Here is a 72089-nt window from a genome sequence, read left to right as displayed (position 1 = left end):
GATATATCTTCCGCCTTTACTCTAATCTGATGATATCCTGACCTCAAATCAATCTTGCTAAACACTTCTGCACCAACCAACTGATCCATCAAATCATCAATCCTCGGGAGCGGATATCGATTCTTGATTGTCACCTTGTTCAACTGCCGATAATCCACACACAACCTCATGCTTCCATCTTTCTTCTTAACCAACAACACAGGAGCTCCCCACGGCGAAACACTTGGCCTGATAAACTGTTTCTCAAGCAACTCTTCCAACTGCTTCTTCAACTCACCCAACTCTAATGCAGACATCTGATACGGCGCAATCGAAATAGGACTCATTCCAGGCACCAAATCAATTGCAAACTCAACTTCCCTCTCCGGCGGTAATTCGGTAATGTCGTCCGAAAAAACTTCTGGAAACTCTTGCACTACCGGCAAATCACCAACTCCTTTCTCACTACTCTCCTTCAAGGAAGCAAACATCATGAACACACTAGCTTCACCGTCCAAAGACTTCTTCACTTGCTCCGCGGTCAAGAACTTCCCACCTTCCTCAGCTACCGGCTTAGAAAATGTTACACTCTTGGTCAAACAATTAATGTTAACACCAAAAGTCAACATCCAATCCATACCGAAAATTACGTCCATATGCTTCAACGGAAGGCACACAAGATCCAACTCAAAATCAACAGGAACCTTAACACAAACCACAACCAACTGAGCCTCTGCAGCCAAAGATACCTTCCCTTGCCAGACTAACACACCTGAAGCAACCTGCTACTCCCCCACTATGCTCAAACCCACCTAAAAGAAAGAAACAACACAACAAGTACCGACAGTACTTCCATACATGTCGCATACAAACAGGAAATTCAACGGGTTTTGGTCTGGACAAGACCGACCACGGCTCTGATACCAACTTGTAACACCCTATTTCTATTAAGCGGTAAAACGCGCGAATATATCAGAAATATTCTAGAAATAGATGTTACGTCTCCGAATAAACCACAATCATACATGCATAAAGATCATGTTCCACAACATAGCAACGGAACAAACAGATAAATTCATAAAACATCTCCAGATCTCAACAAAATACATTTGTATTCTCCAAATCTCAAATAACAAATAACATCTCAACTCCAAAATACATGGTCCAAAAATAAAAATCAACATGCAAGAACTATCCTAGATCAGAGCCCTAATCTAGACACTTGCATGAAAAAGAGGAACTCCACTCCTAGGCATCAACAAGCAAACAACTAAGCATCCTGCACGCCGTCTACCCGTCCATACAGAAAGGTAGGCGGTCCACCACAGACCACTGAGGGTTAGCATTACATCATCATAATCCATAAAAGATTTAAACAAGAACATTGGAAATGAAAGATATATTCAAGAATACAGAATAACAAATCATACATGTATTCACAAGTATTCATGATTCTCATACCATTCCATATCATCATTCCAAGTTCATATCAACAAGTGTACCATACACGTATCACATATACATAACCCTTCCTCCTAGAACACTAGCATCACATGATTATTATTATCCCCCATCACTTACATTTCAAGCTATCACATTATTATCATAGCATAGCATGCATATTCAACCTCTAATCAAGTCATCAACAAAAGCTCATCATTTACCAACATCAATCAATGAAAACATTACTCACTTCATTACTCATCTAGCATGCTTATCTCAACAAGTACAATTCATCATTTCCAAATTATAAGAAAGCAATCATCATTATCAAAGAAATCACCATATCATATGTATGTATATATACAATTCTCACCTCATCATTATTATCCAATTAATTATCATCAAATAGATTCACCAAGTGTATAAGTACAAACAATTAAGACATGCAATTAGAGCATAAATCAATTATTCACAACCATCCACAAAATTCACCAATGTACTTATACATCAATCCACACAATCACAACATTCACCAAATTTCACAAATGTACTTATACATAAATCCACACAATCACAACATTCACCAAATTTCACCATTGTACTTATACATCAATCCACACAATCACAACATTCACCAAATTTCACCAATACACAAATTTGCCAAGTCATATATTCAATTATGACACAACTCATCAATTATTCAAATGCATGCAATGTTCTAGACTCTTCTCTAGATGCATATGTACCAAAACACCTCAAGGTCGTCACCTTCGATGCAACAAAAACATCGTACTCACCTCAATTGGATATAAAATCCGCCACCATCAGTCTTGGATATAAAATCCACCACCATCAGTCATGAATGCATGAACATATGACTCAACTACAAATGCATATGTTCACACAAACAATAATCACCTCACCATCACCAATACTTGTATATATGTAATCATCAATAATTCACCACCAATATATCATATATACAATCACCAACAACATTCAAAAATCACACAACATAAAGTTGTCACATAATTACACCACCAATCATTTTCACATAACATATAACAATTCTCCATAAAGGATTCACAATCAATTGGTTCTCAAAAGTCATCTTTGGTCAAGTTCGTCTCTCAAAATCACAACAATTAAATTAATTGAACATTTAAGTCAAAACCAAGTAAACAAGTTTCAATGCCTCAACTAAGCATACCTCTAGACCACATATGAGTGCAGTAGAGGATACCTTGGCGTTTCACCGGCCAAATACGACGAATTCTTGAAAAACTCAAAGTTCGTCTCATTTTATCACTTTCCCAAAATTTTCCATTTTCAAAGAAAAACAAGTTCAAACTTGATGAAACCAATCACAACCATTTTTAGAAATCATATAAACATTATACAACTCTAATCCCACTGCAATTTCCGGAGAAAAATGAGTTTTCGGAAAAAAAAATCAACGTTTAGACCGTTTTTATAAAAGTTAGACGATTTTCACAAATCCAAGTCCAAACCAATTCAAATCATGTTCCAGTAGGATTATAGGTATAAACAGAGGCTAATTAAGTCCAAAGAAACATTTTAGAAGTATCGGATTGGTCCCCAAGTGCACGAAACGAAAAATCAAAAGTGGCTAAACCTGTGCAGGTTCGCTTAAGCGAAGGCACAGTTCGCTTGAGCGAACTCAAGTCAGAACCTACATGCTGGTTCGCTTACGCGTTCGCTTAGAGTTCGCTTAAGCGAAACATCACAGTTCTGCAGCAAAAATATTACGGGTTCCAACCCTTTTCACCCCAAATTCCAATTTTCAATCCCCCAATTCACCAAAACAAGTTCCAGAAAGTGTTTATAGGTCAATATAAGTTCAATACACTTAAACACATATAAGTTTTGGAATTAAAGCATCAACATAACAAAATTCACCAAATAATCATCACTTCTTCAACTTTCAACAACAATACAAAATCTCTTCATCAATTCATCAATCTTGATACCCAAAGCACCAATTCAACAACAACATATTCCGAATCAATAACAACAACCAATGAACACAAATTCATGCATAATTCAACACCACAACATCAATTCTTATCAAACTTGCTCAAGAACACAAAGCACCAACAACTATGCAATTAAACATGTTAATTCACATTCTAACATACAATTATCTTATAAATCATGTTCTCAAACATAACAACAACAATCATGCACGAATTTACAACAATTAGATTCAATTCATCAATTTCACAAAAATGGGTAAAGAGAAAAAGTTATGAATTATGGTTGAAATCTAACCCTCTTACCTCTAACACCAAGATTCTCTAACCCAAGCCTCAATTTTGCTCCTAGATGTTGAATCCCCTCTTTGCCTTCTAACCCTTGTTGTTGTCGTTGCCTCTAGTCTCTATCTCTTCTCTTCCCAAATGAAATGAAATGAAATGAATAATGTTTGTAAAACCTAGTGTTACCAACAACTAGAGTTTATATACTAGCTCTACTCAATTGGGCTTATCTCTTAAACCTTAATAGGCCTAACCCATTTCTATTCTAACACCTAAAATGTCACTACTCACTTAATGGTAAATTATAACACTAACGGTCACTTAATGGTAATTAAAATAATTACTACACCCTCTCTAGTGTAACGCCCTCCTTTTTATTTAATTAATTTAATTAGTTTTAGAATATATTTATATATTTATATGATTAGTATGATTTATAAGATTTATGTGATTTATATGATTTTAGAGAAATTTATGAGACGTTGTGACTTATTTTATTGTTTAATAAAATAAGATTCGAAAATAAAATAAATATAAAGTTGTGAGGTTATTTTGTGTAGAAATATATTTGTTATTTGATGAAAAGATATATTTGTTATTTTGTGTAGAAATATATATATTATTTGGTGTAGAAATATATTTGTTATTTTGTGTAGAAATATATATGTTATTTAGTGTAGAAATATATTTGTTATTTTGTGTGAAAATATATATGTTATCTAGTGTAGAAATATATTTATTATTCAATGAAGAGATATATTTGTTATTTGGTGTTAAAATATTATATACATATATATTTTGATGAAATATGCTATTATTTGTTATATGGTGTATTATTATAGTTTTAGAATATATTTATATATTTATATGATTAGTATGATTTATAAGATTTATGTGATTTATATGATTTTAGAGAAATTTATGAGACGTTGTGACTTATTTTATTGTTTAATAAAATAAGATTCGAAAATAAAATAAATATAAAGTTGTGAGGTTATTTTGTGTAGAAATATATTTGTTATTTGATGAAAAGATATATTTGTTATTTTGTGTAGAAATATATATATTATTTGGTGTAGAAATATATTTGTTATTTTGTGTAGAAATATATATGTTATTTAGTGTAGAAATATATTTGTTATTTTGTGTGAAAATATATATGTTATCTAGTGTAGAAATATATTTATTATTCAATGAAGAGATATATTTGTTATTTGGTGTTAAAATATTATATACATATATATTTTGATGAAATATGCTATTATTTGTTATATGGTGTATTATTATATATTTAGTGAAAGACTATATTTAGTAGAAAAATATTATTTATTAGAATATGAGGATTAGAATAGAAAGAAGAATAAGTTGTTTGGCCTAAATAGATTTGGGAAGAATATTTTAGTACTATAAATAGAGAAGCTTAGGTTGGAAAAAGATTACCTTAAACCGCTTTTTGGAAAAGAGGAGAACAAGAAAGAAGAGAAGAGAAGATAAAAGTCAAGAGAAGAGGAGAATATCTTAGGAAAGAAGAACGCTGCTGATGATTCAGGAATTAATCTAAGGTGAGGGTGAGACTATCTTGCATTAATATTAAGTTGTTAAATCATTAGATTGCATCTAACAAGTTGGGGAGAGTTTGTGAGAATTTGAGAATTAGGGTTTTGAGAGAGTTTTGATGATTAGATGATGAAAACTTGTTGAATTGATGTAGAAATTGTATACAGTCCTTAGATAACCCATATGATGATTATTTGATGTAGTTTTGAGGTTAAAACCATGGAATTGGATGAGATGTTGGTGAGTTTAAGAATTAGGGTTTAATAATTGTAATAGGTTGTTAATAGATTTGAGAACCCTTTGAATTTGCATACAGTAAGTTGATGAATGATTAGTGTTCTAATGATAGGGTAATCATAGGGTAATGATTAGGGTCAAGTTTGGAGAGTATTGGATCGAATAAGAAGTGGAAAAGATTTCCCCAAAGCGAAATCGCAGCTGAATGCGATTTTGCTGTCAATGTGCAAAACGCGTTTTTATTGTGTCAGTTTGAGAAGTTTAAGTTCCGAACTGGGTTTAGGTGTAAACACGAAAGTTATAGGTATGGATGTTAGCTTTCTAATACCGTTGGTCTCACGTCAAAACAATATATAGAACTTGAGTTATGGTCAAATTACTGCACGTAGGTCACAGTGAATATTTATGGACTTTCAGCACAACTTTTCCGAATTTAAAATAAAAACTGGTATTGATAGGTACAGAATTGGTCTTAGGAGTAAACATGAAAGTTTTAGATAATTTTGTTAGCTTTCTAGTGGCTTTGGTTTGACGTGAAAATGATGTTTGGTCTGTGAGTTATGATGAAAATACTACAGGGAGGTCTTAGCAAAATTGTACGGTGACAACATTCTCTGTTTCATGTTTTTGCGTTTTGTTCATATGTTTCTGTTTTGAATTGATCTTTGTTGTAAACATGAAAGTTGTTGATATTTGTGATATCTTTCCAGTAGCTTTGATTTGACATGAAAATATGTTGTGGATAATTTATTATGTTTTTACAAAGATACATAGTGAATTATTGTTGATGTTTAAATAAGATGTTATATGAAGTTGTTTATGATTGATGAATATGATGTTTTAAGATGTCGTTTATTATCATTTGATATTGTTATATTATGATATGACATGAATTATTTATGTGATCCATATGTTGTCAAGATGTTAAGATGTTAAGACGTTAAGATGATAAGAGTTGTTAAGTCGTCAAGTCGTTATGAAGTCATCAAGTTATTAAGATGTTATGTTGTCAAGATATCAAGATGTTAGGATGTCATAGATGTTCATGAAGTTGTCTAAGTTGTAGGAAGTTGAGTCCATTCCATACTCATTAAAGTTGGGGGCTTTAGGCCCGGCAGCCTTGTGCTCATTAAAGTTGGGGGCTTTAGGCCCGGCAGCCTTTGTGCTCAAACTACGTTGGGGGCTTTAAGCCCGGCAGCTTTATGCTCACATGTTGAAGAGCCTAATTACGCTCATTTATGTTGTTGAATGGTACCACATGCATTTGCATATCAAGAAGTTTTAAGATGATTTAAGATGTGAAGTTGTCGAGTTGTCAAGTTGTTAAGTTGTCAAGATGCTAAGATGATTTGAGATGTTAAGAGTTACATAGTCGAGTTGAGTCGCATTGTCGAGTTAAGTGAGGTTTGATTATGAAGTTTGATTGTGATTTGATGATTATGATTTAATGATGATGTTTGTTTATGAAGTTGATTATGAACTTGATTATGAAGTTGCTTTCGATAAATGCTATGTTTTGATAATGATACTTATGTGAATTATATGATGATGCTTACGATTATATTTGGTGTTAGATATTGATGCTTATGACCATGATTTAAGATAAGATATTTTATGAATAATAATTGAGATTACTTGATGAAGTATATGACTAATGTAGGAAGGATAATGATACTAGTTAAGGAAGTTTAAGTTATTAGATATGATTAATGAATTATAAGATGTTTAAGTTGTTGAATGTACTTTATATGATTTATATGCTTAATATTATTGTTTGAGAAATCTCAACCCTCTGCTTGGAAATGTTGCTCTTCGTATGGGTAACTTGCAGGCAACCAGGATTAGCTGCGGTCGTGAGTGGACTCCTCACAAGTGTGTCTTAGGTGCTCTGATACGTAACGGGATGTGATTATGTCTTTACTTTCTGTTCCTTACGTATTACTTTATGAATCTTTCAAGAATTGATGTTAAACTAAGTTTTATGAAATTTTATATTGAGGCCCTTGTGCCAAAGATTATTTAAGTTGTCAAACTATTCCGCTGCGAAGTTTTAAAGATTATGTTGTTATATTTTTGAAGGATAAATTATTATTCCATTTACGTTTTTTAAGAAATGTGACATTCCGTTTTATGATGAAAAACTCTGATTTTATTTAAGAAATTTTTACGTTGGGAAAACGGGGTGTTACAATTGGTATCAGAGCAGGTCGGTCCGACCGGCCAAGTAGATGAGTCGTTGTATCGTGTCGTCATGTTTTCTAGTCAGTAGTTATGTTTTTTTTATGTGATCATGTTTAACTGACTAACTTGATGTGGTTTTTGTGTTTTGTTTGAAGAAGCAATGACTAAATTTATTTTCTATTGTGCTTGAATTTCGAGGACGAAATTCCTTTAAGTTGGGGAGAGTTGTAACGCCCTCCTTTTTATTTAATTAATTTAATTAGTTTTAGAATATATTTATATATTTATATGATTAGTATGATTTATAAGATTTATGTGATTTATATGATTTTAGAGAAATTTATGAGACGTTGTGACTTATTTTATTGTTTAATAAAATAAGATTCGAAAATAAAATAAATATAAAGTTGTGAGGTTATTTTGTGTAGAAATATATTTGTTATTTGATGAAAAGATATATTTGTTATTTTGTGTAGAAATATATATATTATTTGGTGTAGAAATATATTTGTTATTTTGTGTAGAAATATATATGTTATTTAGTGTAGAAATATATTTGTTATTTTGTGTGAAAATATATATGTTATCTAGTGTAGAAATATATTTATTATTCAATGAAGAGATATATTTGTTATTTGGTGTTAAAATATTATATACATATATATTTTGATGAAATATGCTATTATTTGTTATATGGTGTATTATTATATATTTAGTGAAAGACTATATTTAGTAGAAAAATATTATTTATTAGAATATGAGGATTAGAATAGAAAGAAGAATAAGTTGTTTGGCCTAAATAGATTTGGGAAGAATATTTTAGTACTATAAATAGAGAAGCTTAGGTTGGAAAAAGATTACCTTAAACCGCTTTTTGGAAAAGAGGAGAACAAGAAAGAAGAGAAGAGAAGATAAAAGTCAAGAGAAGAGGAGAATATCTTAGGAAAGAAGAACGCTGCTGATGATTCAGGAATTAATCTAAGGTGAGGGTGAGACTATCTTGCATTAATATTAAGTTGTTAAATCATTAGATTGCATCTAACAAGTTGGGGAGAGTTTGTGAGAATTTGAGAATTAGGGTTTGAGAGAGTTTTGATGATTAGATGATGAAAACTTGTTGAATTGATGTAGAAATTGTATACAGTCCTTAGATAACCCATATGATGATTATTTGATGTAGTTTTGAGGTTAAAACCATGGAATTGAATGAGATGTTGGTGAGTTTAAGAATTAGGGTTTAATAATTGTAATAGGTTGTTAATAGATTTGAGAACCCTTTGAATTTGCATATAGTAAGTTGATGAATGATTAGTGTTCTAATGATAGGGTAATCATAGGGTAATGATTAGGGTCAAGTTTGGAGAGTATTGGATCGAATAAGAAGTGGAAAAGATTTCCCCAAAGCGAAATCGCAGCTGAATGCGATTTTGCTGTCAATGTGCAAAACGCGTTTTTATTGTGTCAGTTTGAGAAGTTTAAGTTCCGAACTGGGTTTAGGTGTAAACACGAAAGTTATAGGTATGGATGTTAGCTTTCTAATACCGTTGGTCTCACGTCAAAACAATATATAGAACTTGAGTTATGGTCAAATTACTGCACGTAGGTCACAGTGAATATTTATGGACTTTCAGCACAACTTTTCCGAATTTAAAATAAAAACTGGTATTGATAGGTACAAAATTGGTCTTAGGAGTAAACATGAAAGTTTTAGATAATTTTGTTAGCTTTCTAGTGGCTTTGGTTTGACGTGAAAATGATGTTTGGTCTGTAAGTTATGATGCAAATACTACAGGGAGGTCTTGGCAAAATTGTACGGTGACAACATTCTCTGTTTCATGTTTTTGCGTTTTGTTCATATGTTTCTGTTTTGAATTGATCTTTGTTGTAAACATGAAAGTTGTTGATATTTGTGATATCTTTCCAGTAGCTTTGATTTGACATGAAAATATGTTGTGGATAATTTATTATGTTTTTACAAAGATACATAGTGAATTATTGTTGATGTTTAAATAAGATGTTATATGAAGTTATTTATGATTGATGAATATGATGTTTTAAGATGTTGTTTATTATCATTTGATATTGTTATATTATGATATGACATGAATTATTTATGTGATCCATATGTTGTCAAGATGTTAAGATGTTAAGATGATAAGAGTTGTTAAGTCGTCAAGTCGTTATGAAGTCATCAAGTTATTAAGATGTTATGTTGTCAAGATATCAAGATGTTAGGATGTCATAGATGTTCATGAAGTTGTCTAAGTTGTAGGAAGTTGAGTCCATTGCATACTCATTAAAGTTGGGGGCTTTAGGCCCGGCAGCCTTGTGCTCATTAAAGTTGGGGGCTTTAGGCCCGGCAGCCTTGTGCTCATTAAAGTTGGGGGCTTTAGGCCCGGCAGCCTTTGTGCTCAAACTACGTTGGGGGCTTTAAGCCCGGCAGCTTTATGCTCACATGTTGAAGAGCCTAATTACGCTCATTTATGTTGTTGAATGGTACCACATGCATTTGCATATCAAGAAGTTTTAAGATGATTTAAGATGTGAAGTTGTTAAGTTGTCAAGATGCTAAGATGATTTGAGATGTTAAGAGTTACATAGTCGAGTTGAGTCGCATTGTCGAGTTAAGTGAGGTTTGATTATGAAGTTTGATTGTGATTTGATGATTATGATTTAATGATAATGTTTGTTTATGAAGTTGATTATGAACTTGATTATGAAGTTGTTTTCGATAAATGCTATGTTTTGATAATGATACTTATGTGAATTATATGATGATGCTTACGATTATATTTGGTGTTAGATATTGATGCTTATGATCATGATTTAAGATAAGATATTTTATGAATAATAATTGAGATTACTTGATGAAGAATATGACTAATGTAGGAAGGATAATGATACTAGTTAAGGAAGTTTAAGTTATTAGATATGATTAATGAATTATAAGATGTTTAAGTTGTTGAATGTACTTTATATGATTTATATGCTTAATATTATTGTTTGAGAAATCTCACCCCTCTGCTTGGAAATGTTGCTCTTCGTATGGGTAACTTGCAGGTAACCAGGATTAGCTGCGGTCGTGAGTGGACTCCTCACAAGTGTGTCTTAGGTGTTCTGATACGTAACGGGATGTGATTATGTCTTTACTTTCTGTTCCTTACGTATTACTTTATGAATCTTTCAAGAATTGATGTTAAACTAAGTTTTATGAAATTTTATATTGAGACCCTTGTGCCAAAGATTATTTAAGTTGTCAAACTATTCCGCTGCGAAGTTTTAAAGATTATGTTGTTATATTTTTGAAGGATAAATTATTATTCCATTTACGTTTTTAAGAAATGTGACATTCCGTTTTATGATGAAAAACTCTGATTTTATTTAAGAAATTTTTACGTTGGGAAAACGGGGTGTTACAATTGGTATCAGAGCAGGTCGGTCCGACCGGCCAAGTAGATGAGTCGTTGTATCGTGTCGTCATGTTTTCTAGTTAGTAGTTATGTTTTTTTTATGTGATCATGTTTAACTGACTAACTTGATGTGGTTTTTGTGTTTTGTTTGAAGAAGCAATGACTAAATTTATTTTCTATTGTGCTTGAATTTCGAGGACGAAATTCCTTTAAGTTGGGGAGAGTTGTAACGCCCTCCTTTTTATTTAATTAATTTAATTAGTTTTAGAATATATTTATATATTTATATGATTAGTATGATTTATAAGATTTATGTGATTTATATGATTTTAGAGAAATTTATGAGACGTTGTGACTTATTTTATTGTTTAATAAAATAAGATTCGAAAATAAAATAAATATAAAGTTGTGAGGTTATTTTGTGTAGAAATATATTTGTTATTTGATGAAAAGATATATTTGTTATTTTGTGTAGAAATATATATATTATTTGGTGTAGAAATATATTTGTTATTTTGTGTAGAAATATATATGTTATTTAGTGTATTTGTTATTTGATGAAAAGATATATTTGTTATTTTGTGTAGAAATATATATATTATTTGGTGTAGAAATATATTTGTTATTTTGTGTAGAAATATATATGTTATTTAGTGTAGAAATATATTTGTTATTTTGTGTGAAAATATATATGTTATCTAGTGTAGAAATATATTTATTATTCAATGAAGAGATATATTTGTTATTTGGTGTTAAAATATTATATACATATATATTTTGATGAAATATGCTATTATTTGTTATATGGTGTATTATTATATATTTAGTGAAAGACTATATTTAGTAGAAAAATATTATTTATTAGAATATGAGGATTAGAATAGAAAGAAGAATAAGTTGTTTGGCCTAAATAGATTTGGGAAGAATATTTTAGTACTATAAATAGAGAAGCTTAGGTTGGAAAAAGATTACCTTAAACCGCTTTTTGGAAAAGAGGAGAACAAGAAAGAAGAGAAGAGAAGATAAAAGTCAAGAGAAGAGGAGAATATCTTAGGAAAGAAGAACGCTGCTGATGATTCAGGAATTAATCTAAGGTGAGGGTGAGACTATCTTGCATTAATATTAAGTTGTTAAATCATTAGATTGCATCTAACAAGTTGGGGAGAGTTTGTGAGAATTTGAGAATTAGGGTTTTGAGAGAGTTTTGATGATTAGATGATGAAAACTTGTTGAATTGATGTAGAAATTGTATACAGTCCTTAGATAACCCATATGATGATTATTTGATGTAGTTTTGAGGTTAAAACCATGGAATTGGATGAGATGTTGGTGAGTTTAAGAATTAGGGTTTAATAATTGTAATAGGTTGTTAATAGATTTGAGAACCCTTTGAATTTGCATACAGTAAGTTGATGAATGATTAGTGTTCTAATGATAGGGTAATCATAGGGTAATGATTAGGGTCAAGTTTGGAGAGTATTGGATCGAATAAGAAGTGGAAAAGATTTCCCCAAAGCGAAATCGCAGCTGAATGCGATTTTGCTGTCAATGTGCAAAACGCGTTTTTATTGTGTCAGTTTGAGAAGTTTAAGTTCCGAACTGGGTTTAGGTGTAAACACGAAAGTTATAGGTATGGATGTTAGCTTTCTAATACCGTTGGTCTCACGTCAAAACAATATATAGAACTTGAGTTATGGTCAAATTACTGCACGTAGGTCACAGTGAATATTTATGGACTTTCAGCACAACTTTTCCGAATTTAAAATAAAAACTGGTATTGATAGGTACAGAATTGGTCTTAGGAGTAAACATGAAAGTTTTAGATAATTTTGTTAGCTTTCTAGTGGCTTTGGTTTGACGTGAAAATGATGTTTGGTCTGTAAGTTATGATGCAAATACTACAGGGAGGTCTTGGCAAAATTGTACGGTGACAACATTCTCTGTTTCATGTTTTTGCGTTTTGTTCATATGTTTCTGTTTTGAATTGATCTTTGTTGTAAACATGAAAGTTGTTGATATTTGTGATATCTTTCCAGTAGCTTTGATTTGACATGAAAATATGTTGTGGATAATTTATTATGTTTTTACAAAGATACATAGTGAATTATTGTTGATGTTTAAATAAGATGTTATATGAAGTTATTTATGATTGATGAATATGATGTTTTAAGATGTTGTTTATTATCATTTGATATTGTTATATTATGATATGACATGAATTATTTATGTGATCCATATGTTGTCAAGATGTTAAGATGTTAAGATGATAAGAGTTGTTAAGTCGTCAAGTCGTTATGAAGTCATCAAGTTATTAAGATGTTATGTTGTCAAGATATCAAGATGTTAGGATGTCATAGATGTTCATGAAGTTGTCTAAGTTGTAGGAAGTTGAGTCCATTGCATACTCATTAAAGTTGGGGGCTTTAGGCCCGGCAGCCTTGTGCTCATTAAAGTTGGGGGCTTTAGGCCCGGCAGCCTTGTGCTCATTAAAGTTGGGGGCTTTAGGCCCGGCAGCCTTTGTGCTCAAACTACGTTGGGGGCTTTAAGCCCGGCAGCTTTATGCTCACATGTTGAAGAGCCTAATTACGCTCATTTATGTTGTTGAATGGTACCACATGCATTTGCATATCAAGAAGTTTTAAGATGATTTAAGATGTGAAGTTGTCGAGTTGTCAAGTTGTTAAGTTGTCAAGATGCTAAGATGATTTGAGATGTTAAGAGTTACATAGTCGAGTTGAGTCGCATTGTCGAGTTAAGTGAGGTTTGATTATGAAGTTTGATTGTGATTTGATGATTATGATTTAATGATGATGTTTGTTTATGAAGTTGATTATGAACTTGATTATGAAGTTGCTTTCGATAAATGCTATGTTTTGATAATGATACTTATGTGAATTATATGATGATGCTTACGATTATATTTGGTGTTAGATATTGATGCTTATGACCATGATTTAAGATAAGATATTTTATGAATAATAATTGAGATTACTTGATGAAGTATATGACTAATGTAGGAAGGATAATGATACTAGTTAAGGAAGTTTAAGTTATTAGATATGATTAATGAATTATAAGATGTTTAAGTTGTTGAATGTACTTTATATGATTTATATGCTTAATATTATTGTTTGAGAAATCTCAACCCTCTGCTTGGAAATGTTGCTCTTCGTATGGGTAACTTGCAGGCAACCAGGATTAGCTGCGGTCGTGAGTGGACTCCTCACAAGTGTGTCTTAGGTGCTCTGATACGTAACGGGATGTGATTATGTCTTTACTTTCTGTTCCTTACGTATTACTTTATGAATCTTTCAAGAATTGATGTTAAACTAAGTTTTATGAAATTTTATATTGAGGCCCTTGTGCCAAAGATTATTTAAGTTGTCAAACTATTCCGCTGCGAAGTTTTAAAGATTATGTTGTTATATTTTTGAAGGATAAATTATTATTCCATTTACGTTTTTTAAGAAATGTGACATTCCGTTTTATGATGAAAAACTCTGATTTTATTTAAGAAATTTTTACGTTGGGAAAACGGGGTGTTACATCTAGTAACTTGGTAAAATAATACTCCAACTAAACATTAAAAATAATCCTCATCCAAAATTACAAAATTACCCCTACTCTCAAAATGACCAAAATGCCCCTAAGTCCAAAATGACCAAAATACCCTTCTACACCGAATTCTACAATTCCCAACCAAAAATACACACAGAGGCAAATATTCACATAAGAGCACATATATCACACATAAATAAATAATAAAATAAAAACTAGCGAAAATCGGGCTTTTACACGACCCCTTTGGCTGGGAAAACTCCTTCTCCTCTTAAGCCTAAACCTAAGAGCAGCAAAAAGATTTCAAAACCTTCTGTCAAGGCTTCTGTACCAAAACCAAAGAGTAAACCAACTGTGAAGGACAAAGGAAAACAGAAGCAAACTGTTGAACCAGATCGTTCTCCAGAAGGTTCTTCAGAAAGTTTTTCAGATGAAGATAAAGAACTTTCTTCAGATTATTCTGCAGAATGTTCTCCAAAGCGCAAGAATGATTCAAAACCCAAAAACATTAAATTCTCTCAAGGAAAGAGGGTACCCCTGTTTGATCCAATAAGGAAAAAGGATTTCAAAAAGAAATGGGGAAACAGGTCTATTGGAATTGGAAGGTATTATGACTTTGTCAAACTGGAAAAAGACAAATTTGCTCTTAAGGAATATGTTGATGAGCAAGGCTGGACCAAATTTCATCAACTTCGTGAGAGACACTACCCAAAGCTTATTCAAGCTTTCTACTTCATGGCAGAAGTCTACTCTGAGGAAAGCCTGATAGTGTCTAGGATCATGGATGTTGAGGTACGTCTCACTCCACAGGTAATCTCTGATACTCTTGGTATCTCTAATACTGGTCGTACTGTCTTTGGTGATGATTGGTTTGAAAAACTCGAAGTAGATTCTGAGAATGTTTACAAACTCCTTTTCAAACCAAATGTCACTGAGTTTGTTTCTTCGAACCTTCTGCCTAAACCAAAAATGTTCCATGGTATAAGTCAACATTGTGTCTTACCTAGGAATGGTAATTTTCAATTTGTTAGTCCAAGTGATCTTTTGGTCATGTATCATCTCTACATGAAAGAGAAATTGAGTCTGCCTCATATTATCATTCACAATATGATAAGTGTCATTCAATCTCGTACCAAAAAATCTTGTCTGCCATATGGAATGGCTGTTACTAAAATCTTCATCAAAAATCATGTTCCTTTTGAGGGTGAAAAATCTATTTTTGAGTATTCTCAATTCACCCCAAAGAATCTGAGTCACATGAAGCAGGAACTGATGAGTCAATATTTAGTCTATTTTTATATGTTATTTAGTTTCGTTTTATTTAGATTTGAATTTCTTTTATTTAAATATTGTTTCCTTTTTGAGCTATTTACTTCAATTGCCTATTTTTATATTTCAGGAACAAATATTGGATGGAAGGTGTCTTGGAGCAAAAGAAAGGAGTCTGGTGCTGATTCAGAACGAAAATACAAAAGATTCGGGAACAAAAATATGTCCCCCCAAGTCAGAAGCTTGGCACGGCCCGTGCCAACATGTGGCACGGCCGTGCCACCCTCCAGAAGCCCTTTTGCTGCCTTTTAATTCATCATCTCAAATATCAATTCATAAAGCGAACGCGGAGCTTTGAAATTCGAACAAGTGAATTTAGACAAGGATTGCAAAACATGAGAATAGTCTAGCAAACCTTGAGACATATAAAGTTCTGATCTTTAAGGGTCCCAAAGGCAATCACCCATGAGAATAGGTGTGGTTGTTGGAGGGATACACTCACTGACTTCGAGAGAAGCTTTGATACGCTTAAGAGAAACTTGTCTTTAGAAATTGGGACTAACGTAAAGTTATAAGTTTAAAGGTTTGTTTGTGAATGATTCGTCGTTACGATGAACCAATGATCCCAAGGCTTCTTTTTATTATTGTTATTTAATTTCAACCAACTGAAACCACCTCTTTTATAAACTTTCTTCTCCTCTAATCATTCTCCTAAAGTTAATTAAATTGAACAACTCCCTAGTGGAACGATACTCTCTTTTACTACTACTTCGATAGACCGTGCACTCGTGGTTTGGCCTATCAGGAACCTGATGTTGAGCCTCAAACTGACCTCAAAAGAAAGAGGGCTGCAAAATCCAATTCCAGAAAATGCCTCTGCTGAACACTGCATCCCTCCAGAACGTTCTCCTGTGATGGAGGAAGATCAGGAATTGCTTGCAAATTTTGGCAACAATTCATCCTTTTCAAATGTCAAGGCTTCTGAAATCCTTCAAAGCTTCACAAAAGACCCTCCAATCACAAGGCCCTCAAACTTGTATATCTCTCCTTAAAAGCATGACTACTCTGCTATATTTCAACCTGACTCAGTGGACAAACTCCTTGCTCCACAAGGTTTTGATTCATCTGTCCAGATGAATTCTTTCAAGTCTCTTCAAACTAATCTCACCTTTCCCTCAAGTTTCACTGATCCTCCTTCAATGGCACAAAGGATTGTTGAAAAGCCATGAAAGGCCAACCAAAAGGTCTAAGGTTGAAAAAGATTGCAGCAAAACATGTAGTGATTTGACTAGGGTGATATAAGGAAACAATGCTATCTTGCATTATTTGTCTTGGATGACTCATAAAATGACTTTGTCAAGGAAATGGAAGAACACCATAAGTGACAAGAATGAGGTTGCTCGACTAGAACAAAACCCATTCTCAGTTCCTATGTATCCAATGTTTATGCCTACAATTTCATCTTCTTCTGATGCTTCCTCACCAACCATTCCACCTGTTGCTGCTGCTCCTGTTGCTGCCCCTTTTCATGATGACAAATGGGGAGATGATTTAGGGGAGTTAGGGGAATATGAGTAAGGAGGACCAGGAAAACAGCTAGGATCTAGGGAAGAATAGATTGATGCTGCTATGCTGTTTTACTATGTTATTATGATGTTTAAAAACTCTGTTTTTAATTCTCTATTTATGTCTTTAATTATGTCTTTTGATCATGATTGACTGAGGATCAAACTGCTGCTAGTATGTGCGCATATGAACAACGCTTTTTGATGTTTAGAAATGCTAGGTTTGATACCTTGTAATGATCTTCATGATTTATGAATTATGTTGTTTATGTTCTATATTCTCATTTTTGCATATGAATCTTGAATGCATGAATTGAGGGGGAGTTCTTCGATAAAATTATCAAACTCAATTGGTCATAAACAAATTCTGGAAAACTCTCAAAAAGACACAAAATTTTAGATGCTAAAATTGAGGGGGAGTTTTTAACAAATTTTTTAAAAAAAACTCAAAATCAAAATCAAAATAAATTATAAATGTTTCTCATCAACAAAAAGGGGGAGATTGTTGAGACAAAATCCTTATTTGATGTTTTAAAGATTACAAACATATTAAATTTATTTAATCTTGTTATCTACTAATTCATTTTGTGAGAATTTGTTTCATGAGAACAATCTGAGAACGTTCTAGCAAATACGATGAAAATGAAACAGTACATCAAAAGTGAACAAGTCTGCACAGCAAGAAGGCATGGCAGAATATTATTTAATAAATGTCTATTGGGCCATAAGAAAAGCTTTAAGCCAATTTGGAAAAGAAAACCCATTAAAGGATAAAGAGCACATGATCTTTTAAGCATGACATCACTAAAGCAAAAGGACATGACATCATCTGCATTGGGTAACAAGTTATACAGCTCATAACAGCTGGTTATCTCATGCGCAAGCATGCAACAATGCTTTCCAAGCCAGGCAAATCAGACAGAACATTCTTAGAACGTTCTGGCCATTTTAAAGAAGAAAAGAGAAATCAATTGAGACTTTGGACAGCTATCAAAAACGTGTCCAACAGCTCTATTTTCTCCCTTGATCACCAAGACACTCCTCACCTATAAATACAAGGGCCTTTGAAGGTTATAAGCAAGAGTTTTGCAAGCTAATATCTCTCTAAGTGAAAATCATCACTACAAACAAAGCTCTTCGCAAACAAAGCAAATTCCAAGCTCTCTCACTATATCTCTTGGATCTTCTCTTTCGAATTTGCTATTGTAAAACTCAAACAAAGTTGAGTATTTATTTGATCCAACCAAATCTTATTATACAGTGTGTGTTGTATTTCTCAAAGTCTATTGGGCTTAATAGTTTTGAGATAGAAAATTCCAACCTTTCTTTTGCTAGTGTGCAAAGAATTGTAGAAGCCTACTGAGGTTGATAATACAGGTGTAACAGACTGATCTGATTTGATCAAGATCTTATAGTGCTAGTCAGAAGTTTCTGTTAGCAAGTAAACTATAGTGGATAATCTCACACGAGGTGTGGGGACTGGAAGTAGCCGGGTTTGGTGAACCAGGATAACTCTCCTGTGTTATTCCTCTCTCTCTCTCTCTCTCTCTCTCTCTCTCTCTCTCTCTCTCTCTCTTTATTTAAAGTTACACAACACACACTTTATCACATCTATATTAATCTCCAGAACATTCTGGTCTAAGATAAAACAATTGCTTAACTACTTGAGTTAAAATTAAAATCAATATATATTATTGTTTTATCATTCTGTCATCATTCTCCAGAACATTCTAGACCTAGTTAAAATAATCTTATATTTTAACCTAACATCATTTTTCTCATTCTGCTTATAATCATTCTCAAGAACATTCTAAGATAATCAATTAATTGTTATATACTCTAATCTTGTTGTATATTATTGTTTTATCATTCTGTCATCATTCTCCAGAACATTCTAGACCTAGTTAAAATAATCTTATATTTTAACTTAACATCATTTTTCTCATTCTGCTTATAATCATTCTCAAGAACATTCTGAGATAATCAATTAATTGTTATATACTCTAATCTTGTTGAACTAACATACACCAAGAACTTTCATCAGTATATAAATCTAAACTTAACTTTGAGGAATAATTTTTAAACCCCCCCCCCCCCCCCCCCCCCCCTTCTTGTGAATCGGCATATAACTTCAGAATGTGTTTTATCATCCGAGCCAAAAATCGGCATGTTTATGACCTATAATTCAAAACTACAGTTCGGGAGACGATACAACCTGTACACCAATTATACCAAGTCATAAGCAACAACATTACATTGCCTTTCATAACTGAACAATACTCAATTCATTCCATATTTTGTTAAAATTACACGAAGTAGTAGGTGTAAAAATCAACACATTTAAGTTTGAATGTAAAAAAGATGAAGATAACTGTCTCATTCATGTAATTTTAATGAATTAAAAGAAGAAATCTGTAAAAATCAGCGACAAATTTTGATAAATGTTACAAATAAGTGTTATAAATCAATAATTAGTAATAGGGAAATGATAACTGGTGCCCTAAGGACACATGTTAAGAATACGATTAATAGAAATTATGTATTGGAACTTATGTTATTTATTGCTCAAAATGTTTAATGTTAATTTTTTTGCAATAAATTTTTTATCATTAATGAAATGACATTAATGCTTAACACGTGCCCTAGGGCACAAGTTAGCATGACCCTTGTTATAAATATAGTTGCAATCAATCCTAGAAAACTCTTATTTTTGCATCAGTCACTGAGCTGACAAACTATCAAATTGTAAAAAAAAATGTTTGAAACCCATTTGATTATATCATCAAACCCACATGTTACATATTAGAGCTGAGTCCACTTTGTGCTATTTGCAAGGAATAATTTCTGAAATGCTTTTCAATACATCCAGCAGCTTGAATTCACCGTCCAGTATCCTCATTTCATACTCATGTGCCATATTAGAGCTGAGTCCGCGCATAAATGCATTTATTTCACCATCAGCAGCGTAACTAGTCTTGAGATGGCTACCGTGATAGCTGCTTGGGACACTATAGGCACAAAACTCCAAAGGACACGAACTTTCTGTAGCATAGTTCACTCGTACCCTACGACCATTAGGATCCTGCGACAAGACAATTTTAAATGCAAGGATCCTGTGACAACACAATTTTAAATGCTACAAGAAACACTGCCAACATTTTGAGTTTTGCAGCAAAATGTAAGTTGATACTGAAATTGCCATACAACTGCCTTATAAAAATTTGTATCATTATTCTTTCTTTATTAATTAATACGAGTATAAATATAAGTTGGTAAATATTAAATCTTTATTCCCTCAATTCCACAATATTGCCATGTTTTCAAAAATCATATTACAATTTACAATCTAACTATTACTATGTGCATCACTATCAAGTCATTATATTCCACTTTGCATTTATGATTATGGTGCTTACACCAATGCTTAACAAAGATAATTTGGTAAAATTACTATTCTCTTTCTTTCGTTAATAGTTTTTCCTTAGTCGGTGTGAAACAAAACAAGCAAGTATGCCAATTAGTACAAGACAGAGGGAGTATATTTTTCAAATACTAAGTCAAGCTTTTGAAAACTAATTCCATTTTAAAATAAAAATAAAAATATTCATGGTTTCACTAATAGTATCCTTTTTAAATATATTCTTGAAGAGATCTAAAAAATTTCAAAACAGATGATTTAGAACAAAGAATCATTAACAAAAAGAACACCATGATGCAGATAACAAGGATATCACATCCCCATATGCATAATATTTCTATCTTATCTTCAGCAAAATAACTGCAATTGCTTCCTCCAAATATAAACAAAGGGTGTTTTACTATATAAACAAAGCGTGTTTTACTATTTCATAGTTCAATATAATATGAACATGAAGCGAGGAAAACTCAATTCTTAAAATGAAGCTTTAAGTCATGCTCACCATGTGAATTGGTGAATTTTAGAATTTAGCAAGATGAATGATCACAAAAACTGATAATACCTGGTTTTTCATGGCCTGCAGGGCAATATTGATGGTCTGAAGGGCAGCAGATGCCTCCTTGGTCGTTGCAAAAGTTACGAAACCAAAACCTTGAGACCTTCCTGTTTCACGATCCTTGATAATCTTTGCTGGAAGAACATTAAAAACGATAGGTTTCAGAGTACAAATCAATAATCACCCTGATACAAAATACATATGCTTAGACAAAACTACCCTTTTTATTGTTTGTCATATAAACATTCGTTTTTGCTTGCCATTTTGTCACGCATGACACCTGATGGCAATTAAACAACTAAAATTGTAAACTAATTCTAACAAAAGAGAGGAACAAAATAAAGTACACCCACAAAAGAAACGATAGCAATCTAGAATACACAAGTATAAACAAGTGACCTTCACTTTGAATAAAAAAATTCATTTTATCAAAACAAAGTAACCACTCAGTCAAATCATATATAAAATTAACATCATACTAGTTTTCTTTGACTCGCTGTGTTAGATTCAGAAACAGCTTAAAAGTGGAAACTCATGAGTTTTGATATTGCCCCTATTAGATAATAAGTTTTTGGGCATATGTTAATGTTATTGGGCCCTTAAGGTTTCTAAGTTTGTAGTCTAGTCCATTAGAAGAGATAGTCAAAATCAGGTTTTTACTATAATCGGTGAGGGGAAGTAACAACCAAACTTTATCCCACTAAGTGGGTCGGCTACATAGATCAAATTATGTCAGCGTTCTATCATAACCATACTTGCATCCAACTCATTAACCTCTAAATCTTTCCTAATAGTTTCTCTTATAGATTTCCTAGGTCTTCCTCTAACTCTTTTGACCTGAATCTCCTTCATCTAATCTACTCTTCTTACAAAAGAATCTACAAGTTTCTATCTGCATGTCCAAACCACCTAAGCTTTTTTCTACCAACTTTTCTACACAAGTGTAATTGCATAACACTTACACAATTAAAACTTAAAATACTTGTGTAATTAACATACACTCACATAACAACATAACACTATTTATGCTTACATAATTAAACGTTAAATCAAACAAATATGTCTCAAACAAAACAACAACTAAAATTGCATTTTGCAGTGCCAGCACCGCGACCATAATCGTAGAATAATTTCAAAGAAAAGTAGATTATAGAGGATTCCACCAAAATAAGATTGTGTATTCTCATAATCGTTGAGGGTACGTATAATCGCAAAATCGTAGGATTTTAGGATTCAAATCGGGATTTTAACCACCATGCCATTAGGTATTATTATATTTAGTATTATCTTTGTAACTTTATTTTGATATGTTATGGCAGTGTCATTTTAATGAAACCCTAACTGGCTTTGTTAACATGACATCAAGAGCATGGTCAACAAGGTCCCAAGCCAACACCACTAGACCAACCCAAGTGGGTTGATATCAGCCTCTTTTGTTATTCTTTAATTCTTTATATTGTTAACATACTACCTAAATCAGGAAAAACTAGTGAATTGTGAGAGTTGGAAAGAAAATTACCATCAAGAACTTCCCCATAGCAAGCAAAAAGTTTTCGGAGACTAGTTTCATCAATTTTATACGAAAGACCTGCATTGTGATTGAAATTTGAAAAATTATAGCCACACACTTCATTTAGAAAATTCAACATGATAAACTAACATACCTTCAACAAAAAGCTTTGTAGATGACATGGATCTAGTTGCTTGAGATACCGAAGATAAACCATGATTGATCTTCCTGACAGTAGAATGATTAAGTAGCTTCCCAATTTTACCAAAGAATGCCATTGCTCAAACCTTAAAAATATCAAACCACGGAAAATTAGTATCACTTAAACGATATGTCCATTGTTCATTGTAACTTTTCATCACAATCAACCACCAGTTCCATTAAGGAATCATATGTGATGTGACCACCAACTGCAGTGGTTGAAGTGGCCAAAAACCTAATTTGTAGGATGCCTGATTTCATCCTCACATCAATCGTTAGGAAGGCAAGTTCTAAGTGGGGCTGTATGTATCAACGCTTTTTCACTGTTATACAAGTCGTCACCCTGAGTCCCGTTTCACATTGCCAAAAAAAAAAAAGGAATAATACTTAAAAGTGACAACATGTAGTGTAATATATCAAAAGGAGTACATGGTTGTGTTACCTATTATCAATGTGGTGGCGGCGGCGGGAACAATAATACATTTAATACACAAAATGTAAATACTAAGATACCTTAAAATTCATGAAGTATTCATAATTTGAAATAAAAGTCACAAAATTTAAGCAAAATATAAGAACATACTTGGAAGTATCTACAACTAAAAGTAACTAAAGTATTAAACATCAAAACTGTAATGTGTGTATGCCCATTAGTTTTGATTCATGCATTTTTATTCAAAGAAACAGAATTACAAAGAACAAAACTGTCTGTGCATGTGTGTATTACTGAAATTTTTTTGATTCATATTCATAATCAAATAGAGTTAAATATACATTTGAGTGGGACTAACAAAAAATGACATTAGTGTAATAATAGATGGCCAAAGCAACAATTGCTACAGGAGTAAAAGCTCTGAAGAGAATCAAAACTCAAGAAGTAAACCAAAGCACTTTTTATAGGCTTTCAACGATATAAATCAGAAATTATAGGATTTTAAAATATTGATCCTGCCTCCAACCTTTAACGTGTGTCTTAACACCTAAAGCTTATCACTCAAAAACATTCTAGTGTAGCGTGCTATTATTATTCAGTAGCTAACAGTTCCCATGCAGTCAGAGCTAGGCACTAAGAAATCGAACCAATCACAACAAAAAAAAATTATTTGTATTCAGATCACAGATAAAAAAAAAGTCTGTTTTTCTCTTAATTACTTACTGACAGAATGTAGCGGCTGAGAAAGGAGAGACGACAGTCGGTGACCGTGGTCGACAGGTTGTGCTGCGCGTACGTGTTGAGAAAGAAGAAGGAAATGTTGTACGCGGATGACTGAAGGATCACAACCGAGGCTATCAAGACACGAGAAATATTATAGACATAGTAACTCAGGCACTTAGTATATTCTGCAAAATTGAAAGAAGAAAGGAAGAACAGTATATGTTTTCTCACGTGAAAACAAAGTTTCTATGTTTTTAAGGAAAACAAAAATCCCCATTAGATAACCATTAAACAAAAATCCACATAAAAGGCAATAATATATATTAATTATTAATGATTATAACCAATGAAAATATTATAAAGATGGGGCACGTACAGTTACTCTTTTCAGGAACACATGTACAAATACCAAGTCAAATTCATTTGGCACACTTAAAGCACATTGAAAAATAATTAAGTCTTAACAAATATCACCTATTAAATAGGTAGTTTATTTCTAAAGAAGTTACAAAAATTGTGGTAAAATGTCAATGTGTGATTCTGTCAAAATGATATTCTTATGCAAAAGTCACCGAGATTAATGTTCTCAATAAAATTAAGGCTTAATTAATGATTTGGTCCCTTAAGTTATTTGTTGGTTACATTTTGGTCCCATAAGTTATTAACGTTACAATTTGGTCCCTTAAGTTACTTTTTGGTTTCGTTTTGGTCCCTTAACTATTAAAAGTTTCGTTTTGGTCCCTTAACTTATTTTTTGGTTTCGTTTTGGTCCCTTAACTTATTTTTTGGTTTCGTTTTGGTCCCTCCAAAAAATAAGTTAAGGGACCAAAACGAAACCAAAAAATAAGTTAAGGGACCAAAACGAAACCAAAAAATAAGTTAAGGGACCAAAACGAAACCAAAAAATAAGTTAAGGGACCAAAACGAAACTTTTAATAGTTAAGGGACCAAAACGAAACCAAAAAGTAACTTAAGGGACCAAATTGTAACGTTAATAACTTATGGGACCAAAATGTAACCAACAAATAACTTAAGGGACCAAAAGAGTAATTAAGCCTAAAATTAATTAAAACATTTATTTATAATAAAATAAAGTAACTTTTGAAATATCTCAAATATACAACAATCCCCTACATATTTCAAAAGTTTTAAATTAAAATATATATATATATATATATATATATATATATATATATATATATATATATATATATAGCCTAAGTCACCTTTGAGTGTAATGCATCGGAACGGTGTAGCAAGCTATGGAACCCGTCCTAGACTAATGAGGCTTAACACACAGTGAATTGGTTTAGCAAGCTACGGAACCCAATACACTTAATGTATGTTAGAGGTCTCATAATCACATTACACCCCCACAATTCTCGTGTAATCACTGTGTTGCGCATTTAGGCTGTGCGCGTGTCTGGTTTTCATGAGTGCTCTAGAGACCCGCCACGGTCTCATGCAAGCGGCCCCACTTGACACTCATATAGGTGATTCCATCTAGTGCATGCTACAACCACACACCACCCTAAAGGCTTATGGTAATCATTAAAGGCATTAAAAGCCTAACCCTCAAATTTTAATTTAATTAGCACTTCTCATTTCATTGTCATAACACCGTAGGAAAAGGACAAAACAGTTTAGTGCTAACATAACTAACAAGTGATTTGTTTTTCCCATTGAACCTTTTTCATGGGATCTCCAATCATAAAGGTTGGGTTCCCATCACTTGTCGTTTTCGAGTGGCATAGTCTCATTTCCTTATTTTTCTTCCCGGAGTTTTTGTCTACGAATTCGTTAGATTCACAAATATTGATTAAGACGTCTCTTAATCAATTAATCTCATATTTCATCAAGTTTATAACATAGACTTGGTTTGCACACAAATTTGCTTTGATGAACTAAGCAAGAACATATTCATCAATAAAATAAATCCTTTTATTTTATTGGTTCATATTCAATTGTCATCAGTATAATACAATGGCCCCTTTAAGCAATGTTTCCTTAATATGCTTCAAAGAATATAGTATAATGTTGACAAAATTTTATCTAAGTCATGATATTAACATATGCAAGCATGTCAAAAATAAACTATGACAGTAGCATAAATTTTCCCCGACATTAAAATATATTGCATACAAGTTATGGCAGAGCACGTATCAGCATACATAGAATTTTTAACATTAGATTGTAAAACTCAGTTTTATATACATTTAACTCAATTCATCTCATGTATCAAAGAGCACTTACATGTACACATACACTGATATTAAAACATTTATCATATTTGCAAATGTGACCATTAGTCATGAACATTTAATCACCTTCCCATTAGTTAATAATATATGTAATTTGTAACAGAACATTGTACAACGTACAGTAGTCTAAAATTCTTTACAAAGGATAATTTTGGATTGAAATAGAATTTTAAGATTCATGCTGCTAAATCTTAACACATAGGAGGACACAATTTTATATGATAATTGCTTGCAATATCATAGTTAAAGAATTATAACGCGATGGTGTGAAAGGAAACTGATTGTGTGTTTTGAAATCAGAAGGAAAGAAAGTGTGACTGATGGGTGTGATAGATGAGAACAGAGAACAGTTGCTATTGAAGGAAAGGAACAGAGAGAAAGGGAATGGAACCAACCTGCTATTAAGAGAATTAGAAACAGAGAGTTCGATGAGATGAGAGGAGAGCTTCGGTTGAGCTTTTCAGAGTTAGGGTTTATAGTAAACCATCAAACGTATTAGGGGTGTATTGAATTGAGATTTTAAAAGATTATTTTAGAAAAACAAAAATGTTAAAAAGACTTTGTGAGATTGTATTGATTTTATGAGATTTTAAAAGAATTTTTGTAAATGACTTTTTACGATTAGGATTTTGAATACATGGATTTATGACATAGATTTGCAAAGATTTCAACAGACTTTATGGAATTTTAAGATTTAAGAGCATCACATGGATTCTTAAGAAAAATCAAAAATAACAAGAATGAATGATAAAAATTATGAACTTATAATATGGAATCGACTAATAATATTTATAATAATAACAAGTTTCTTAAAATAAAAATAAAATATAATACAATACTAATAATAATGATAATAATAATAACAAAACGTTGCACAGTAATGTAAGCCAAGGTATACTAACAACAACAAAACAATATGCTAAAAAGTATTTTTAAGAGTGATAAATATAGAAGAAAAAATGAGAGCCAGAGAGAGAGAGAGTGGCGGCTATCCTAGGGCATACCTAGGACAACCGCTACACTTGGGGGGGGGGGGGGGGGGGGGGGGGGGGGGGGGGTCGGGGTCTAGCTAGGGTGGCAGAAATTGGGGGGATAGAGGAGATTGGTCTGTGGTGCGGTCTCGGAAGAGGAAAGCGACGGAACCGGAACACAGAGGACAGGACAGGTTACAGGAAGCGGATCGGCAAGGAGGAGGAGCTAGGGTTACGGGACAGGATCGCCGACAGGGTTTAGATAGGGTTTCCAGTGCATCAGATAGGCTTCGACATCAGCATGAAGGGTTTACTGACGGTAGGGATTCCCATAATTTTGGAAGCCGTATATCATTTTCTTACACATCATTGTCGAGAATGGCATAGCGATCAAACTAGTGCTAGTAACAGAGTTGGTATCAACAATACAATTGCCAATGAGAACATATATCACGATGAAGATGCGGTGACATAATACGAATGTTTTTGCTAAAATGCAAGGCCGAGGCAAAAGATAAATTGTTAAGTTGAACCAAATCAACACTCTGAAACCATTTCCAACTAACGTATACAATTTTTAAACTATTTATTTGAGTTGATTTTCCCCAATTCGAAATTAAATTGTCAATTTAGGGTTACACAGATGCAATTACTTTCCAAACTAAACAAAACCATTTCCAACTAACAGAAACACTTTCGAAACTAATTGTAATTACTTGAAAGCACAAGATAAGTTCAAACCTGTTTTGTTTTCATCATTTTGTTGTTTGTTGAGTTTGAATGGTGATGATGATGAAGATGATTGCACGAAGGATGATGATGATGAATGACGGTGGTGATGATGATGGTGAATGACGGTTATGATGATGAACGATGGTGTTGATGATGAGATTGAAGATTCCGGTGGTGATGATGATGAACGACGGTGATGGAAGTTTGTTTCCGGTGGTGTTGATGATGAGATTGAGATTCCGGTGGTTATGAGTTGTTTCCCGTTTGGTTCATTTTGTTTTGTTTTGTTTGTTTCCGCGTTTGGTTTTCTTTGGGGTTGTAGGAAGCAGTTATGTTGGGTACCGGTTAATGGGCTGGACTTATGCAGGGTGCATAAGGATTCCTTATGCATGATAACCACACCCCAATTTTATGCGTTCAAAAAAAGTTCTTTTTTCAGCAAGTACTTAATTGATATTGTGTTTGGCCTAACTTCTCTTTAAAAATGTAGAGAAGTTTGAAAAAGTCGGGTCAAACGATACCTTAATCTCCCACAACAGCAATTTAGAAGCAACTGAATTTGGAAAAAAAAAATTAAAAATAGTTAAAAATATAAAAATTGGAAAATAATTAAAAGTTATTAAAAATATAAAAATTAGAAAATAATTAAAAAAATTGGTTAGAGGCAAAAATGGAAATTAATAGGCCATTGTTCAAAAAAAAAAAACACACTCAACCAATTAGTAGATTACCAAATTGCCCCTTCTAGGGGCAAAATGGTAAAATCAACGGACATGGATTTTTATATTAGTATTAGTAGTATAGACAAAATAATATTGCAAGTTATATTTCTTGTCAAAAAGAATTTTATAATTTATACTAAAGTTACTTTAAATTTATATTGTATATATCAAATAACTTAAATATTCACTAACTACATGAATTTTCAATATTTTATTAAACTTTAATAAGTACTTTGATTATCCGTGCTTAGCAAGAGTATCGAGTAAACCATCAAATTGATCTCTATCTTTGTAAGTCATTTTTAAATTGCTCTCCGATTATATTAATATTTCACATCAGTCCTTATATTTGCCAAAAGTTTCTCAATAAGGTTCTTGTCTTTATGTGTTTTGTCACATAATGAGGGACAAAATTGAGAAACTTTTGACAAAGACAGGGACTAGTTTGAAATATTAATAAAGTCAGCGACTTAATTAAAATATTAAAAAAGCCAGGAACTAATTTGAGAATGACCTACGAAGACATGGACAAATTTGGTGGTTTACTCCAAGAGTATCATATTACTAAAATAGAATAATCCCTTTAAAAAAAAATAAAAAAATAGAATGATTCTTTTTTTGACAAAAAAAAATAGAATGATGAAAATACAATTAAAGCACTCCAAGAAAGATTGCAATTAAGGCAAAAGAAAAAGAAACGTGTTATATGTGTGTTTGGTTCGGCGGTGGAGAGAATTGATTTTGATAGAATTGATTTTGTTAGAATTGATTTTGGTTAAAAGTGAGTTGAATGTGAATTGATTTATGTTTGGATACTTAAAGCAAAAGTGATTCTTATAAATTCATGTTGTTTGGATCAAAATTGATTTTGAATATATAATTACCAAAATGGTATTAAATTTTTTGAAGATTAGATTTCATTTCTATTTTATAGTTATTCAAATTTAGTTGCATTATCAATTTGATAATTCATAAAGAAATAAAATAATAAAATTAATATAACATATCTAACTAAAATTAAACTATCTATAATTTATACAAAAAAGTTTTTAATGGAATATGCTTTTTATTTTAAAAAACACAATAGTAAATTAACACTACCATTAACGAAAAAAACCTGAAAACAACATCTAACCATTTTCTCCTGTAACAAAAAAAAAAATCGAATTTTGCTCTCCACCCAGCACGTTTTGCTCGCACCTTGCAAGCGTACCAAAAATGCCCTTGCGCAAGTTAACTTGCGCAAGTTTTAATTTCTGCGCAAGTTAACTAACGCTACGTGAGTTAACATGCGCAGCGTTAGTTAACTCACGTGGCGTGTTGTCTTAAGCATGCAGACCACCTCATTTCCTCATTTCTCATATAGAATCTCAAAAATCTCTCTCAAATCACCCAACTCCAAAATTCCTTCAAGTTCAAATCAAACAACACTCCAATAACAAGTAAGTTCTCATGATCAAACACCATTAACCTTTTATGTTTGCATGTTAGATTTTTTCTCTTAAATTAGAAATTTTTTAGATTTAGAGTTTGTTTAAATTTTGGTGTTTTAACTAGGAAATCATACAATGTTAGGATGTAAATGACTTGTGTTGCTTAAATTTTTAGATGTTTGCATGTTTATGTTGATTTTTTTAGAATTAGGGTTTGTTTAAATTTTGATTTTTTTTTTTGCAAGATATGCTACAATGTTACATGCAAATGAGTAATATTGCTTAATTATTTAGATGTTTGCATGTTTATGTTGTAGTTATCATTTTTAGGGTTTATGTATAATATGAACACCAAGTGTTTGATTAAATGTTTGACTGAGTTTTTCATTGATTATTTTTAATTTCTATGTGCATAGATTTGAAACAATGGCCGAGTGGATCGACGTTCATGCAACATTCAACGGCGGAGAACCTCAGAGGTTGAAGGTTCGGTGCCTTGATGTAACGCTAAGAGATCTCAAGGATCAACTAAATGAATTCAACCAAGGAGTCAACCCAAGAGACACAAGGAGGGTGCAAAATGTTCGATATAAACGACCAAAGCTCGACGAGGGGAGCGTATCATTCACTTGGGTGGAGTTAAAGAACGACGAAAACGTGACGAGCATGTTTTGGGAGCACACCAAGTTCCAGTGGATCGATATGCGGGTGACGTTGCTGAGATCAACTGAAGATATCATCAACAACTTGATTCCGCCAGAAGATCGTCATTAGTTAGGGTAAGGTGCATTCCAACTACAATAATTGTCTCACCTCTGAAATGGGGTGATTCAAACTTGCCAAACGGCTAAGACTCAAGCATTTCGCTGGGCATTAATGTTTTTCCTTTGAAAAGATTAAATTTTTGTTAGGCTTGCTTAGATGATGGTATTAAGTGTCAAGGAATGGACCTCATTTCGTTGGCACTTGAATACCATCATCTAAATCAAGCCTGACAAAAATTTATTCTTTTCAAAGGAAAGCATGAATGCCCAGCAAAATGCTTGAGTCCTGTTGTTTGGCAAGTTTGAATTTACCCCATTTTAGAGGTAAGACAATTGTTGTAGTTGGAATGCACATTCCAACTACAACAATTGTCTTCCTCTGGATGGGGTAATTCAAACTAGTTAAATGGCAGGACACCGGCATTCGATCAGGAGTGTTTTTATTCCATTCTAAATGTTAATTTCTGGTTGGCTTCGTTTAAATGATGGTATCGAAGTGTCAAGGTCTGGACCTCATTCCGTTGGCACTTAGATACTATCATTTAAAACCAAGACCAACCAGAATTTAACATTTGGAATGGAATAAAAACACTTCTGGACGAATGACGGAGTCATGCTTTTTAGCTAGTTTGAATTGACCCCATTCAGAGGTAAGATAATTGTTGTAGTTGGAAGGTACATGTAACACCCATGTTTGAAAATATCTAGAATATTCAAAAGAGTGCTAATATTGATACTGGTTCGGCTCCCGGAATCAAATCGATCGAAAACTCAATCTCTCTTTCCGGTGGCAAGTTAGTGATGTCAGCTGGGAAAACATCTAAGTACTCACTTACAATAGGAATATCACTTGGACTTAAGTCTGACTCTGGAGTCACGGTGAGCATAACATAAAATCCCCTATCCTGAGCACAAATAAACTGAGCCATCTGGTACGTGTGCTTAATCAATTCTGACAAGGCTACTCCTTCCACCGCATCACTAGTTGGCATGTAAATGCTCTTTTCGGCACATCCTATATATACATGATTGGCTGACAACCAGTCCATACCCAGAATAACATCAAGTTGCTTCATCGGAAGACATACTAAATCTATATAGTACGTCTTGCTAGAGAAAATTATGGGGCAAGTGGGAGGAATAAGGGTAATTTTGTTGACAAGTATCATGAGAAGCTGAAGCCCAAGGGTTCCCCAACTAGAGGAAAGTACACAGGTCCACCTAGAACTTATCCAATTTGCAGGAAGTGTGGCAAGGCTCATCAAGGAGAATGCAGGAGAGAGTCTGGCAATTGTTTTGCATGTGGTCAGTCAGGGCACTATGTGGCGGATTGTCCAAACAGAGGAAATAAGGGCAAGGGTGTAAGCACTACAATGAGTAAAGGTAGAGTGTATTCTCTTGATGGTAAGAAGGCGCAGGCAAATGAAGACTTGATTGGTGGTACGTGTTTTCTTGGCCAGAATCCTGTTAATGTTTTATTTGATTGTGGTGCATCATGTTCCTTCATTTCATTTCAATGTGTTGAGGCTCATCAGTTGTCTGTTTCATTATTAAATCCCCCTATGAAAGTAACCATGGCCACTGACGGGAGTATTGTAGCGAATTATGTTTGTGAAAATTGTAACGCCCATACTAAACTTATCTAGAATATTTAGAATGTGCGTTAGATTTAGTACTGGATACATTAAAATTACAATAATAAAACAACATCAAGTCTTGAGTCTACATACATCGATGAACCAAAGTTCTCAAGTTACATTATTACACCAAAGTTTTGTTTTAACATAGTACAATCACAACATATATATATATAACCACATGACTCATAATGTAACATATGCATCCTTAATCCACACCATGAAAGCTCCAAGATAACACAATCACTCCATGACCTTTTCTTTACCTTTACCTCGGGATACCTGTGAACCTGAACAAAATAAGGAGTTGGATGAGACATAATGCCTCAGTGAGTTCTTCCTAGCCCTAAGCTAGTGATAACCTTGGGGGAAAACCTACGGTTATCACGTGACTAAAATACAACCTGCCGGTTGATTATACGTGTGTGTGGTCATTTATGTCTAGACGGATGTGCACACTATAAACCGTCTTAGAACCTTCATAACATGTTATAGGCTTTCACTATATCATACGTGTCATGGCGGTAAAGAGATCCTAATACCGCTTGCTAAGGTACGTTGAACGCACCGAAGTCTAAACTAATTTATGACACAACCTATACCGGACGAATAGGGAAACCTAAGTTCGTCTTCGGTAAATCATTCATTTCATAATCTAACATAATCATAACATGCATAATCATATTTGTTCAGTCATTATGTTAGCGTGAATCAAACAATATTATCTTGGTTCGTTTTACGGAGAGCCCCGGGTGGAGTAACCCCGAGAACTATCCCATACATGACCGATGTACGTACATCGGACTCCCTCGGTGTCGTGCGGGTCCCTTACGGCTTGAATCGTTCCCCTTAGGTCGAGAACCTCTTGTATCCCCCTGACGTGGATAACAAGAGACACGAGCACCTACATCTTATATTAGTCATGTTCATATACATACATATTCATACTTGTTCATAGGCGAGTAGAAATATTATTCACATATAGCATTACCTAAACATTCAAGTCTAGCATAATAATTCTTGACAACTAGTCAAGGCTCTAGTACATTTCTTTCCCGCTAAGTATATGCTTGCTACCCAACATAACTTGATATATCTCTCACATATCATTTATCATCAAACATTGTTAGTGTTTTGCCATGCCTTATCCTTGTTTAAAACCTTGTTTGAAATTGTACTTTAAACACTTGGAATTGAGGGGTTTCATAGTTTAATAAGGTACTGCGAGTTTGAGCCTCGGATAGCCCATGCTGGCCACAACACGAATTGACAACACATGCTGTGCAGCCAATTTCGCCATGGCCAAATATTCTGCCAGGCCAAAAATTCCGCCATGGCCAAATATTCCGCCAGGCGAAATTTTTCGCCATGGCTAGCTAAAAGGCGAGCCATTCCAGAGAGCTCTGGTCCCCAGCTCGCCATGGCGAGCTAAATTCCGCCAGGCGAGCTGTAGCAGTCCAGAATTCTGCAGAAACGTGGTTTTTCATAAAATCCTCAATTTCAAGCATCTTAAGGTACCTGACACTTCTATGACACATAATAACAGTTAAAAATGAAGTATATGGCATCATTAACATGTTTTGATCATAAATGATACAAAAAGGGTACTAAAACCCTAATACTTAACTTAGCACAAATCATCATTTCTCACAAGAATCTTCACAACCCAAAGGAAGGAAAAACTATCTAAGAACTCACCTTGAGCAAGATTAATGTTGGTTCAAGTTGTCTAACCACAAACCCTAGAATCACTACTCTTGATTGAAAAAGAAAACTAGTTGAGAAGCTTGTTCCAAAACACCCAAAGTTCACATGATCACTAGCTCATGAAATCTTGAACAAATCTTGAGCAAGGATGGAAGGATGGGGATCGATTTCTAGAGAGGGAAGAGAGGAAGAGAAAAGTTTGTAACCTAGAGTGAGAAATTGGAATGAAAATGAAGATTTTTGGACCCAATTGCCTTAAATAGTCCTTAAACTCAAATGACCATTATACCCTTCTGCTTAAACGTGCGTATTTGTATCACTCTCAGATATTACGTTAATTCTTAATACGCGGGATATTACAGTACATTTCCGAATGTAATGTAATGATAATTGACGTACATGTCTTTTACGTAATGTAATGTAATGATACCACAATGTAATGTAACGTAGATGAAATTATATCTAAATAAAATTATCTAAGAATTAATGTTGTGTACTTATCGAATTTATTTATTCAATACGTCATTTTTATTTGAATTAATGTTGTGTACTTATTATAATTTACTTATTCGATACGCAATATTTATTCGAATTCACGCTATCGCAATATTTATTTGAATTCACGCTATCGCAATATTTGTTTGAATTCACGCTGTCGCAATATTTATTTGAATTCACGCACTCACAATATTTATTCGAATTCACGCACTCGCAATATTTATTCGAATTTTATTCAAATTTATTTTATTGACTTTATTCTTCTAATTTTTTTTTTTACTTTATTAGAAAAAATATATTGTGTTAATTAAGTCACACTGCGTGACTTAACTAACGCACCATATAAGCTGTGCGTGACTTAAGTCACGCACGTTATAAGCTCTGCGCAAGTTAACTTGCGTAAGTTGGCCGGTTCTAAAACTGAAGCACAAACGTTTCTTGGACGGTAGTCAATGGTCTTCAATGGTTTTTGCACGTTTTCTTTAACATTTGAATTTTTTTTTTGACCCCCTATAAAAACCCTCACATGCTTCCTCTTTTCCTCACATTTTCTCATCCCCCCCCCCCCCCCCCCCCCCCTCTCTTCTTCTTGTTCTTCTTCTTTGTTTCTTATTAGTTTCTAGGGTGGTTATACCGCTTTAGGTATATACCAATGGCTTATGGGGGAAGTAGTGGTCGGTCCGGTCGGGAAAAGGGCATCTTGATGTCGTTTTCCCCAGGGCTGATCACTATTTTCCCCATGAGCTATTTGGCATATACCGAAGAGGGTATCAAATAAGTTTTGACCTCAAGAGGGCATAAAAAAAAAAGAAGTAAAAATCAGTCTTATTTGCGCGACTTAACTCGCGTATTGCGTGACTTAAGTCACGCATAAATACAACGTGCATTAGTTAAGTCACGCTGCATGACTTAGCTTGCGCAAGGGCATTTTTGGTACGCTTGCAGTGTGCGAGCAAAACTTGGTGAGTGGAGAGCAAAATTAAAAAAAATCATTAACGAAAAAAACATCGGCCCAATCCATTGTAATTTGTTTTTAATAAGATAAGATCATGTGTCTCTCTTGTTAAAATCATAAGTCCCAAACAGCCTCAGTTCATTTCTCTAGAACCCTCTTCTATGGTGTTTCTTCCATTACACTACCATTTCGATTTTCTTCCAAATCTCTCAATATTATTTTCCCACTCTACCATCTCTCCATGATCCAATTCTTGCAACATGGCCTCAAGCTTATAGAGAGGAAAGACAGATCTGTGTGGTTGTGGGTTTTGTAAGGAGTGGATCTGGGTGACGTGAAAAAGAAGAAGACAACTGGTCTGAGATTGCTCTTCATTTTCTTCTTCTTTCTTCCTCTTCTTCGTATCTCATCAAATTAGGGTTTTCACGGAAACCTAATCGTCGTTTTTTTCTCCCTTCACCATCGCATCGCTGACTCCGAGCAATTCTGCTACACGGTACGATTCTTCTCTTCTCATATTCTCCGTTATCGAATTCGTTTTGCAATTTTACGTTTTTCGATAGGAAAAAATATATATATATATATATATATATATATATATATATATATATATAGGGGTTTGCTAGAACACACCCACTAGTTTTTATGTGGGAGTGTTTTAGCAAAGCTACACCTTAAGGTGTAATTAACCACTTTTTAGTTATTTACTTGCTAAAACACTCCCACATAAAAACTAGTGGGTGTGTTCTAGCAAATGCCTATAGGATTTGCTAGAACACACCCACTTGTTTTTGTTAGAAGGTGTGTTATAGCAACATACACCTTAGGGTGTATTTAACCACTTTTTAGTTATTTACTTGCTAAAACACTCCCACATGAAAACTAGTGGGTGTGTTCTAGCAAACCCCATATATATATATATATATTTTAATTTTAGTTTTTTCAAATTAAAATACAATTCTTTGTAGTTGTAGAATCAATTTGTCATTGGGTCTTCAAAACCTGCGTCAAAATCATACCTTTGTTTTTGGGGGTTTCGGGTTTTGTTTTTGTTTATGAATAGTGTTGTTTTAGTTTGTGTATGTAATTTCGATTGAATGGTTACTTGTTGTTACGTGTTTGATTTTCATTGATGAATGAGACTTTGGATTGGGAAAAGTTGGTATTTTTGTGATGAATATTATGTGGGCTACTAAGATAAAAAAATCACTGATTAGTGAAGATGTTTTAATTTTGTTTACTGAAGCTTTTAAAATTTGTAAAAAATTTATCTATTTTGGCAATCTGTAGCACCTACATTACTGATGGAAGGCGTGTCTAATTTCAGACACCAACACATGTGATTCGGTAGATTTATTTATTTTACCGGTGTCGACATGTCCGTATCATTGTGTGTCTGCAGTTGTTAGTGGTTCAAAATTCTTAGTTTATGCATATTTGAAACATTTTTGTAATATTTATTGTTTAACCAATGACTATGAAAATTGCTCTTTTCGCTTTTGAAATTGCTCTTTTTTGCAACTACCGCTGGCCTAAATCGGTTCAATCGACTTTAAAAGTGTCCGGCAGCAGCGGCAGTTGGAAAAAAGAGCAATTTCAAAAGTGAAAAGAGCAACTGCAATGACTAGTGTTTGTTGCTTATTTTCTAACATCTATGATTTATGGGAAGGCAAAACTTATTTTGGGTACCTTTGCAATTTGCCAATGAACTATGAACTTATTGTTTGTTTGAAAGTATTTATTTATATAATATTCTTTTGAAGTTCTGTTATGTCGTGATGTGAATAATATTATATGTAGCTTTAGTACCTTGAGTAACTTCCAGACGTTTTATTCACTCTGTGAATAGAAAATTTGGGTTTTTATGCTTAGTTATTTCCTGCACGATTTTATTGCTGTAACTTTATGGCAACTTCATCTTATGAAGAAGATTCATTTTCCACCAATAAGCACTTTTGTAGCCATGGTTTTTGATAGATTAATGTTGAAATTTAATTGCGTTGGATGATAATTGTTTGGTATTTTCAAGTTCTTTCAAAAGATTTAAGCCGACGAATCCCACATTGCCCAGGTCCATGTGTTTTGAACCTGTAAACAACTTATGAGAAGATTGAGCTCATGCTCACATGATTGGGCCAATTTGAGTGCTTCTAGTGCAAATCCTGGATTTGTATCCCTCTGCGTCTAAGATACGAGTGTCTCCAGTTTTATCTTCTTTTTTGACTTTCTTTTTGCAAAGGCTTTTTAGGAATTTGTTTTCCACCTGAATTAGCCTGTTAGGTCCTGTGTGATTTCTGAATTCACTTACTTGATATAAACAAATCCTTTTGTCAACACCTGGTCTCGAGCTATCTCTTCTATATTGTTTAGATTTTCTATTGGTGTTTTAGATTGGACTATTTTACAGTTAAAAACTCAATTTCTATTAAGAGATAGTTGCTAGTTGATTGTGATGAAAAGTTACAATGAACAATGGATATATCGTTTAAGTGATACTAATTTTCTGTGGTTTGATATTTTTAAGGTTTGAGCAATGGCATTCTTTGGTAAAATTGGGAAGCTACTCGATCATTCTGCTATCAGGAAGATCAATCATGGTTTATCTTCGGTATCTCAAGCAACTAGATCCACGTCATCTACAAAGCTTTTTGTTGAAGGTATGTTAGTTTATCATGTTGAATTTTCTAAATGGAGTGTGGCTATAATTTTTCAAATTTCAATCACAGTGCAACTAGTCTCCGAAAATAATTTTTTCGTATAAAATTGATGAAACTAGTCTCCGAAATTTTTTTTGCTTGCTACGGGGAAGTTCTTGATGGTAATTTTCTTTCCAACTCTCACAATTCACTAGTTTTTCCTGATTTAGGCAGTATGTTAACAATATAAAGAATTAGAGAATAACAAAAGAGGCTGATATCAACCCACTTGGGTTGGTCTAGTGGTGTTGGCTTGAGACCTTGTTGACCATGCTCTTGATGTCATGTTAACAAAGCCAGTTAGGGTTTCATTAAAATGACACTGCCATAGCATATCAAAATAAAGTTACAAAGATAAATACTACATAGAATAATACCTAATGGAATGGTAGTTAAAATCCCGATTTGAATCCTAAAATCCTACGATTTTGCGATTATACTTACCCTCAACGATTATGAGAATACACAATCTTATTTTGGTGGAATCCTCTATAATCTACTTTTCTTTGAAATTATTCTACGATTATGGTCGCGGTGCTGGCATTGCAAAATGCAATTTTAGTTGTAGTTTTGTTTGAGACTTATGTGTTTGATTTAACGTTTTAATTATGCAAGTATAAATAGTGTTATGTTGTTATGTGAGTGTTAGTATGTTAATTACACAAGTATTTTAAGTTTGAATTGTATAAGTGTTATGCAATTACACTTGTGTAGAAAAGTTGGTAGAAAAAAGTTTAGGTGGTTTGGACATGCAGAGAGAAACTTACTTGTAGATGCTGTCGTAAGATCAGATGAAGGAGAGTCAGGTCAAAAGAGTTAGAGGAAGACCTAGGAAATCTATAAGAGAAACTATTAGGAAAGATTTAGAGGTTAATGAGTTGGATGCAAGTATGGTTATGATAGAACACTATGACATAATTTGATCTATGTAGCCGACCCACTTAGTGGGATAAAGTTTGGTGGTTGTTGTTGTTATGCAACTATGCTATTATGCGAGTTATGCTTATGAATTTAAATTTACTCAAATATTTTAAGTGTATTTTAAGTTTTTTTTTTTGTCTTATCTATGATATTTTATATACATATATTTGAGTTATGAATTTTTGTAATCCTACGATTAACATAACGATTATGCGTTTTACTATTTTACTTCCCCTCACTGATTATAGTAAAATTCTGATTTTGACTATCTTTTCTAATGGACTAGACTGCTAACTTAGAAACCTTAAGGGCCCAATAACATTAACATATGCCCAAAAACTTATCATCTAATAGGGGCAATATCAAAACTCATGAGTTTCCACTTTTAAGCTGTTTCTGAATCTAACACAGTGAGTCAAAGCAAACTAGTATGATGTTCATTTTATATATGATTTGACTGAGTGGTTACTTTGTTTTGATAAAATGAATTTTTTTATTCAAAGTGAATGTCACTTATTTATACTTGTGTACTTTAGAATGCTATCGTTTCTTTTGTGGGTGTACTTTATTTTGTTCCTCTCTTTTGTTTGAATTAGTTTACAATTTTAGTTGTTTAATTGCCACAAGGTGTCATGCGTGACAAAATGGCAAGCAAAAACGAATTTTTATATGACAAACAATAAAAAGGGTAGTTTTGTCTAAGCATATGTATTTCATAACAGGGTGATTATTGATTTGTACTCTGAAACCGATCGTTTTTAATGTTCTTCCAGCAAAGATCATCAAGGATCGTGAAACAGGAAGGTCTTAAGGTTTTGGTTTCGTAACTTTTGCAACGACCAAGGAGGCATCTGCTGCCCTTCAGACCATCAATATTTCCCTGCAGGCCATGCAAAACTCAAAATGTTGGCAGTGTTTCTTGTAGCATTTAAAATTGTGTTGTCACAGAACAAGATTCAGCCATGGTTTTGATGCAGAATGAAGCTGTTTCGCGAAGCATTGGTTAGATAAATGCTTAGAATCCTTTGAAGAAGCGTCCAACATTTGAACAAGCGAACAATAGAGCAACAAACGTGAATGAATTAGGGGCAACATTTTCTGATAGCATTCTCTGAAAAAGATTCATAGTCCTCAAACATACCGTTGTGTGCAAAAGCAGTCAGCATAGAATTCCACGAATACATATTTTTCTCTTTGATGGAACAGAAATACTCCCATGCACTGTTACAGTCGCTAGCCTTTCCAAAGAGATCCACCATCACATTTTTGCATAGATCTGAAGGCTTGTCGTTGGTGACATGAAGCATATGCTTCTCTATGTCTTCAACTTTAAGTATGGTACCAAGTAAACTCGATTTCTTTGAGGCCTTGATGAAAAGAAGGTATGTGTCTTCATTAGGCACACAAGAAGTTTCATTCATTAGTTCAAACAAATTTAAGACATCTTGGTTCTGACGAGACATGATATAAGCATTCATCATCGAATTCCACACATAGACAGTTCTAGCACTAGAAGGAAGCTCATTGAAAACTAGTCGTGCTGACGTAGTATTTCTTTGAGCTGAAAAGTGTGAAATCTTGTGAATAGCTTCTGTAGATACAAACCACTGTGATCTTCCAGAAATAGCATGCAATGAGCTCAATGAGTCAAAGACAGGTTGGTGCTGAAAATGCCCAAGTTTGACAATAAATGGTTGAACCTTGGTGATTCAATCCACTCAAGTACTGTCAAACTTGGGCATTTTCAGCACCAACCTGTCTTTGACTCTTTGAGCTCATTGCATGCTATTTCTGGAAGATCACAGTGGTTTGTATCTACATAAGCTATTCACAAGATTTCACACTTTTCAGCTCAAAGAAACATTACGTCAGCACGACTAGTTTTCAATGAGCTCCTTCTAGTGCTAGAACTGTTTATGTGTGGAACTCGACGATGAATGGTTATATCATGTCTCGTCGGAACCAAGATGTCTTAAATTTGTTTGAACTGATGAATGAAACTTCTTGTGTGCCTAATGAAGACACATACCTTCTTTTCATCAAGGCCTCAAAGAAATTGGGTTTACTTGGTACCATACTTAAAGTTGAAGACATAGAGAAGCATGTGCTTCATGTCACCAATGACAAGCCTTCAGATCTATGCAAAAATGTGATGGTCGATCTCTTTGGAAAGGCTGGCGACTGTAACAGTGCATGAGAGTATTTCTGTTCCATCAAAGAGAAAAATATGTATTCGTGGAATTCTATGCTGACTGCTTTTGCACACAACGGTATGTTTGAGGACTGCATGAATCTTTTACAGAGAATGCTATCAGAAAATGTTGCCCCTGATTCATTCACGTTTGTTACTCTATTGTTTGTTCAAATGGTGGATGCTTCTTCGAAGGTTTTGAGCTATTCAATCGGATGCAAACTGATTTTGGAATCATGCCTAATGTTAGACATCACACCAATATGGTGACTTTATTTGGGGGCACTCAGAATGCAAGACAAGCATACAAATATATTGAAGATTTCATGACTGAAGTGAAACCAAATAAAATTACTTGGGGAGCGTTGCTTTCGTGTGTTGACATGGCTGAAGAGATTGATATTGCAGAACTAGCAAACACTAAATTGCCTAATGGTGAGGGATTAAGGAGATTGCGCAACATATATCGCAGGTTTATCTATCATGAAAAAGCCATGGAAATTTCGAAGATTCTGGACAGACCAGAGCTGGAACTAGTGTGGTAACAAAATTTCTATATTTAACTTTCGCTTGATTTTGATAAATTGTGGCATTCCTAATAATAATATGCACATAAAATTTTATTCTCAACAGATTGGGATTCATTGCAATCCTTTCCCCGAGTGATGGTCAGTTCATGCCACGGATGAAAGGAAGGAGGCCAAAAGATTTGAGACCGTTGAAAAAGGTGGAGCATTACTCACTTTTGTTTTTTCATCCTAAAAACTCCTCTGGTGTCCCTTAATTCACCATCTGAGCTACCTACACAGTAATTAGGGGTTAGTTTTACAATCTGACCATCTGTTGGTATAGTTAACTAGCATTTATTTTCTTTTACGCCTCAAATAGTTTGAGTGTGAAATCATTTAAAATATCATCAACCTCTTGTGTCATCTCTGATGTGAAAACTTCAGTGTTAGATTATATGGACTCCCATATATTCGATTTTGGCGTCTAGTGGGGATGACGAACAAACATTGTGACAGACAACTTTTAGCCGAGTTTTAGAAAATAGTTCAGTGTGCTGCTGGTCCATAATTGGCCATATGTTACTGCCTCTGCATGGATGAATGTTTTGGTGTGCTAAATCACTTGGGGCTGCCGTAGTAAAAAGATTTTGTGCAAGTCTTGCATAGAAGGAATGAGTATGATTGTACTTGAGGTTGAGTCTGCTGTGCAAGATTAATTTACATATTTTTCAGCCGAGTCTCTAAAAACATTGTCTGGTTTCATAGTTGAAACATAGAAAATTTGTTTTTGCTTCTTATTGTTGTTTTCCCTATACTGGAACTAAAACTAATTGGGCGATGCTATTTGTAGCCAATACAAAATTCACGAACAGGTCACAGAATGCGTTACAGCCATTTAGATTTCCATTTGACTTGATACATAAGTGACTCGATACTCTATGCATGTTTGAAAATTGCTGTACGAAGATCATGAATCCAGATTTGAAAATGTAGCAAATTTTATCACATTTACCCAGTTTTTTTGGTGAAGGTAAGCTATTTAGCTATAAACCCTAGGGTTTATTTATCACATTTACCCAGTTTTTTTGGTGAAGGTAAGCTATTTAGCTATAAACCCTAGGGTTTAAATTGAAAAAATGACTTTGTTGCCCTTCAGATCATGTGCTATGGCCTTGGGAGTCAGGTTGCTTCTTGCTTGAAGGAAATCTGCATGGATAATTGTGCACACGTTTCCTATGGTTGGGGTAATGATGGTTGCTGCAAATAACCATCCACTTGGCACAATGTATGGTATGTAACTTAGAAATGATGCTTGCTTGCTTGAAGGAAATCTGCATGGATAATTGTGCACACGTTTCTTATGGTTGGGGTAATGATGGTTGTTGCAAGTAACCATCCACTTGGCATAATGTTTGCTATGTAACTTAGAAATGAACACATGAGATTTTCTTCACTAAGTAATGAAGTACATGTAGTTTGTCTGTCTATTTAAGTGAGGAGTATGTGTTCGTAAACCACAAGACATCAACCACATTTCGTGTTTTCTACCAGAGCCAAGAATGAACACTTTGGGAACTTTACTATGTGTGTCAAGGACCGTGAAGCTGCTGGTGCGATATGTTTGATGAAAGGTATGAATGAATAGCTTATTGATTCTGCATGTGTAGTATTTTCTGTATCACATGAAATTGTTTTTGCCATTGATAATTCAAATATGACCGAGAATCTCTTTCTGCAACTGTGTTATGTTTTTGTTCAAGTTTTTATTTGTGTACTTTTTATCTCATGAAAGGTGTGAATCCAAACTCACAAAACAATTTTCTGCAACTTTGGTGTTTAGGTTTTTGTTTAAAATCTTATATATGTACCTCTTATATCATGAAATCTGTGAATCCAAAATCAGAAACACTTAAGTGGTTTGTGTTAATGTGTTTATTCTTTTTAGATCACTTTAGTTTGTTTCTGACATTGAGTATTCAACCATGTGCTCAACAACTTCTATTTGTTTAATACATTAACATATGGACATTATGGATTCACAGATTTAATGAACATGCATGTATCACATTTAATGAACATGCATGTTTAAGATCATATATTAATATATGTAGTTTTTATCTCATGAAATTTATGAATCCAAAATGAGAAACACGAGGTATTATATAGTTGTGTTCCTTCTATTGTCGCCGTTAGTTTTTATTCTTATTTGTGCATCTTTCCTCTCATGTCAACAGTTCAAGGCAATGCTGGTGGGGAGATTGACAGAGGCGTTAGGAAGGATTTGGTTAACTTTCGAACCTTTCACATGGAGTACGACATATGTTCTGTAAGTTTTCATACTTGCTATTAATCTGTTTTTACTTTTAAGTTTATGATATGTGCTACTGGTTATTATATGAATCGTGTTTGTCTTTTTGTAATGAAAATTTTATTTTAGTCAATGAATATCACTGTTAAGCAAATTTTTTGTTAACATGAATGGGTGGGCATTTACTTAGTTAGTGTAATACATGTATATTGGAATGATATCCATTTAATGTATGATCCATTTCTTTTTATGATGTGTTTGGTTGACATCATGTTTGGTTTGAAAAGAATATATGCATTAAGAATAATGATCACTTTGATGTAGGATATTGTATGATAAACCATTACTAACAGCCCATATTTGATGTAGATTAATGATCACTTGGTCCTGCTACTTACTTTGTCACTGATACAAATAGATGGGTTGTTAAGAATACATGCATTATGAATATATGTTTGGTTTTGGAAAGGAGTGTGGTATGCACATTGAATACATTATGCTATGTGATCCAAGAAATAATGAGGTAGAGGTTCAGGTTGAGATAAAAAAGAACAGTATTCTTCAAGAATGGGTGGTTTGGCTTGAAGGATTTCTACAACATTGATATTGGTGCTTGGGCAACTCTTACCTATGAACAAATAGGTTTGATGAGGAAATTGACTACCCTGACTGCACTCCTCCAATAATATCAAAGTTGGATCGTGGTTTATGTCAATGTAGTTCATTGGTTTTTTGCGCAACATCTGTCATAATATTGACTGCATCTGATGTTAACTCTGGATTTTTGGTACATACCTTTTATATTGTTTGATTATATTTCAATATATGAATTATAGTAATCAGTCATGATGTTTGTTTATTTGCCACTGCAGGCCTTTGCCTTGGTTAGGATTTTGTCAGAGTGCATTGCCAACTAAGGAAACTGAGATCAAAGTCGTTGATTACTTGGGATTTGCTTGGAAGTGCTCATTTCGGATTGTCGAGGCAGAAAATGAATTGGTGTTCAAAATCGGAGGTGGGTGGGGATCTCTTTGCAAGGCGCGTAGGCTGTTAGAAAACCATCCCCTAAAGCTAGCTGTAACGCACGAGGCTGAGAACAAAGTTGTCTACCTGAGGCATGTCCCTATTCCCTGCAAGCACCAGGACATAATCAAGCCCATGGATAAAATAGTTTGCCTAGATGCTGCTGAGGCAGGGTTCCCCCCAAAAGGTGTTTGGTTTTGTTTCCTGTCATTCTTTTGTGTGTTGTAGTGTGTTGCGATAGCTATTGAACTATTCGTATTGTCATCGTCTCAGGAACGGCTATCCGTATAGCAGATGAAATTTCTCTACGAGAGATGTAAAAGTTGAATACCTACTACGTGGAGCTTGAGATCACAAATGTAAGTGATGTGCCATTCAATTGAGAAAATGCATATAAGTTTGCATTTTATTTTCTAGCCAAAGAAGTTTGCATTTTATTTTCTTCACAAGTGTCAACCAGGGGGACTGTTACTTATAGATGTATAGACAGTACTGGACACACTAGATGGTTATCCTAAATAAACAAAGTTGGGAATTGCAATTGTTTGACTTTGTGATAATATAACTCAACGTGAATCAAGATACACAAAGTCGACTCGGCCATAATTTATAAACTGATTTCTGGAGGTACTCTAAAACTGATCGTGTCTTTATCGTGTAGCTTATTCTAAGTATGGCAGAATTTAGTTTATCAGGAGTACTGATATCTAATGAGCAGAAGGTCATAATGATATGACACAATATCTTGCCTTGATTCAAATTGGAGTAATCTTCTGACTTCAATACACTTGATAATAATTTTATAAAAACTAATGTGCGGAGTGGTTTATGTCATTGCCCTGCTATTACTTAAAGCTTAAGAAAATATATATCAGTTAGGAATCTCTGCAATATTTTTAAGGTGCATACCTATCCTAACCACTATCAATTGTTTCAAGCTTATGCATTCCTGTTGCTTGACGATTAACTAATCATCAGAACTGCCTTATTTTGGATATGATTTTAACTTGCTTATTTTTGAAATAGGATCATAGCAAAAAATAAATATGCAGCCTTAATTTCTATTCATGGTACAAGAGGCAATTAGGAGAGATTTAATCCAACAGAAGAATGACATATGCTAGCAATTGACTGAGTCTTATTATGTTCCATTCCGAAACTAATTAATTATGCGAGGTTATAAATTGTATCGCTTTAATGATAGAAATAACACATGTGTTTCCCGTATAACTGATGCATTCTTAATTTATTTATTATGTAATTACCGACGACATGTTTTTTATGTATATATCAGCTGAAGGTGAGATTGCCGTCGTGTTTTGCTAAGGAATATGGTTTGCACGTTGATGACTATGTCATGTTGCGTGATCCTAACAAGAACATGTTCGAGGTTAAGGTCCACAAGAAAAATGGCAAGGTGTACTTCAGGGATGGTTGGATAGGGTTTAATTGGCCTTGGTGCATGGGTCAGCATTACCTATGTAGAATCAAACCTTATGCATATGACCATAAAAGACAGATCATGAGTGGAAGTGGACTATCCTAATAAATGTCTTCCTCCTATATCAAAGATGATCACTCCAAATGATGGCAGCATGGTGATGCAGTTTTATCGCACGTTTGTTCATATATTGACATCTTCTGACATCGACTCTGGATATCTGGTAAATGCCGTTTCATATTATATTCATAGGTTTATATTTTAGAATCTTGATTATGGTAAGTAATGTTAATTCCTATTCTCTTAAACACAGGTCGTGTCTTGGTTTGGTTTCTGCGAGGATGCATTGCCCACAAATGTGATTCAGCTATCTATCATAGATCAGCAAGGATATATTTGGCAGTGTGATATGGTATTCATTATGGCAGATAATACTATATTTTGAAGGATTGGAGGTGACTGGAGACGCTTATGTGCAGCGCGTAACTTGGTCAAAGGTCATGCTATAAAGCTTGCTGTCACCGAAAATACAAGGAATGGCATTCTTCATATAAGGCACGCTCCTTTTCAGTGCATTCATAAAGGTTTTGTGAGATCTATGAACAATGCTGATTTAAGGCATGTGTACCAGGTTAACCATTACTTCTCGCAGTGCCCAGTTAGGAAGAGAGTCCAGTGGGCTTTGCAATAATGTGTGCTAGAAGACATGGATTCTGTAGTTTTTTTGGCTTGGTGGACTTTTGTTATTGTGTACTTTGCTGCCATGTTTTATATATGGCTTCTTTTGAGTTCAGTTTGGTTATCATGCAGAATTGGTTAATGTATGTTTGTGTGTCATGGTAAACTTTGATTGATGCTAAGTTTTTGTTTGGTTTATGCGTCTGAATTCCGAATATTTTACGATTTCTTTTAAATTAAGGTTGTAGTTGATGCATCCGTCATCTTATTCAATCTTTTATATATGATCATATGTTTTACAAAATCTGTGACTGTCATGTGATTGTGTGATTGATTAAATGTATAATTAAAGAGCAAATGGTGGTTATATGTCTGTTTTAGAAAACTGCTAACAATGCTCTGAATGATCATATGCAAGGTATCATGAATGATCACATTCAGTGCTTGACTATGGTTAAAAAGTGCCCTGATAACTTGACTATAACTCTTTCATAATGAGGCAATTTTATTGACAACGAGTGTGTATAGGACGCACGTCAAAATCGGGGGCTGAAAACATACTGCAAAAGTATCCGATTTATCGGACAAGTCCATGACATCTAACTTCTCTACAGCCAAAAAAACAAACTGCAGCTATGATAGATTCAAAGAACCATAAGACAATTGTGACAGATTCAAAGAACCACAAGGCAGCTGTCCACGACATCCGAAATTCGCTGCAGCAGAAAACAAAACTTTTTCTGCTACATGCGTGCTGACAGCAACTACAAGGCAACTGTCGACGCCGCCTACCTCAGCCTCGGCTTCTCAATGCAAACAGCAGCGAACACACTAACGCAACAAACACTCAGTTGGGTTCCGATCTCATTCTAATGACATACGTTTCAGCTGGTTTGCATTAGAAATTTGCGCACATGTTTGGCTTATCCATGACAAACCTTTTCTGCCATATGCCTAATGACAGCGATTACAAGGCAACTGTTGATGCCGCCTACGTTTGCCTAGGCTTCGCAATGCAAACAACAACGACCACACTTACGCAACAAACACTCAGTTGGGTTTCGATGTCACTCGAATGACATCCATTTCGGAGACAAACCTTTTCTGCCATATGCCTAATGACAGCGATTACAAGGCAACTGTTGATGCCGCCTACGTTTGCCTAGGCTTCGCAATGCAAACAACAACGACCACACTTACGCAACAAACACTCAGTTGGGTTTCGATGTCACTCGAATGACATCCATTTCGGAGAATTTGATCGATCAAATGCCTGTTCATTTCAATTATTGAGATTTTTTCCTTAATAAAAATTCTGATGTCATCGAGTAATTTATGAATATACCTTCCATTCATGTTAACCTTAAGCAAACATCAGTTTGGTAGGATTATAGGTCTGACTTGCTTTGGCACAAGAATGAACCAACCAAATGTCTAATGAAATATACTGTAGGGTAATTCCTCTTCAAACATATATAAGGACATCAACTATATTAAACTGAAGCCATTAATTCCCTATGATGCAATATAATTCCAAATTTTTTTGATAAAGAAATAGCCAATATTTTTACAATCAGAAAGGATTTGAATTCGCACAGGAGATCAAATATTGTGAAGGTAAACTGATTAAGGAAAAAACTAAATAAGGCACCGAGATTGTGTAATAATTATGAGATTTCTTTTGTGCATGGTGAAAGTCATCTAAGTAAGGCACTGAGCTCCTTCAATTCTGCTATAATGATCGCATTAGTTTTATTTTACTCAGTGAAAACATCACTTAATTACTAGATGGGAAGGAAAATCATTTTCATTTTGTGAGACAATCTCAGTGCCTTCTTCAACAAGAAAAATTAATCTTCAGGTGCTATGATTACAAAGATTGCGTATGCAACGTGTCATTGACTGGCTCGAGATAGAGTGCAGCATATCATAGAACTCATATGGTATTTTATCCATTAAGTAGTATCATTATTTCAATGAATCAATTAGCACTGAGATTATGTTATAAACATGATATTTGTTTTATAAATATTGAAAGTATTATACATAAGGCCACTAAGCTCCTTCAATTATGCTATAATGATAGCACTGTTTTTGGTTTATTCAGTTAAAACATCAGTCAAGTCACATAGGAAGAAGCATTTTCATTTTGTGAGTCCGTCTCAGTGCCTTCATTTTGTGTTGTAATGATATTTTAATTAAGTTATGTATTTTATCATATGTTTCATGTTGTAGTGATATTTTAATTACTTTACGTTTTACTTTGTTTTAACTTTTAGTGAATCCTATCCATTATTGCTCTTTTGTTTCTCATATACCATATTATTCCTCCATTGATATTGTTATGTGCCCATTATTGTCTCGTGCGATAGCACGGGTCGGCGTCCTAGTTTTTTTACAGCCTTGATGTATGTTACAAGGATTCGAAAGTTTTTTGTACCCAATTGAGTATATATATATATATATATATATATATATATATATATATATATATATATATATATATATATATATATATATATATATATAGTAATGAATGAAAAATTGTGCCCAATTGAGTATAGCAAAGAATGAAGAAAAAAAAATCAAAATAAGTTGCACTTGTTAATATATTAATATTTGTTTTTCAAAGTACGTAGATCTTCAAGGAGATATGGTTTTTCTTGACCTTTTGTGATGTGTTTCTACCAATGTCAATTTTTTCATCATAAGAAAAAGCTATGCAGAGATAAGGTCCACATAAATTATTATTTTGGTAAGCTATGCAGAGAGTTTTAATATATTTACACAAATATGAATATCATCAATTTCAAACATTAAATATGTTTTTAGTCTCTATAAAATTGCAAACTTCTAAGTTTAGTCCTTAATTAATTTTAATAGGTTTTTTAATCCTACAAAAAAAAAATTATTTATAATTTTAGTCCTTGTTAAAATTAAGTGAGGACTAAAATTTTCTAGGGATCGAAAACATATTTAGCCAAAAAAATATAGCTAACTAAGTTCCAAAGGTTTTTTTAAATGCTCATAGCGATATACACTCGGTTTCTTGTTTTGCTTGAAGAAGAGAAAGTATATTTTTTTCTTAGGCTTAAATAGGTCTTTTGACCCTGCAAATATAAGCCATTTGAATTTTCGTCCCTGAAGTTACTAATCCTTCCAATCTGCCACTGCAAATATTAATCATTTGAAAAATGGTCCTAATTACATCTGATTAATATCTTCATGGACGAAAATTCAAATGACCTATATTTGCAAGGACGAAAGACCTATTTAAGCCAACCACATCGCCCAATCATCACTTGCCACATTGGCACCACGTCGCTAATGACAGCTCACCTTAGCAAAAAAAACTAATTAGGACCAAAAGTCAAATGATTAATATTTGCAGTGGCAGATTGGAAGGATAAGTAACTTCAAGGACGAAAATTCAAATGACTTATATTTGCAGGGGCGAAAGACTCATTTAAGCCTTTTTCTTAATAGAGTATAACGTTTAAATGCTTCATACAATTGATTTGAACTGATAGACGTTTGGCAAGTGCACCAAATACTATCGAAGTAGTAAAAATATCGATCCAACGAGGACTGTTTTTAACTTCAATAATTCAATTGCGTTATATAATTAGGATGTATAAAGTTTATTTTTAGTTTGCCACTAGGCGGAAGATTTGGTTTGATTTTATGAAATCAAATAAAAGAAATTAGATTTGATTAAGAAAATATGAGAGAAAGATGAGATCAGATCCGTCGAATCCTCTAAGTTCCCCTAATTGGTCTACTGCACCTATTTGTTATGAATCCTCTTCTAGTTTACGATGATTAACAAATTAGCCCTAATCAATCCCTTGAGTTAGGACCCTCTTCTTAAACTACATTCCCTAATTCCTTAGGTGGTCTAATAATTCTTGAAGGTTTTACCGAACGTTAACCTATTATCACTAACAAATGATTATCTATTCCTAGACTAACCCTGTTTATTAGAACAATTCAATTAGGTCTAAGTCGAAAGCCATGGTCAGTGGTCATTCGTTCTCACAAAATCAAGTTATATTTGATCAAGATATAAAAAGCATTAAGAACAATTGAATTGAATAAACTAGAATTGAATTCATAAACAAAATAGAGTTTCACAGCAACATGTGTCAATTAGGGTTACAAAGATTCATCTCGGATCTAATCTCTAAGAGATTTAGCTACTCATAATCGAGTTTACAAATAGCATAATCAATGAAATAATTAAAACATACATGAATTGGTAAAAGGTTGAAGAAATCGCCCTTCTAGCCGTCTCTGATGTCTCAAAATCGCACTTTGCTCTCCAAAATCGTAACCCTTGTTCCTTAGGTTGAGTGTTGTATTTATAGAGTTTTGGGCCTGAAACAAACAAAATCGCGGCGCGGTTGATATATGGCGCGCCGCGATTTCCCTCAAACAAGGAGATGTGCAAACTTCAGTTCAAAATCGCGGCAAGGCTGGAAAGTGGCGTGGCGCAATTTGCTTCAGACTGTCTTCAATTTTTCAGCTTTTTGCACTTCGGAACAGTATAAATTGCACGTGAACTCTACCAAAATGTCACAATAAGTCCTAAAAATTACGTAATGACAGCATGTCATCACAACCCCAGACTTAAACCATTCCTTGTCCTCAAGGAATTTGCTTGCAACAGTGACAAATGACAGTAAAATAACAGTTACCTGACAAAACGATAGTATCCAAAAGTTCATTCTCCTTCTAGCTAAAGATGAGCTAGTTTGACTTGTTTGCATCCACCAATTCACAACTCCACGCATCAAATTGACATAGGGTTCTACCAGTCGACATGCAGGTCTACATATTACCATACACTTGAAAAGTTTCTAAACATCAATCAAAGTCAATATCATTACACACTTTTGAGGTCTTTAGGGTTATAACGGGGCTTAGGTGAAAGGTGGGATATATTTGGATAAGTAGGCTACACAAAATTTGAGTTAGGCATTCCTACGGAAGTTAAAGCACAAAATTCAATCTTTCAATCATTCACCTTGTGGAATAACAATCAATGCAAAGGTACTAGAGAATATTTTTAATATTTAGGGACAATCGAGTTTGAAGTTACTCGGATTTTCAATGTTTTGTCCCTTTTTCAGCATTCATTTTCATTTTTTTTAATACACCATATTTGTGTATATTTTGCATGACAATTTCATATTTCTTTCATTTTTGTTCTCTTATTCTCTAGTACCCCCACCCCAAACTTAGTTGGTTGCAAATTCCAATAGCAACCCCAAACTTAATCTTTAGCAACATTCTACAATGCCTTAACTCAGAAAATACATTAAGGGACAAGTCCTAAAGTCTCTAGGCTTGTAATGTAGTTTGTCACCGAACAAAAAGTTCTAATCCTACCGGCTCACAATTGGTTAAGAAAGGATAAATTCAACAAATTAAAACAGGGTAAGCTTCAAAAAAGCTCACAGGACCAAGCACTTTTGCCTCAGTGTGTAATTGACAAAGACCAATCAATAATAGAGAAACAATGCAAGTTCTAGAAATGTAGTTGCATGGAAAACTAATCTAAATATAAGTAAATTGAAAAACAAAATTTGGCAATGAACCTTATGGCTGAGATTTCTGGGAGTATGTGACTACCTAGCAACGCCGTACACTTCGCCTTTGAAACAAGTCACCCCTCCTTTAGAACTTTTGGAATACCGTTTCATCAAAAAACTGTTACTAAACTGGAATAGGTCACATGAAAACAAAACAAATTCATTAATTAAACAAGTGCAGGAGCAATTACAATAGGGAAATAAGTTGTTTACGGACTGTTGACATTGAAGGGAAAATAAAAACAAAATGAATCGAAAACAAAGTAAATCTAGTGGGTTGCCTCCCACTCAGCGCTTCTTTATCGTCACTAGCTTGACTGCTAAGGATCTTTAGAGGTCCTTCAGAATGAGTCCCAACCTTTCTTTTGGTAGGTCGCCACCTAGGTATGGTTTAACTCTTTGTCCATTCACCTTGAAACTTCGATCTCCTTCAGGTGTCACTAGTTCAACAGCTCCATATGGTGACACACTTTTGACCAAGAATGGTCCAGACCATTTTGACTTGAGCTTCCCAGGAAACAACTTCAACCTGGAATTATACAACAAAACTAGTTGTCCACATTTAATATCCCTAGGCACTAAGTTTTTGTCATGATACCTTTTTGTCCTGGCTTTATAGATGAGTGCATTTTCATACGCTCTAAGCCTCATCTCCTCAAGTTCATTAAGTTTCAAAATTCTTCTCTTACCAGCGGCTACTTGATCAAAATTTAAGGCCTTAATGGCCCAATAAGCTTTATGTTCTAGCTCGACTGGAAGATGACATGCCTTCCCATAGACTAACTGATAGGGTGAAAACCCAAGATGAGTCTTAAAGGCTGTCCTATATGCCCACAGTGCGTCATCTAATTTCCTAGACCAATCTTTCCTATTTGACGCAACTGTTTTCTCTAGGATTTATTTCAGCTGTCGGTTTGAAACCTCTACTTGACCACTAGTTTGTGGGTGATAGGGAGTTGCAACTTTGTGCTTAATGTTATACTTTTTGAGCACATTTTCAAGAAAATTATTGCAAAAATGCTTCCCCCCATCACTGATCAATACTCTAAGGGTTCCAAACCTAGTGAAAATATTCTTTTGAAGGAAGTTGACAACAGTTTTGGCATCATTAGCAACACATGGTATCGCTTCAACCCACTTTGTGACATAATCAACACATACTAGAATATAGAGATAAGAGTAAGAGGAAGGGAATGGTCCCATAAAATCAATACCCCAACAGTCAAATGGTTCAACTTCAATGATTCCTTTTAGGGGCATTTCATTCCTCTTTGATATGTTACCTGTCCTTTGGCATCTGTCACATCTTGTGACAAAGTCGTGGCAATCTTTGAAAAGGGTGGGCCACCAGAATCCACTTTGCAAAACTTTTGCAGCTGTTCTTTCTCCACTATGGTGGCCTCCATAAGCTGAGCTATGGCAGTGCCACATGATACTATGTGCTTCCTCACCTGCAACACAACGTCTAATCAAACTGCCAGTACCTACCTTAAACAGATAAGGGTCATCCCACAAGTAGTGGTTTGCATCTTTGAAGAACTTTTTCCTCTGAGGGTAGGTCAGATCATCAGGAACTATGTTGCCGACCTTAAAGGTTGCCATGTCAGCAAACCAAGGCCTTTCTCCAATAGCAAACAGCTGTTCATCGGGGAACTCGGCCTTGATGGCCTTCTCCTTCTTTGTCACCTCATCATTCTCCAGCCTTGAGAGGTGGTCAGCTACCACGTTCTCGACTCCCTTCTTGTCACGAATCTCAAGATCAAATTCTTGCAATAATAGGATCCACCTCAACAGTCGAGGTTTTGAATCCCCTTTTGTCAAGAGATATTTAAGAGCTGCATGATCTGTAAAAATAATAACTTTGGAGCCTATTAGATAAGAACGAAATTTTTCCAATGCAAAGATTACAGCAAGCAATTCCTTTTCAGTGGTGGAATAGTTAACTTGATTTTCATTTAAAACCTTGCTTGCATAGTAAATTGCATGGAAAAATTTGTTCTTGCGTTGGCCTAGGACTGCACCAACAGCATAATCACTTGCATCACACATAAGTTCAAAAGGTAAATCCCAATCGGGTGCAATGATTATTGGTGCAGTCACCAACTTGTTTTTAATCAAAGAAAAAGCATTTAGACATTCAGAATCAAAATTAAACTCGTTTTCTTTGATCAAGAGGTTACAGAGGGGTTTGGAAATTTTAGAAAAGTCTTTTATGAACCGCCGATAGAAACCGGCATGCCCCAAGAAACTCCTCACTCCTTTAACATTAACGGGTGGAGGAAGTTTCTCTATAACCTCTATCTTAGCTTGGTCCACCTCAATGCCTTTAGCACTTATTTTTTGCCTCAAAACTATACCTTCAGTTACCATAAAATGACATTTTTCCCAATTCAAAACAAGGTTAGTTTCGGTGCATCTTTTAAGTACAACATTTAAATGGAACAAGCATTGATCAAAAGACTTACCAAAAACAGAAAAGTCGTCCATAAATACCTCAATGTTCTTCTCTATCATATCAGAGAAGATGGAGAGCATACACCTTTGAAAGGTCGCCGGCGCATTACACAGCCCAAAGGGCATCCTTCGATAAGCAAACACTCCAAATGGACAAGTGAAAGCAGTCTTTTCTTGATCTTCCGGAGCCACTGCAATTTGATTATACCCCGAATACCCATCCAAGAAGCAATAAAAGGCTTGGCCAGCCAATCTCTCAATCATTTGATCCATGAATGGTAATGGAAAGTGGTCCTTTCTTGTTGCAGTATTCAACCTCCGGTAGTCTATACACATTCTCCAACCAGTGACGGTGCGGGTGGGTATCAATTCATTTTTTTCATTTGCCACCACTGTCATTCCTTCTTTCTTGGGTACCACATGAACTGGACTTACCCATGAGCTATCTGAGATAGGGTAGATCATACCTGCATCTAGTAACTTCAGCACCTCTTTCTTCACCACTTCCTTCATTGTTGGGTTAAGTCTCCTTTGAGGTTGAACCACCGGTTTGTATTCAGCCTCCATGTGTATTTTGTGCATGCAGTAAGCTGGACTAATACCCTTCAAATCAGAAATGTTCCACCCTAAAGCTCCTTGATTGTCTCTTAACACCCTCATTAATTTTTCTTCTTCCAAAGGTGTCAAGGTATTGCTGATGATTACTGGTTTAGAGGCATCTTTAGTGAGAAAAACATACTTCAAGTGAGAAGGGAGTTCTTTTAATTCTAGATTTTTCTCTCATTCTCCACTCAAAATAGGAGCATCCATAGAATACTTACCCATTAATTCTTCTATTTTTACCGGTCCCAACTCTTGCTTGCTTGCTTCTAGTTGCTTGACACAATCACTTACTTCAAGATCTTCATCATCACCGCAACTTGCTATAGAATTCACAATTGCACGTTCAAGAGGTTGTGTTGGTTGATGTTCACAAGAGTCATCTTCAACTATTTCTTCAATAATGTCAATCCGGTAACACTTGGGATTTTCATCTTTGTGCTTCATGGCCTCAAATATATTAAACACGACTTGCTCCTTATGGAATCTCAACATTAGCTCTCCTTTCTCAATGTCAATCAAAGCACGACCAGTTGCAAGGAAAGGTCTTCCTAGAATGAGTGGCATTTCTTCATCTTCAGCCATGTCTAAGATCACAAAATCTGCTGGAAACACCAAGTCATTAACCTTGACTAGCACATCTTCAAGCACACCGAAAGGATAAGAGATTGACCGATCAGCTAAAGTAATGGTCATTCTTGTTGGTTTTGGTTCCCCACACTTAAGCTTCTTCATCATTGAAAGAGGCATCAAATTGATACTTGCTCCCAAGTCACATAAAGCTCTACCAATGTCTACCGGTCCAATTGAACAAGGGATAGTAAAAGCTCTAGGATCCTTCAGTTTAGGTGGCAGCTTCTTTTGAAGAATGGCACTACAATTCTCAGAAAGTGCTATGTTCTCATCATTCTTAGGCTTCCTTCGTTTAGTCAACAAGTCTTTCATGAACTTAGCATACAACAGCATTTGATCAAGAGCTTCGCCGAAAGGAATATTCACCTGAAGTTGTGAGAAAAGTTGCATGAACTTCTTGAATTGACCTTCATCCTTTTCTTTCTTCTTGGAAAGGTGAGGGTATGGAAGCTTCACATATGATGGAACAACTTGTGGTTTGTCTCCATCTTTCAATATTTGATTCTTCGACTTCCTCAAGATTGAGTCTTCATCAATTAACTTCTCACTTTTTTCTCCCTCTATTTTTTTCTTCCTTTCATTTTCAACTACTCCATGATCATTTTCTTTTTCAACTACACCCTCATCATTTTTTTCAACTTCACCATTTTCCTCCACCTCAACTACTACATCATCAACCTTCTTTGGAGCTTTTGGAACTAAAGGTGTTAAAACCTTTTTGCTCCTTAGTTCAATAGCATTACAAGACTCATTCTTAGGGTTGTCTTTAGTGTTACCTGAGAATCCGCCTTTGTTTTGTTCAGCCAATTGCTTAGCTAATTGCCCCAACTGAGTTTCAAGCATCTTCCTAGAAGCTTCATTGTTCTTTCTTTCAGCTTCTTGACTTTTCTTCATCTCTTCAAAGTTGCCTTGAGTCATCTTCATAAAGTTCATCATAGTTTCCTCAAGAGCTGATGGCTTTCTTTGTTGTTGTTGAGGAGGAGTAAGCATCTGAGAATTCAAAGCGTTGTTATTCGAGTAGCTTAGATTGGGATGCTTGTTGATTCCTGGAGTGTAGTACTGATTTTGCCTTTGATATCTTCCCATGTAGTTAGCTTCTTCACTTGATCCTTCTGGTACACATTCACCATTAGGATGTTCTTCACCACATAGATCACACTTAATTGCAGCCACTTGTTGTTGCTTATGAGCCAAAGTGAAACCTTGAAACTCCTTGGTTAGAGCTTCGATTTGTTTGTTCATAGCTGCTTGGTTAGCAAGGATAGCAGTTTGTTCACTTACCCCAAACACTCCTCTTTCTTTCTTCTTAGCTTCAGCACGATACTCATTGCCAGCCATATTTTCGATTAAAGCCTGTACTTCATGATCAGTTTTGCTCTTGAGACTACCTCCCGCGGAAGCATCTAAGAACATTCTAGTGTTTGGTGTTACCCCCTCAGTGAAGATTTGGAGGTATTGTTTCTCGGTGAACTCATGATTAGGGCATCTCTTAAGAAGCAAGTTGAATCGCTCCCAAGCATCATACAATGATTCACCTTCTCCTTGCTTGAAGTTAGATATCTCCATCTTCTTGTCCCAATACTTAGACATAGGGAAATATTTCTCAAGGAACTTCAGCTCTAACTCTTCCCATGTTTGAACAGTCCCGTTTGGTGTTGTTAGCAACCAATCTTTTGCTCTTCCCGTCAAGGTGAAAGGAAATAGCCTTAGTTTCTTTTGTGCTTCAGTCACGGTGGCTGGTTGCACACAAAATTCACAAGTTTCAGCAAAGCGGCTCAAGTGTTCATGAGGACTCATAGCTTCAGTCCCATCGAATTGCTTGTCCCTCAAACCGTTGAGAACAGTTGTCTTGATGTCGAAAGCTACAGGGTTAGCTGGTTGAAAAGTATGGGCCAGTTGACCGCGATGAGTGGCTAACCCGTAGTCTCCTAGCTTAGGTCTCGGTGGTACAACTCCTTCACCTTCCATAGTTTCAGATTCAGTTGAGAGTGGCTCTGCTATTTGTTCTCGAACACCCGGTGGAACGGAATGAGCTAACCTTTGCGACCGGACAGTTTTCCGGAGTGCTCTAGCAGTCCTTTCAATTTCTGGATCGAATTCGAGATCGTCGGCGCTCACTTTACCTCACATAAACAGCAAAATACCTTAGTAGCACTGCACAATGCAAAGTAATCAAATGAATACGAAAACAGAAAAATAAAAATTAAAAACAGAAAATTAAATTGCAGAAATCCTAAATTATAACGTAATTGCCTTGTTGACATAGATCAACAGTCCCCGGCAACGGCGCCAAAAACTTGATAGACGTTTGGCAAGTGCACCAAATACTATCGAAGTAGTAAAAATATCGATCCCACGAGGACTGTTTTTAACTTCAATAATTCAATTGTGTTATATAATTAGGATGTATAAAGTTTATTTTTAGTTTGCCACTAGGCGGAAGATTTGGTTTGATTTTATGAAATCAAATAAAAGAAATTAGATTTGATTAAGAAAATATGAGAGAAAGATGAGACCAGATCTGTCGAATCCTCTAAGTTCCCCTAATTGGTCTACTACACCTATTTGTTATGAATCCTCTTCTAGTTTACGATGATTAACAAATTAGCCCTAATCAATCCCTTGAGTTAGGACCCTCTTCTTAAACTACCGCCCCTAATTCCTTAGGTGGTCTAATAATTCTTGAAGGTTTTACCGAACGTTAACCTATTATCACTAACAAATGATTATCTATTCCTAGACTAACCCTGTTTATTAGAACAATTCAATTAGGTCTAAGTCGAAAGCCATGGTCAGTGGTCATTCGTTCTCACAAAATCAAGTTATATGTGATCAAGATATAAAAAGCATTAAGAACAATTGAATTGAATAAACTAGAATTGAATTCATAAACAAAATAGAGTTTCACAGCAACATGTGTCAATTAGGGTTACAAAGATTCATCTCGGATCCAATCTCTAAGAGATTTAGCTACTCATAATCGAGTTTACAAATAGCATAATCAATGAAATAATTAAAACATACATGAATTGGTAAAAGGTTGAAGAAATCACCCGTCTAGCCGTCTCTGATGTCTCAAAATCGCACTTTGCTCTCCAAAATCGTAACCCTTGTTCCTTAGGTATTATAGAGTTTTGGGCCTAAAACAAACAAAATCGTGCCGCGGTTGATATATGGCACGCCGCGATTTCCCTCAAACAGGGAGATGTGCAAACTTCAGTTCAAAATCGCGGCAAGGCTGGAAAGTGGCGTGGCGCGATTTGCTTCAGACTGTCTTCAATTTTTCAGCTTTTTGCACTTCGGAACAGTATAAATTGCACGTGAACTCTACCAAAATGTCACAATAAGTCCTAAAAATTACGTAATGACAGCATGTCATCCAAATAAAGAAAAGAAAAAGTAAAAAGCTAAGCATGCTGTAAACTGAAAAGTCAAACAAAAATGAACATTGCTCTTTAGGCACCCATGCTAAGCTCCTCAAGCACCTGAACTGATGGAAATAGCCCTACTGACATGTTAAACCGATTTAAACAATTATAGACCAATTTAAAAAGTGTTAAATGACACTTAACTACCGTTTTATGGCAAACAAGGTTGGAATGCCACTCACTCAATGATAGTTGAATTTTTGAGCAATTAAAGGGTGTTTAAAGAGAAACTCTAAACAAAACTTAGTTGGAAGCATTTGGAAAAGATGAGCCCTTAAGATGTAAAATTTTAAGATTCTCATGCCATCCTAAATTGTTTATAGAAAGAAGCATATTTATTTCACTATTACTTTTTTTACCCTACTTATTTCTCGCATGCCCTATTTTCTTTTTGACAAAAATAGACATGTGATTTTCAAATTTTATAATCCGAATTGAGTTTTTCCTTAGTTATGGGGTGGAAAAATGAGTTTTTCACCAATTTGAATTTTATAATCCGAAAACCTCAAAAAATAGGACGTGTTCCTTGTGTTTTTTTTTTGGATTATAGAATCCGAACACCTAAACACCTTCATTCAGGGAAAAACAGTTCGGATTATATAATCGAAACTATAATATTAGCATAAATTTTGAGCATGTCTGTAACATGGATAGTCATTTTAAGGACCATATTAATCTTCGTAATTCACATCCTTCTATTTTATGCCATTGTTAGCAGTTATCAGTCAAAAATCTAGATTTTGGGCTACTTAATTAAATTGCACCGAAACTTCCCCATAAATCAGAAGAAAAAAAATCAAGAATTAAGACTCCCGTAGAAGGGTCTTCTTACGGGACTTCGCCCCTCAAAAATCCAAATTCCATCATTTAGACTCATATTACATTTATTTTTTATTTTTCATATTCTCAAAAAAATTCGAAATTTTTTCCATTATTATTTGTTTTGGATCGAACAAATGCTCAAAGGCCCATTTACTTAGGCCCAAATCTAGTATTTGGACAAACTTCTCGCAACACACATCCTCCCCGCGAGGGGATGGTCGGAGCAAATAGAGACTCATTCAAACCGAAGAGTAACGCCTCCCCCACGTTCCCACAAATCACTCTCGATGGTTACGATTCTCATGAAGCCGTAACCGCGGCGAGCCCTACGTGTATCAAACAACAGATCCTGCAACACCCACACTATATAAAGGGGACTCTCAGCAGGCCCCATTGTTAGACTCTCTCTCTATTCTCTAAACCCCCACCCCTTAAACACCCTCATTTAGGGAAAAACAATTCGGATTATATAATCTGAACTGTATCAACATAAATTTGAAGCCTGTTTGTAACATGGATAGTCAGTTTAAGGACCATATTAATCTTCCTAACTCACACCCTTCTATTTTAGGTCATTGTTAGTTGTTCTCAGTCAAAAATCCATATTTTGGTCAACTTTATTAAATTGCACCCAAACTTTCCCATTTTGGTCAACTTTATTTTTCATATTCTCAGAAAAATTCGAAAATATTTGCATTAGTTTTTGTTTTGGACAGAACGAATGCTCAAAGGTCCATTTACTTAGGCCCAAATCTAGTATTTGGACAAATTTGTCGCAACACACCTCATCCCTTTAGGCTTTGTTTGCGAGTTTGGAGGGGAAGGCTTGGAAAAAAAGGAATGAGCAAGTGAAAGAAATAGAGGAAAATGGGAGGGGAGGGCTTTGGGGGGTTAACTTTTCTTCATAATACTAAACCCTCCTCATTTGGGGGAACTAAAAAATTGTATTGGAGGAGGGTTTTGGGGGGTTTTGGAGGGTTTATATGAAATCTTCATATTTAATCTATGTTGTTACATTATTTTTAAAATTAAAAATATAGTAATCATATACATTAATTTATCATTCTCTAAAAAACTACTCTTTTAAATTTTTTGAAAGATTTCTCTATTTTCCCTCATATTTTCCACCCCTCAAACCCTTCCCTTCCCCTCCCCTCCAAACTCGCAAACAAAGCCTTGGGGGGGGGGGGGGGGGGGGGGGGGGGGTGGGTTCGGAGCAAACAAATACTCATTCAAACCGAAGAGTGACGTCTCCCCCACGTTCGTGCGAATCTTGCTCGATGGTTACGATTCCCACGAATCTATAACCATTGAGCCCTACATATGCCAAACTGTAACACTCCATATTATTAACTAGAATATAATATAGAATGTTCGCTAAGGTACTAGTAACTGGTTGAAACTTAAGGTTTATAACTCAAATAAACATAGCACTTATTACATGAAGTATCCAAAGGAGTACCGAGTCACGTACTTCAAATTATTAATGAATAAAAGTAAACGAAACTAAGAGAAAGACTGCCACGCCGAACAACTCCTCAAGTCTCCTTCGCCTTGGCTTTACCAATTCACTTATCTGTAACATGCAAACTAATTGGGATGAGAATACATCTCAGTGAGTTCATAAATAAATCATACTTGCACCTCGCCTCATCGGCAATAATTATTAAGCTTTTGCATATAAAATTCTTACCAACTATTTGATTATATCTAGATACTATCATCTCATCATCATACATATGTATTCATAAGAGTATGAATAACAAGGTTTAACTCTATCATCAACACAACCCTTTATGTTAAGGTATTCTCATCATTTACTTATCTGTGCGTATTGCAAAAGTCCACCCGAGCGTGAGTATACTTAGGTGGTTGCCAACCGGTAAGGTAGACTAATAAGTCGTAAATGGCGCCCCATTTACCTGCCCTTACCGAACTTACTTAGGGTACCCCATGTGTTTTGGGAATACCCTTCTGCCTCACAATTTGTGTCTTTTAATTATTACCCTTGATTTGCTTAATTAGTATCCCTCTAATAATCTATAAATAATAATACATATAACAGTAGATTATAATGCTTGAAATCCAACACATAATTCATAAGTATAGCCACCAAACATATATATCCATGGACGGTGATGATTCAAACTGAAACATAAGTTATATATATATATATACCCATATGCAATTGCCGTAGCACCTATCCTTCACTAGTTATAAATCCACAAAAATCCAAAACTATATTTCCATAATTAATTAATTGATTGTATAATATGAAGAAATGAAATGAAATTAAAACAAGAACCAAATCATCATATTAATAATGAGGAAGTTCACTATCCGTGAAATATCATCAGGATCCATATTATTTAACTAGAGACTTACCACTAAACCATAATGCATCAAGTAGCAATTGGAGGTAGTAGTAATTTCTCAATGATCAAGAATATATACATACACGGTGTATAAGTGGCAGGGCATCAATTCACAATCCACAATTAACATAGACAGAGTAAACCGATTAACACATATAGCCACGACATAATGGAAACAGTGGATTGAATATCAGATATATATATATAATTAATTCATAGTTCATCAGTAAGATAGCATATCGACACCACATCACCCTAGATGAATCTTATAAATATCCTCCGATTGATAGTTAGGTTTTTCATCAAAGTAAACCATACCAATAAATTGTATTTCAGAAATTAATACTTGATTAGAACTCACCTGATTAAAGAGTCATAAATGAAGAGAAAGATTGGGGATTCTTCTTGCTGTTCTTAGAGAGGTCAAATGGGAGTGGGGGTTTTGGTTATCCCCAACGTGAGTCAGAACGTGGAGAAGTTGTGAGAGATTTTTTTTTTTTTTCCTAATTGTTGACTTAGCCTTAAATATAAAAACTTATGTTTGTAAAATGACAGCTATGCCATTACTCTTTATTTTCTTTTCCAATATAACCTTATTTGCTTCTATCCCATTAACACACTCATAAAATGTTATATTAAATTAAGGTAATTTAATAAATAATAACTAATGGAAATATGCTATTATTTTTGGGTGCTACATTTCTATCCCCCTTAAGAAAATTTCGTCCTCGAAATTAAAGTTTACCTTGGAACAAATGAGGATAGGTCTCCATCATCTTTGATTCTAATTCCTAAGTTGCTTCACCAGGAGGTGATCCTTCCCATATGACCTTCACAAGAGGGATCTCCTTGTTCCTTAAAGTTTTGATGCTGCGGTCAACTACTTGAATTGGTTGTGGTTGGAAAGTTAGATCAGATCTCAATTCCACCGTTTCAAATGATAGAGGTTGAAATGGGTCTGGGATATACTTCTTAAGTTGAGATACATGAAAGACATCGTGTAGACCCGACATTGAAGGAGGTAAGGCTAATTGGTATGCAACAGGACCCACACGTTTGATAACTTGAAATGGTCCAATATAACGTGGACTGAGTTTCTTTGCCTGGAACGCTCGTCCTATCCCTTGTTTAGGGGTTACTCTCAAGAAAACATGATCACCTTCTTCAAATTCTAGAGGCCTCCTCCGATTATCAGCATAACTCTTTTGTCGGCTTTGAGAAATCTTTAATTTCTCTTTGATCAATCTGATCTTTTCTGTGGTCTCTTGGATGATTTCCGGTCCAAGGATTCCTTTATCTCCCACTTCTGCCCAACATAAAGGTGTCCTGCACTTTCGTCCATACAAAGCTTCGTAAGGGGCCATGCCTATACTAGAGTGATAACTGTTGTTATAGGCGAATTCAATCAAGGGCAAATGTTTATCCCAACTGCCTCTATCTTCTAACACACAAGCTCTAAGCATATCCTCAAGGGTCTGAATAGTTCTCTCAGTTTGACCGTCTGTTTGAGGATGATAAACTGTACTGAGATTCAAACGGGTCCCTAAAGCCTCGTGGAAAACTTTCCAAAGTCTCGAAGTGAACTTTGGGTCCCTATCTGATATGATGCTGACTGGTACTCCGTGTAGTCTTACAATTTCAGAAATGAACTCCTCTGCCAATTTAGCTGACGTGTAAGTTGTCTTGACCGGTAGAAAATGTGCTGACTTAGTCAACCTATCAACCACTACCCAGATTGAATCATATCCTGCCTGCGTGCGAGGTAGTCCAACTACAAAATCCATGGAAATTCTCTCCCATTTCCAAACTGGTATCTCTAATGGTTGAAGCATGCCAGCCGGTCTCTGGTGTTCAGCTTTGACCTGTTGACATACTAGGCATTGCGCCACAAATTCTGCGATGTCGGTCTTCATTCCTGGCCACCAGTAATCCCTCTTTAAATCATGATACATTTTTGTAGAACCCGGATGTATACTAAAACTGCTTTTGTGGGCTTCCTCCAAGATCCGTTTCTTAAGATTTGTTTCATTTGGCACACATATCCTTCCTTCAAAAAGGATGACACCATCGACTGCCATTGAAAATTCTGACCTACTCAATTTGGATTGTAACTCTTCGTCGCATGTCTGAGCCTGACCAATTTGTGCTCGCAAGTCACAAGAGATTTCAAGTTGGTTTAGTAAAACTCCTCTGTTTAGCCAGGTGACATTCAAATTAAGGTTTCTAAAATCTTCATACAAGCATAACTTATGCATCATTAATTGAGCCGCATATAATGATCTCCTACTCAAGGCATCTGCAACCACGTTTGCTTTTCCTGGATGATATTTCAACTCAAAATCATAGTCTTTGAGGTAGTTCATCCATCTTCTTTGTCTCATGTTTAACTCCTTTTGATCAAACAAGTATTTTAGGCTCTTATGATCACTGAACGTCTCAAAACGGACTCCATACAAATGGTGTCTCCATGTCTTCAAAGCAAAAACTATGGCAGCCAACTCTAGATCGTGGGTAGGATAGTTCTCTTCGTGTGGTTTGAGTTGGCGGGAGGCATAGGCTACAACCTTCCCTTCTTGCATTAGCACGCAACCTAGGCCTTTCAAGGAAGCATCACAAAACAATTGATATTCTCGGGTTGAATCTGGAATAGTTAAGACTGGTGCAGTAGTTAATCTAGTCTTCAGTTCTTCGAAGCTCTGCTCACATTCTTGATTCCACGTGAATGGATTGCCCTTTCTAGTAAGGTGCGTCAAGGGTGAGGCAATCTGGGAGAAACTCTTGATAAATTTCCGGTAATACCTTGCTAATCCCAAGAAACTCCTCACTATATAAAGGGGACTCTCAACATACCCCAATGTTAGATTCTCTCCATTCTCTAAATCCCCCACATCTACTCAATACTGACTTGAGCGTCGAAGTGTCTGTAGATACACTCCTCGTTCTAGAAATAGTAAGAGAGTACAACCACCGTACACAACTGCATCAGTAGTCCATTTCTGATCAGGTACTATAAATTTTATTTGATTTTAAAAGAAAATGTGGTATTTTTATATTTTTTTATATTTTATTTGACATATTTTTATCATTTTTTTTACTTTGTTTTTTGTTGTTTTTAAAAACGAAATTTGTTCCTTCAAAAAAAAAAAACGAAATTTGCAACTGTTGAAATGGAAGATATTCTGATTGCTGCTTATGTATAAGTATCTTTCATATTATATAATCTGAACACATTTAAACTATGTTCGGATTATATAATCTGAAATCCCACAAACATTTTTGTAAAAAAAATAGGGCGTGTGAGATGGTAATAGAGTGGGAAAATGAATAGTCTATTCATTTTGACATATATAGAAAAACCCCTAAGATTCTCTCATTCAACTAGATTGAGTCATTTGGTAACATCATCGACATTGCTTGTATTGATTGATATTCTTGATTTTCTTTTGCTACATGATATCCATATTTTTAGGTAGCCTCCATTTTTTATACGAGTGGTTGAAAAAACTGATCAAAGTGGATGTAGAGTTTTGATTCTTATCTTACCATTCTTAGCATTCAAATACAACTTTACACACACGAAACGTGTAAAACCGTAGTTGAAATTTATTGCCAAATACTACTTGAAATGGATGGTGGTTAAATTCTTTCTTATTATGCTAGGTTTGACAAGTAATTATGGGCAACTAAAATTAGAATTTTCCCTACCGCCTTTTCTAACGTCAATGCATGGGATAAAACCAAGTCGATATTTTTTATTTTTTGAAGAAAAAACTGAGTTGAAAATTTAAAAGTATAGTTTGAATAATGAGAAAAATCGAGTCCAGTCTCAAACTTTTTTTAGGCAAGTCCAATCTTAAACTTGTTAATGTTGAGTTTATGGGATAATTGATTTTGACTCATTAAAATAATCGATTCATTTATATTCAAATAGTTAACTAGTTATATTCAAATAGTTCACAAATAGCTAAGCACTCTAAAACTTAACAAATGAATGATTTTGAAAAAGAAATAAATATAGTTGATATTACATCTACATGCATATAATGATTAAAAAAACTAATAGCGGCCATTTAGAGAGGAGAAAAATATAAAATCTCACTAACTTCTTCAATAAATTTAGTGGGGAAAAATAATCAATATTATATTTTTTTCGTCTATAATTTTGTTCCTATTTTAATTATTTTCAGAATTGAACTTCTACTCACCAAAGAGAAAATAAATTTCCCTCAGAAAAAAAAGAGAAAGTAAATTATTTTCAATAAAAGCATGAATTAAGTTTTCTTTTCCAACGAGAAGATCACATTTAAATGTGTGAATTTGAAATTTCATGGCTATCCGAAAAGTGATGGAATTTTTATCCTAATTCCACTAAATAAAGTAGTTCAAAATTGAACTCACTTATTCACCTTAAATGTAAATTCTAGCCATTATATTGTTTCACTAAAAAAAAGTAGTCCACAATCAAACACAAGATGTGACAAAGAAAATTAATAGGTCGGGCGCTATAATTAGAGTTCCGACCCCGACTCCCTCACATGTGTTTAAATTTTCAACGGATGTTATAATTTCGTCTATCTAAAAAAAATAGTGTTGCCGCATTGAGTTTACATGTTCAATTGATACAGGAGACCAACTATCCTAGGCTTAGATCTGGTTGGGTCAAACAACCTATTTAATGAAACATTATTTTGAGAGAAAAAAAATAACAAACATAAATGCAACATTCTTATCATTCTGTTCCTAAAAATATCCATAGCTATTTGAGCACAAGAATTACTCATTTCATTATTCTTTGAATTTGGTAAATTCCCTATTCGGACAAGATCATCATTAACCAGATCGTCTAACCAAACCAAAGACCATAAGTGATTCATGTTTTTTGAGAAGTTAATCGTTGTACAAATTTATTGATCACTTTAGACAACTTTCTCTTTGTTGAATTTATTATTTTTTTCTTTTCCGAATAGGTTTGTGCTTTTAAAAATTCTTTTAAAAATATCGTGTTTTTATTTGCTTGTTCTAAGCCAAGTTTAAGTGTGAGCTTTCAACGAAGATTAAGTAATATTTCCATTTCTTTAGAGCAAGAGAAACTTCTCTACTTTATTTTATATAAACAAATCTTAGTTAACCTTTTTCGTTTAGACGTAATTTTTAGAAATTTCTTTCCTCCTAAATTCACATTTTTAGAAAAACCAAAAGTGATAAAGGGAAATCGTTTTCCTTTTCTAATTAGACCCCAACCAACAAAAGGAGCTAACAATTAGTGTTACAGCATAACAGGTATGCCAACTAATTCATTAATTAAGTCAAAAAATTCTCATTTGTCACGCAAAGATATTTTAAAATTTAGTTATGTGTTAAATAAAATAATGTTTTTTACAATTTTTTTGTAAATTAGTAAATTTTATAATAAAAGAAGGAAAAAGATATAAATTATTATTAAAAATTCCAAAAATCCACCTTTGGAACATTTCTTTGTCCATATTAGATGTATCCGATTTTTTTTCTTATGTTTTCACAAATACTTTTTTTTCTTCTTCTGAAATGTATATCATCTTTTATTTTTATTTTAAACTTCATGTTTTCTCATATGTATTACTGTATTCATTAAGTTTAAGGATTTAATTATAAAAAAAGATAGATTTCATTCTGTAAAATATGGTCTAAAGGCTTATGAGTTATGACGTTTCATCATACGTACACATTTGTCACCATGAAAATCATGTCAATTCAAAATACTATGTATCCATATTACCATATATGTGTTGTGACATTGACAGCTTATACTCTACCATTGATGGAACATGTATCCCTTTGATATTTGAAGGTTGTCATCGTCACATTCTCTTTATAATAAATGATGGGTAGGGTTAACTTGTGCCCTTAGGGCACATGTTAAGAAACCTAAAAGAAGAAATATTTCATAAAATTTTGTGCATTTAACTCATTAAAAAGCTAAAGATTAAATGTAATGCACACATTCTAATGAACTGTTTCTATATTTGTTTCATTAACTTGTGTCTTGAGGGCACAAGTTAACATTCCCCGTAAATGATATATATGTAAACATCATGTTGTAGCATGTGATCCCTTCAGATATGTATTATACAAGAGAATCGATGCATTTGGACTTTTTAATCTTGGAAATGATGAGCAATGCACTAGAGAAAAATATATGGAGTTTTTTTTTTTTTTACTGAAAAAAAATATAGAGATAAGTTTTTACCAAAAATACGTGCCCTTCTTTGAGAAAACAAAATTGAAATAAGGGTTTCGCTTTAGGATATTGGTTAAGGAACAATTAGTAGGAACTTACTTATTTTAACAAAAATACGTACCCTTCTTTGAGAAAACAAAATTGAAATAAGGGTTTTATCTTAACAATAATTACACAACTTTTTGATATAAACTTACTTATTTTAATACTTTAGTTAATGTTTAAACGACACTCATTACCATTCTCTTTTAAATTAAATTGCACCGAAAATTTACTCTTTTTCTCCGAAAATATGTTTAGTCCAACACCTAGATAAATCAGTGTCCTAGATTGAATGTTAGAAATTTCTAATTGGTACAATACACTACAAGAAATAACGCATTTCCTTTGAAAACAAGTGAATTCGTAAGGAATTTTCAAGGAAAACTTTCCTAGGTAATTTTGGCTCTATTCCTATGAATTATTTCTTTATTTGAATACCTTTTTAAATCTTTTTTGTAGAGTGAGTGTGATGAAAATAAAAAAATTCACTAGATTCATTGGGATAATGTTTGTTCTAACAGAGAGTTTCCAGGATTGGGTATTTGAAGGATTAGGAAATTTAATTGAGCGTTGTTAGAAAAATGGTGTTGGAGGATGCATGTTGATCAACAAGGGTTGTTGGTTGCTAAGTATGGTGCTAAGGGTGGTCGTATCAAGGGAGGAGGTAGTAAAGCATATTGGTGGTGGAAAGAGTTATGTGGTGTTAGGAAGGGGGTATGAGTGAGTGTGGGAGGGTGGTTTGAGGATTGGTTATTGATTTAGTCGTCTTTTTGAATTGTGTGGATGATGAGATTGTTTGTTTGGGAGGATGAACAAGTTGCTGATTGTATTTCTTTGTTGGACAATCTTTTTATGCAAGTTAATGTTGCAGACAAATTGATTTGGAAGTATAATCCCAAGGAAGGTTATTTGGTAAAAGGAGTTTATTATCTTTTAATTGATGAAGATCAACATAGTCTTGATTCATACTCAGATATCATTGGGAATTTATGCCCCTCAAAGGCTTGTTATTGCCTTAGATAGATCTATAAATAAGGGGATGCCAACTAACGATAATTTGGTTGGACGTGGTGCAGTTTCCTCCGGATCTTTGCTTTGCTCAGCAGATTGCATGAAGGAGGAATTTATCAATCACATTTTTTGGATTGTTGTTTCTTTGGTAGTATTTGGTCTTCTATTATGCAGTGGTTAGGGATTTCTTGTGTTTAGCCGTTGGATTTTTACATGCATGCTTTGCAATTTTGTGGCTTACATCTATACAGGAAGGACATTCGTCTTTCTTTCCAAGTGTTATGGTGGGTATGTGTCTGGTCATTTGTAAGGAGTATAATTTAAGGATCTTTGGTAACAACAAGACGACTCTTGCTCATTAGCTTGACCACATCAAACTTTTTTTTTTTTTTTTTGTGATGGTTAAAGTCACATAAACCAAGTTTTTAATTTATTTTTTATTTCCATTCTTCGTTGTATAATTAGTTAGCTTGTATTGGTTATGCCACCATGTAACATTGTTTTCATAGTCTGTTTTTTGTGACATGTACAAATTCCCTTTTAGGCACACATTGTGCTTGATGTGTGTGTGTGTATATGTATGTGTGTGTGTATATATATATATATATATATATATATATATATATATATATATATATATATATATATATATATATGGGTTATGTTACAAGCCACCCTTTGGTGGTGTCTTTTATCAAGTCACACCTTAAGGTGTGATTTTCACTTTTTAGTTATAACTTTGATAAAAGACACCTTCCTAAAAGTAAGTTGGTGTCTTTTCACAAATGCTCATAGAGTAACTTGATAAAAGACACCTTCATAAAAGGTGTCTTCTATCATAACCCTATATATATATATATATATATATATATATATATATATATATATATATATATATATATATATATATATATATATATATTGATTTTGGCTTCTTAAAAAAATCTTAACAAAGATGTATAAATGTTTTTTTTGGCATGAGGAAGTTAGTAAGCTTAATAAACCCTATCAACATTTCAAAAGTGATAACTGAGAACCATCCAATCCATATTAGTTTCCTTTGGTTTAGTTCAATTTTTAAATTGAATAAAAAAAGATCAATTGCTTTTAATTCGGTTTGGATTTTTTCATTTCATCAATTTTGTCC

General features: G+C 34.3%; 5 protein-coding genes, 1 long non-coding RNA gene and 1 other non-coding gene across 19 annotated transcripts; 3 read left to right on the top strand and 4 right to left on the bottom strand.

The window, feature by feature from the left end:
* Positions 1 to 20003: 20003 nt before the first annotated feature.
* On the bottom strand, positions 20004 to 27048 carry LOC146937865 (glycine-rich RNA-binding protein 4, mitochondrial-like). Of its 4 annotated transcripts, XM_085751961.1 has the most exons (6): positions 26838 to 27048; positions 24320 to 24414; positions 23117 to 23249; positions 22972 to 23040; positions 21459 to 21586; positions 20004 to 20560 (listed from the first exon to the last, which is right to left on the bottom strand). In XM_085751961.1, exons 3-6 carry the CDS (start codon positions 23238 to 23240, stop codon positions 20303 to 20305), a joined length of 579 nt encoding a protein of 192 aa, XP_085608087.1. In that variant the 5' UTR covers positions 23241 to 23249; positions 24320 to 24414; positions 26838 to 27048; the 3' UTR covers positions 20004 to 20302. The 4 variants fall into 4 exon arrangements, with proteins under 4 accessions (XP_085608087.1, XP_085608088.1, XP_085608090.1 ...); XM_085751962.1 differs by lacking the exons at positions 24320 to 24414; positions 26838 to 27048 and adding an exon at positions 21672 to 21732 and having other exon boundaries at positions 23117 to 23214; XM_085751964.1 differs by lacking the exons at positions 22972 to 23040; positions 24320 to 24414; positions 26838 to 27048 and adding an exon at positions 21672 to 21732 and having other exon boundaries at positions 23117 to 23245.
* A 4867-nt stretch (positions 27049 to 31915) lies between these two features.
* Positions 31916 to 32464, bottom strand: LOC146937864 (uncharacterized). The gene has a single exon (XM_085749545.1). The coding sequence runs from the start codon at positions 32462 to 32464 to the stop codon at positions 31916 to 31918; it is 549 nt and encodes a 182-aa protein (XP_085605671.1).
* Positions 32465 to 32852: 388 nt separating this feature from the next.
* LOC146937863 (uncharacterized) lies at positions 32853 to 34812 on the bottom strand. Its single transcript, XR_015031055.1, has 2 exons — positions 34538 to 34812; positions 32853 to 33129 (listed from the first exon to the last, which is right to left on the bottom strand). It is a non-coding gene; the product is annotated as an uncharacterized LOC146937863 (long non-coding RNA).
* A 1301-nt stretch (positions 34813 to 36113) lies between these two features.
* On the top strand, positions 36114 to 47964 carry LOC146937860 (uncharacterized). Of its 10 annotated transcripts, none has more exons than XM_085751959.1 (12): positions 36116 to 36495; positions 38524 to 38656; positions 40390 to 42348; positions 42441 to 42534; positions 43473 to 43606; positions 43868 to 43947; positions 44551 to 44642; positions 44994 to 45411; positions 45497 to 45834; positions 45921 to 46006; positions 46942 to 47311; positions 47402 to 47964. In XM_085751959.1, exons 8-10 carry the CDS (start codon positions 45392 to 45394, stop codon positions 45965 to 45967), a joined length of 405 nt encoding a protein of 134 aa, XP_085608085.1. In that variant the 5' UTR covers positions 36116 to 36495; positions 38524 to 38656; positions 40390 to 42348; positions 42441 to 42534; positions 43473 to 43606; positions 43868 to 43947; positions 44551 to 44642; positions 44994 to 45391; the 3' UTR covers positions 45968 to 46006; positions 46942 to 47311; positions 47402 to 47964. The 10 variants fall into 10 exon arrangements, with proteins under 10 accessions (XP_085608081.1, XP_085608080.1, XP_085608077.1 ...); XM_085751957.1 differs by adding an exon at positions 43167 to 43346 and having other exon boundaries at positions 43473 to 43947; XM_085751955.1 differs by lacking the exon at positions 44994 to 45411 and having other exon boundaries at positions 36114 to 36495.
* Positions 40699 to 41395, bottom strand: LOC146937862 (pentatricopeptide repeat-containing protein At1g26900, mitochondrial-like). The gene is made up of 2 exons (XM_085749544.1): positions 41372 to 41395; positions 40699 to 41280 (listed from the first exon to the last, which is right to left on the bottom strand). Exons 1-2 carry the CDS (start codon positions 41393 to 41395, stop codon positions 40699 to 40701), a joined length of 606 nt encoding a protein of 201 aa, XP_085605670.1.
* On the top strand, positions 41550 to 42352 carry LOC146937861 (pentatricopeptide repeat-containing protein At1g20230-like). The gene is made up of 2 exons (XM_085749543.1): positions 41550 to 41799; positions 42003 to 42352. The coding sequence occupies exons 1-2, from the start codon at positions 41550 to 41552 to the stop codon at positions 42350 to 42352; spliced, it is 600 nt and encodes a 199-aa protein (XP_085605669.1).
* A 10551-nt stretch (positions 47965 to 58515) lies between the features above and the next one.
* LOC146937859 (small nucleolar RNA R71) lies at positions 58516 to 58622 on the top strand. The gene has a single exon (XR_015033792.1). It is a non-coding gene; the product is annotated as a small nucleolar RNA R71 (small nucleolar RNA).
* The last annotated feature ends 13467 nt before the right edge of the window (positions 58623 to 72089 follow it).

Source organism: Medicago sativa, chromosome 3 (assembly GCF_051527215.1).
Source record: "Medicago sativa cultivar Bolivia chromosome 3, Bolivia_mono, whole genome shotgun sequence".
In the NCBI taxonomy this organism is placed as follows: domain Eukaryota; kingdom Viridiplantae; phylum Streptophyta; class Magnoliopsida; order Fabales; family Fabaceae; genus Medicago; species Medicago sativa.
The sequence above is the reverse complement of the archived record's forward strand: the minus strand, read 5'-3'. Positions and strand labels throughout refer to the sequence as shown.

Excerpts from the sequence above, each read along its gene's own strand:
- LOC146937865 (XM_085751961.1), bottom strand. The coding sequence starts at position 23,240 with ATGGCATTCTTTGGTAAAATTGGGAAGCTACTTAATCATTCTACTGTC. Across the intron at positions 23,041-23,116 it reads TACAAAGCTTTTTGTTGAAG|GTCTTTCGTATAAAATTGAT; the intron begins GTATGTTAGTTT and ends ATCACAATGCAG. Across the intron at positions 20,561-21,458 it reads TGCAGGCCATGAAAAACCAG|GATCCTAATGGTCGTAGGGT; the intron begins GTATTATCAGTT and ends GTCTTGTCGCAG.
- LOC146937864 (XM_085749545.1), bottom strand. The coding sequence starts at position 32,464 with ATGAGCCTTGCCACACTTCCTGCAAATTGGATAAGTTCTAGGTGGACC.
- LOC146937862 (XM_085749544.1), bottom strand. The coding sequence starts at position 41,395 with ATGAGCTCAAAGAGTCAAAGACAG. Across the intron at positions 41,281-41,371 it reads GCTCAAAGAGTCAAAGACAG|CACCAACCTGTCTTTGACTC; the intron begins GTTGGTGCTGAA and ends GGGCATTTTCAG.
- LOC146937861 (XM_085749543.1), top strand. The coding sequence starts at position 41,550 with ATGAATGGTTATATCATGTCTCGTCGGAACCAAGATGTCTTAAATTTG. Across the intron at positions 41,800-42,002 it reads CTTTGGAAAGGCTGGCGACT|GTTTTGAGCTATTCAATCGG; the intron begins GTAACAGTGCAT and ends GCTTCTTCGAAG.
- LOC146937860 (XM_085751954.1), top strand. The coding sequence starts at position 44,560 with ATGCTGGTGGGGAGATTGACAGAGGCGTTAGGAAGGATTTGGTTAACT. Across the intron at positions 44,643-45,496 it reads TGGAGTACGACATATGTTCT|GCCTTTGCCTTGGTTAGGAT; the intron begins GTAAGTTTTCAT and ends TTGCCACTGCAG. Across the intron at positions 45,835-45,920 it reads GGCAGGGTTCCCCCCAAAAG|GAACGGCTATCCGTATAGCA; the intron begins GTGTTTGGTTTT and ends TCATCGTCTCAG.